The 72,089-nt window shown below is 43.2% G+C and overlaps 1 protein-coding gene across 1 annotated transcript; it reads left to right on the top strand.

The window, feature by feature from the left end:
* The first annotated feature begins 34,158 nt into the window (after nucleotides 1–34,158).
* INHBA (inhibin subunit beta A) lies at nucleotides 34,159–57,552 on the top strand. The gene is made up of 2 exons (XM_069215928.1): nucleotides 34,159–34,819; nucleotides 51,460–57,552. Exons 1-2 carry the CDS (start codon nucleotides 34,435–34,437, stop codon nucleotides 52,308–52,310), a joined length of 1,236 nt encoding a protein of 411 aa, XP_069072029.1. The 5' UTR covers nucleotides 34,159–34,434; the 3' UTR covers nucleotides 52,311–57,552.
* Nucleotides 57,553–72,089: the final 14,537 nt, after the last annotated feature.

Genomic DNA, 72,089 nt, shown 5'->3' with positions numbered 1-72,089 from the left:
GCCCTGGCCTAATGTCACCCACAGCCCTCCTCCCCCACCCAGGCACCTCCACTGCGCGTAAAGATAGCAGAATGTGCTGGTACTCACCCCCTTGTGTCTGCTGTGATGTCCTCACGCGCCCATCCAAATCAGGGTAGGCCACCGCCAGCATCCGGGACATCAGGGGGGTCAAGGTACGACTGGCACCCCTCCTACGTTGGGAGGCCATCCCCAGCATTGACTCGGCGGTCTTCCTGGTCCCGCGGCGGATGTCCTCCCACCTCTTTCGGCAGTGGGTGCCCCGTCTGTTGTGGACCCCCAGGGCCCGGACTTCCTTGGCGATGGCACGCCAAATGTCGACTTTCTGATGGGCGCTGACCTATTTGACATGTACAGGGTGGGAAAGGAATTTTCAACATTTTCCTGCATGTTAGATGTGATTGCCCCCCCCTCCCCAACCCTGCCATGTGGCACATGCTCTCATCTGTCGTGCCTTGCACTCCTCATTCGCTCCCCACCCCACCCTCTTACATCCACCATACACAACCCAGGCATAGCCCATTCAACGTGCACCCAGTGTACTTACCTGTTGGTCTGGAGGACCGTAGAGTAGCGCATACTGGGGCAGGACCCCATCCACAAGTTTCTCCAACTCTTCTGAAGTGAAGGCAGGGGCCCTTTCCCCAGTCGCAGCATCCATTGTCTCTTCCAGACCGAGGTCACAGCAGCACTTGCAGTATAGGTCCTCTCCTGTGGATGGTCAGGTCTCGAGTGGTTAAGCAGATAGAAAATGGCGGTCACGCCCGCGGCGGTGCGTACCGCGACCGCCGGCGCACATCGTCATTGGCTCCTGAGACCCATAGGGTTCAATGTTAACCAATGCGCCTTCGCACTGCGGTCTTCAACCGCCTACTGCCACGGTGTGCCACGCCAGAGCGTTGACCTCATATCCCACTGTCACACTTCTCAGGTCAGGCAGCCGCCATTACAAGGGCCCACATGGCTTAATTGCTACTGCGTCACACAGGCCTAGGCCTTGCATTGCCACTCATACAAGCCTTTCAATGCATAGCGATTTGTGTACTGTGCAAGCTGGGTGAACGTACCTGTGGGTTGCTTGACTCTGTGCTCCATGTTGTCCTTCCTAGGCACCGTCCGCTGGGACTTGCGAGGAGAAGGATGAATCCTCCCGTGTACCGACCGCTGGTGGACCTGTCGACAATGGAAGAACGACATATTATACTTCGATACCGACTTGACTGAGCCACTATACATGAACTGTGTGCCCAGCTGGAGCCTGACCTGATGTCCCCCATCCGCCAACCCACAGGGATTCCCCCTCTGGTGCAGGTTCTGTCAGTACTCCATTTTTTGGCAAGTGGGTCTTTTCAGACAACAGTGGCCATGTCATCAGGGATGTCTCAGCCTATGTTTTCTAAGGTTTTATCCAGAGTGTTGTCTGCCCTGATGAAATACATGCGGAGATACATTGTTTTCCCTGAGGAGGGTGATTTGGCCACTGTGAAGTGTGATTTCTATGCCCTTGGACATATCCCCAACATCATTGGTGCCATTGATGGGACCCATGTGGCTTTAGTACCCCCAAAAGACAATGAGCAGGTGTACAGAAATAGAAATAATTACCATTCGATGAATGTCCAGGTGGTCTGTTTGGCTGACCAGTACATCTCCCATCTAAATGCCAAGTCCCCTGGATCAGTACATGACGCGTATGTCATGCGAAATAGCAGCATCCCTTATGTGATGGAACAGCTACAGAGACACCGTGTGTGGCTAATAGGTGACTCTGGTTACCCCAACCTGCCTTGGCTATTGACCCCAGTGAGGAATCCCCGGACCAGGGCAGAGGAACGCTACAATGAGGCACATGGGCGAACTAGGAGGATTATAGAACGGACCTTCGGGGTCCTGAAGGCCAGGTTTAGGTGCCTGCATATGACAGGTGGATCCCTAATGTACTCACCAAAGAAGGTGTGTCATATCATCGTGGCCTGCTGTATGCTTCACAATCTTGCATTGCGACGCCAGGTGCCTTTCCTGCAGGAGGATGGTCCAGATGGTGGTGTTGTAGAAGCTGTGGAGCCTGTGGAGAGTGAAGAGGAGGAAGACGACGGGGACGACACGGACAACAGGGACACAGTTATACAACAGTATTTTCAGTAGCACACAGGTAAGAATCACCCACGCCATTTTACATTTACTTCTGCCCTCCTGCATCTCTACTTTCTGTGTTTCCCCCAGTTCCTTTTAACTGATTTTTGACTTTCCCTTCCCTTTTCAGAGCTGTATGACCCACAGCGTGACTGCTGCTTTGTTTGCCCATGGACTAATGCTTATAGACATTGGTATGTTGTCATCACAATGTGACTGAACATTATTGCACCGTTATGTGTAATACATTTGTAAAGAATACAAGCAGACTCCTGATTTTTGAAGTGCAATTGGTGATTTATTTTAAGTGCTGCATATGGGTCCATGATAGTAAAACGGTGATGGGTGGGGGTGGAGTAATGTCCATGGCAGAGTCCAGTTCTCAGTCGCACAGGTGCATTGTCCATATGCCTGTGGAAGGATGGAACAGGGGCAGTTCAAGGTTGGACAGGGTGACAATGTGGGACAGTGGGATGACATCAGGGGGTATCTTATGCTGGCGGGGGTCTTGGCATCCTACTCTGTCTTCTTGTGTGATCTCAGGTTCCGCTTGCGGGGTGGTTGATCTTCAGCAGGAGGTGGGGTTCTGGTGGCCTGTCGTTGTGTGGGGGCCTCCTGTCCACTAGCGCCGGCGGAGGTGGTAGGCTGTTCGTGGTCCGGGCTAGTGACAGGGGCCCTTTGGGGTGCCACATGGTCCCACAATGTGGTGACTATCTGGTTGAGGGCCAGGACGATGGTCCCCATTGCGGAACCTATGTTCCTGAGTTCTTCTCTGAACCCCATGTACCGTTCCTCCTGCTGTGCCTGGATCTCCTGGAACCTGGCCAGTACCGCCCCATCGTCTCCTGGGAGTGGTGGTATGCTCCCATGATGGTGGTGAGGGCCTCTTGGAGAGTGGGTTCCCTGGGCCGGTCCACCCCCTCTCGCACTGCAGCCCTCCCAGTTCCTCTGTTTCCCCGGGCCTCTGTCCCCTGGACGGTGTGCCCACTACCACTGCCCCCAGGTCCCTGTTGTTGCTGGGGTGGTGGGTCAGCCTGGGTGCCCTGTAGTGGCGGACACACCGCTGATTGACGCGTCCTGGAGACAGAGGCATGGGCCCGCTGGGTGGGAGCTGTGCTGGTATTCCCAGAGGGGGATGGGTCTGCTGTGGCCTGTGTCTGTGTGTGGGGAACCGACTGTCCAGAGGTCCCCGATGGTCCGGGCTGGTCATCAGGTTCTAGGTCGACAGAGCTGCTGTCATCACTGGGGGCCTGTTCTGGGGGCGGGATGGACAAATCTGGACCCTCCTGGCCGGTGTGTTGGCGTTCGGGCCCGGCAGGGGTAAAAGAGTATGGGTATTGCTTCTGTGTGTGCCATGGCGTGCGATTTGTGGGTGCCCTTGTCCCCCAGTGCTGGCATTCCCTTGTGGGAGGAGTTGTGAGGGTGGTTTGTGGGGGGGGATGGGTATGTGCAGTGGTCATGCTTAGGTGATGGGTGTCCATGGTTTGTGTTGGCATTCAGGGATTGGTGTTGTGTTGGGTGGGTTGTGCTGGTGAGACATTGGCAGGGAGGATGTGTGCTGGGGGGTTGGGGGTGAGGGTGGGGGTGTGGGTTGGCATGCTGGTGGTTGGGGGGGGTAAGGTAGTTGAGATTAGACTTACCAGAGTCCATTCCTCCGCCTACTCCAGCGAGGCCCTCAGGATGCAGAATGTACAAGACCTCTTGCTCCCATGCTGTGAATTCGGGTGGAGTGGGTGGGGGTCCGCCGCCAGTCTTCTGCACAGCGATGTTGTGTCTTGACACCATCGACCGCACCTTCCCCCGTAGGTCGTTCCAGCGCTTTCGGATGTCTTCCCGGTTTCTGGGATGCTGTCCCACAGCGTTGACCCTGTCGACGATCCTTTGCCATAGCTCCGCCTTCCTGGCTATTGTGGTGTGCTGCACCTGTGTGCCGAATAGCTGGGGCTCTACCCTAATTATTTCCTCCACCATGACCCTGAGTTCTTGGTCCGAGAACCTGGGGTGTCTTTGGGGTGCCATGGGGTGGTGTGGGGTGGTGTTTGTGGTGATGAGTGTGGTGTGTGTGGTGGTGTGTGGTGTTTTGTGCGTGGATGTAGTGTGGGTGATGATGTTGTGTTCCTGTGTGTGTTGGGGTTTTCGATAGCTGTGCTCTCTCTCTCTCTCTCTCGCCTTCTCTCCGAATTTCTAGTAGTGGGGGTTTGTGGGTGATGTGGGTGTGTGTTTTATAGTTGATTGGATGTGTGGGAGTGGTGTTTGTATGTGTATCAGGTGTGTGTATTTCAAATTGTCCAATGTGGCTGTGTTTTGGAGCTGGGTGTGTATTTTGACCGCGGCAGTGTGTACCGCCAATGGAAACCGCGGTTGAAAGACCGCCGCGTGGATTCGTGGGTCGTAATGGCATGGGCGTGTTTGTGTTGGCGTGACGGTGGAGGTTTGGTCATCTCCAGTTTATCGTTGACCGCTGATGAGGCGGCCTTCCGTGGATGTCGGGTTTTTGGCGGCTTGGCAGTTGTGGGTCAGAATGACCGTGGCGGTTTGCCGCGGCGGTAGAATGGCGGTCTTCTGACCGGCGGTAAGAGCCTTTTACCGCCGAGGTCAGAATGACCCCCATAGTGCGCTGTACCAGGGACTTACAAGTAAATTATATATGCCAATTGTAGAGATGCCAATGATTCCATGTTTGGTGTACAGAGTACCTGCAGTTTAGCACTGGTCAGCAGTGGTAAAGTGCCCAGAATCCTACAAAACCGTAAAACGGAAGTCAGAAAACAGGAGGTCAGAGGGCAAATCATTATGAAAAACTGATGCCAGGTCTAACAAGAGGCCTGGCTCTCCCCTTTCCAGTGTGTCCCACCCAGCTTACAGGAATGCAGCAATACACAAATCTGTCTGGGTGACTTCTCTACCTCCTCTCCATGTTTCACCATGATGACCTGGGTCTCCCAAATGAAACCTAGGCCCTCTATGTATTGTACCATCTGCAGGCACACATACACCCAGTGCACGTATACAACCTACACACACTTCACCGCACTGTATCCTTTATGTGCTGTACCATTCATAGACACACATAAATCTAGTGCATACATTTAACACGCATGCACTGCACAGCACTGTATCTTTGATGTACTGTTCAATTCATAGGCGTACATACATCCAGCACATGCACTTACTATGCACATGGTGCACAGCACTACATCCTCTATTTACTGTACCACTCACAGGCACACATACACCCAGAACATGCACTCAACATACATTTACTCCATTATCCTCATATTGTACACTTTCCAGGCACTCGTGCACTCAGCACAGATACACCACTCCTGTACTGCGCCGCACTACATACAAAACTGATGTAGACCAAGCGTGAGTTGAGCACACAGCAGCAGAACTTTAAAATGAGAGAGCCTGTAGTCCTCGCTCAAGTGACACAGGTTAAAAGGGACTTATTCACTCCTGCTGATCATTACACTGTATGCTGCCCCGACTGAGCTAGAGCTCCATAGCTCCTGGTGAAGGTGGTAGCCTCTCACCACTAGGAGGGTAGTTCTTTGGGTGCCTTCCCGGTCCAACAAAACTACAATCTGTGAGATGTCATGGCACACGCACGTAATCCCAGTTTCCTATGACACAAAAATCAACATTGAAGATCCACACATCAGTACAGTTGGGGTACTTAGGGCAGGGGTGCATGTCTAGTACCGTGCAGAGGACTTTTCACTCCCCACACTCTCCTCATAGTTGTGAGGAAGTAGTCAAATTTCTGAACTGAAACAGAATTTATGAGGCAATTATTTCACCGATGAACGACCTGTCCAAATACACAACATGTAATACTAGATGCCAGAGTACTAAAGTAGTTGATGGAGACAAACTTTGTCCACTAGTAACAGAACTGTGCTGACCAATCACCCTGCCACCGCTCTCAATAGCTCCAACCAATTCCTGAACATTGGTATGCACCCCGGCTGTGCCCCCCATCCTCTCCAGTACCCCAAACTCCCACCCTACACCTTGGACTTTCTGGTAACCTCTAATGTTAAAGAGGAAAACAGTCAGACGACACTTTCCCCTGTCTCTGGAATTGTTGAGGCTGAAGCAATTAGCACTGCATTCACATAGCTTGAATGGATCTAAAAAATGACCACAACAAGTAGTTTTTGTGCTGCATAAAACAAATAAATTAACAAGAGAAAATAACTTACTGGAAGGCTGTCTACCTTACATACCTTACAAAATATATGCTAAACATTATATATGGCAGCGATTAAACCTTATTGTCCTAACCATCAATGTACTTTTAGAAGTATGTTATGTTTGCAGACCTTTAAAGGAGTCTGCTTCAGCCCTAGAGTAGGAAAATTAAAGAACGATAAGAAATAGCCAATACAACCGCACAAGAAGACAAGACAATGCAGAGATTAGAGAGATAAAAAAGAAATACATAGCTGACAAGGTTCCGAAAACAAACGCCTAGTTGGATAATATTGAACTGTGGAATGTGCGTTACAAACACGAAGTTGGTGTTGGATAGTAAAAGCCTTGCTGCATAAAGAAAGCATGTACCCTTTATCTTAATCCATAATAGAGAATAGAGCAAGCAGATTGAGCTCTGACCATATTACAGAAATAGTTTTTGCACTAGGACTAATTAAGCGAAAACAGATTGCCAAACTAACGCAATTGTGTACGGTATTCAATCGTATCGGCTTTACAGCTAGTTTCGACCTACGAACCTTACACTCATATTCGTTTAAACAGAAACATCACTGGTATTGCCTCACTGTGTTTTTCTGCAATCAATTTACAAATGACTGTTATACTCACCAGATCTATTTACTGTGATTTTACCTCACTGCATGAAATTAACCCCCTGTGTTTTGTCTATGGCCAAAGCCCTTTGTTTATAACTATTGTGCATACCTGCAGACGCGGAGAGTGTGACATTGTTGAGAAAGGGTTGGGACATCATGACCTTCTCAAGGCTTCCCCTCTCCCGAAGCACAACATCTCCCCCAACACAGCAATGGTTATAAATATCATATCATGTTCTGAAACCAAATTATGTGTGTAATAGATTTTTTAACGAACAAAACATGATCAATAAATAACTTTTGTTTAAAAAAGCAAGAAATCCGAACTTTCTGAATAGCGTATTTGCCTTTTTATACTATTCCTTATTATACAAGGAACTAAATAATAAAGCCAATTTAGTTAATTCCATATATTCTGGTGTCAAAATCTTTACCTAGTAATAGTGAAGCGATCCCAGTTTGATCCATTATAGAAGCAGATGAGCCACGCCTGCGATGAGGGTACCTGCAAGTGTTTATATTAAAAAGAACATGTAACACAAAGAACCACATTCTGAGTACTAGGAAGTTATTGTGTTATTGCTTGGATTTGTTGTATTATTCGACTGATTGTAAGTGCCTGCTTATATATCTATGCATTTCCTTGGGCGGGCATGATTTAAGGGTGTACGTGCACTGGATCAGTGTGCTTTCAGAAAGCAACGGTAACAGTAAACACCTGTTTTGTTGAATTCACAACAGGAGCCTACAGGTGTGGTTTATGATTATTTCTACCAATGGGAGCCAAAATATGGTCTGTTCGAATATAACCAGGTGTAATGATTTTGAAAGTGGTTTTAAGGAGTGCCAGCCGCTGCCTTTTCCCAGCACTTCATGCTCTTGCGATAGCCAAGAACTGCTAATTGTTAATCGAATGTAATGTGTAAACTGACTGCTTTGAATACATTCTTAACATGAAGTGCACTGGAGCACGTTGTAGCCAGTCGAGGAGATGTGTACAAAATATTCAGTGGGACTTGTAGAGACAAGTACATTGATACCAATGGGTTAGACATATTGCAAGCTTTTTAGGTTTTACTTTTGTTTTGGTTTTGTAGGAAATTGTGAGAGGATCTCACCTTATTTATGCTCATATTGGCAGAATGAGCTGGGAATTTTCTAAAGATGATGGAGAACAATTTATTTAAATAAGATGTATCTTCAATTATTTTCGTAATTATTAGAGTGGAGGTGCAAGCCTGTTACTCAGAAGGATTTTGAATGTTTCTCTAGGTGTGTAGCTGGAGAAGCTTTGTCTCTCAGTTTAATTAGTCAATTATTTTCACTTTTTGTCTATAGATGCCCTTTCTGTTTGTAGTGGATTGGCACCCAGGTATGATGTGCAACAACTGCTCAAAAGGCTTGAGAGAATGGGGTAGAAACGGCCCACGCTGTCAATGTCTGAAACATTCAAGGTTTTTAGTCATGAGCATATAGGACAACTGACATTTCTTGATATGTTAATTGATATTCGAGCTAGATTTGTGTAAGAAATGACGGTCAATGCTTGAGAATGGGAGCATTGTGCAACGAAGGCTATCATCCGGCTACATGCAGCCTTTAGAGGGGAAAGTCAAGGATGGGTTCTGGTAAAATGACATTTACTTTGCTTGGAAAGTAAAGACAGGGTCAATTGCCTTGGACGTAACATGGCAACCACTTTAATATCTGCCATCTCTTTAAAGCTTGATATCTTTATAGCAGGAAACGGAAGGAAGATGGAAAAGGTTGTGATGCCTCTTGTCTTTGGAAATGGGAAAGGAAGAATGGTCTGCAGGCACAGAACTGGCACTATGTTCGGGGTTAGGTTAGTTTAGCTTAGTTAGGTGTGTATAGGATATTTCGATATTTTGAGTTGTGCCCTTCAGATTTTTGCTCTATCTGCTTTCCTAAATGTAGAACTTTGTGCATGTTATCCCTGCTAACCATCAGTAAAATATGTTTGCTCCCCGTGTAAACATGGTTGGATTGGCTAACTCCTCACTGGCACATTTAACTTGCTTATAACATAACACACATAGGGGGTCGCTATGATCCCGGCGGTCGGCAGAAATATGGAGGAAAGTACTGCCAACAGGCTGGCCGTACATTCCTCCACATTATGACATTGGCGGTTTGGCTTCAGACAAACTGCCAATGTACCACACCGACCACCACGGTGGTAACGGCCGCCGGACTGGAGACTTCAATCTCCAGCCCTGCGGCTGTCACTTGGCCGCCTGCAGGATTATGACCCCGCCTACTGCCATGGTTTTTGTGGCTTCTTTATCGCCATGAAAACCATGGCGGTAGGCACTATCTGTGACAGGGAATTCCTTCCCTGTCACTGATAGGGGTCTTCCCCCCCCCAGGATTCCCACCTCTTCCTCTCCAATCCCCCCTTCATACATGCCCCTCCCTTCACACACGCATACACACACCCATTCCAACATTCATGCATGCATGCATACATCCATTCACACACACATCACACACACTTACATACATGCACTCACACACGCATTCACACAACTCAACATACATGCACTCCCACCCCCAAACATGCACCCACATACAAAACGCAACCCACACCCACATTCACGTATGCACATATATACACACACAACCCCAAACACACACACAACACCCCCCCACCCTCCACTGGCAGGAGACGGGGCGCTGCTGTCAGTAGCAGTGTCCACCAGCAGAACACCACCAGGCCGCATTATTCTCATAATACGGCCGGTGGCAGTCTACTGACGTGGTGCTGCTGCTGGCAGCAGCACCACCTTACCACCATCCGCCGGCATGGCCACAGCTGGATTTCCACCATCCTTCTGGTGGAAATCCAGCTGCGGTCATAATCCGGCAGGTGGCTGGTAGCTGCGGCAACGGTCTTTTGGTGGCCGTCGCCACGGTGGTAGGTGGTTTTTACCGCAGGGGTCATAATGACCCACTTAATGTGTATTTGTAAAGCACACATTCATCCAAAAGGGTATCTTGGCGCTGAATAATTGATGTTTATTGTTACCCAACAACGGTCATTTTATCAACCTCAGAAGGATGAAAGGCTAAGCAGAGCTGCTGGGACTTTAATCTGTGACCATGAGATCAAACACAGGCTTCTACACCAGAAGCATTAGTCCACTAACCCACCAGACCCAGTGTAGAATGTGCACTAGGGCCTAGAGGTTAAATGTTACCTGTGTACTGCAGCACCTATTGTGCCACCCACCACAGTGTCATAGCAAACCTGACTTTAGGTCTACCCTGGGTAGCCTGTAAATTGCAGAATTAAACCTTGAATGCAGCCTGTCAAAGTAACCCTCTTTGACAGGAGAAATCCTTCCTTTTAATTCTTAATGTCACCCCTCCGTAGGCCTTACTGCCCTTAAGAAGTATCTAGCCAGCCCATAGGAAACAATGGGGAGCAGGATTAAATATCAATTCAACTATCTCTGGATTAAGACCAGCTATAAATGTGACAAAAAATGTATTAAAAGCCCAACTTAATTGAAAAGTCAGATTTGTAAATAAATATTAAGGAAAAGTAACTTTTAGAAAGTTACCTTTTCCCTGCCTGTAGGTCAATCTGCATTAGTTCTCCAGCCGTGGCAGAGCGGGTAATTAGTTCTGATGAGGTCTGAGAACTGCTTCTAGGGTAAATACAAGGGCTTGGGTGTGGGGAGGTATTTTCTCTTCCGCTGGCAAGAAGACAAGTTGGGGTGTACTCAGGAATTTAATTAACTTCAAATAACCCTCCTGTTACAAACAAATGTCAGGTGACACCTGTAAAGACCCCAAAATTTCTCCTCCCAGCCAGGCATGCACTAAACCAAGTAGGGGCAAAGCTACCCACAGAACTTGTTTGAAGTGACCACATAGGAGGGGATTGCTTATTATCCTGGCCACACTTCTAGGTTGGCACATAGGCTCTGCACATGAGGGTAAGAATCTCTCCATTTCTAATTTTAGGTCTCTGGGGCACTGTTGAATGGTTTTAAAGTAGGGAAAACAGGAACTGCTTCAACAGTGGTTAGGGTAACCCCTGGAAACCTTTATCCCATTGGTTTGGGAGGAGCCAGGTTTCACCCCAACCCACCAGTTAGTACCAGGGATAACTGTGGCACGAAACACATGAGAGTGATTAAGAAACAGACGGGATGCCACATGAGAATTTTCAAAATTCTGGTATTCGCATAAACCTAATATACTACAATAAGTCAGCACTTGACCCCCTTATAAGCATCAATTCTGTATGATCAAACCAATTTCAGAAAATTTTAAAAATATTCAAAAATGTAAAAGGTATGGCCTCACACATGCTTCATCATTGCCCATCCTTGCCCACCATGGCATTCTCTAGTGGCAGCCCTGCTAGTCAAATATAATTATTGAAAGCCTATCTTGATGGATTTCAGGGTAGGATTCACACTTCAGCTAAAAATTACAGGAAGTCATGCCAAAGCCACTGTTTATTCAAGTGCTAAGGGAAGCAGGGAGATTAAAACCTCAATGTATAATGATACCTGGGAGTTGTTATCACTGGTCGACACGTTTCAGCCAAACGGCCCCAAAGGGTCAGTGGCTGTCTTCAGGATCGGGGATCTCGTATTCCATCAATAATGTATGTTACTTATGCCCTATACTCAGGCACACATATACACATACCATACCAATACTGGTACCGGTAGGTGAATTCTCCTGCTAATTGGAAATTCCTTTTAGTCTGTGTATTTTTTAAAGGCTCCTGTAAAAACATAATTAAACAAAAAAAATAGATGAAATATTGTTTGCTTCATGCACGCACTATAAAGACAAAGGTCAATCCAGCAACATCAGCTATGCAACACTGTCAATGAATGAAACTCGTGAAAGCACTGCACAGCACATCTGTTGTCTTCAAACATATGGATAGTGGACACACAAATGCATGCAAGACTCGATACATTCTGCAGTTAATACGTAATCTGCACTGAGCTAGGGAGTGCATCATGGAGGAGGTATACAAAGGTGGCCTTGTAGTCACACACTAGAGGTTAAGAGTCACAAAGGGGTATAAAAAAGTAATTTCAAAAGTGCACAAAAAAATGATGGAGGTGCCCTGCTAACAGGATTAGGGCTATAACTCACTTCATCAAAGGGAACAACCTGAAGGTGCACCTATCAAGACATTTGGCCTCCTCCCGACATTAGTGGAGCATGTGAAGTGCTCCAACTTTATTTTGTTAATTGGTGCGTAGAACGGAGTTGCATAGATGTAACGCATCTCATGACCCCTCAGACCCAATGACGGCAGCTTTCTCAAGCCCTTGACATTCCAGGGAAATGAAATCCTGTAAGCATTTACATGAGCCTACATGTTTACCATTTGATTGTCAGCACAATTCCTGCCAGATCCATCCAGTATTGACTTGTAAGACCAAACAACACAGGAGTCACATGGGTGCATTGCGTACCTCCACACAACTGATGTGATGGCATGTGACAGTTCATTTCAGAGGCCCCATGGAAAATGAAGCCCTCTGATCTTTCTCATTGCTCCCATTATACTACCCAGTCGTTTATCGACGGTCGGGGTTGTTGGTGTGTCTGACCTTAATTAGTAAACTTACAATGGGACGTGAATAGGTTGATTAACCTTTTGACTTGCAATTAAGATGTATTTACCATAGATCTAGTACATAATCAATAATCAGTACACAATAATCAATAATCATTAGCAATCAATAACATTAGTAATTAATGGAGTCAGGAATTGTCACGCACCATGACCTTTCAGTCATGAATAACCACACCTTTTTAGTAAAAGTTTGGAATGTTTATTTCCCTATATTAACAATGCTAAGATCGTGTAAATTAATCTCAATATCAAATGAAACACATATAGAAACAACACTAGTTTTCCAAAGCGACGGAAGCAACGCAATCTAATCAAAGCTTGAACTACAACGCATTCTATGTTTATGCTGCAAATCAATAGCAAAGTCAACTGTTTCAAGGTGATGACATACATGAGGTTTAGCAGAGAAATTAATCAATCATTGGTCCCTGTTATTAAACTTTAATTAGTGAGGATACTTAACTAGCATAAGATTAACATCAGCATGTTGGGCTTCATGCAAAATGATTTAGTAACACAAATTTGGAAAAACATCTAACCATGGCTCTATCAAAACAGCGCAGTTGGTACCTAGAAAGAAAAAGCAAATATGCATAATAATCACAATTTAGATATACCTATCCTCATAGTGGATCAGCATAGCAGAGTCAGTCTTCCTCCGCAGGACATCAGTCGATCAACCAGGCACCAGGATTCAGCATCAGAATTTTAAAAAGGGCAAAGTCTCTAAGCATTGAAGATAAGCGTGCCTCTTGTCAAGACGCATAAGAAAATAGTAACCTCTTGGTTAGAAAAATGGACAGTAATGCTGTCTTCTCTCAGAATGTCTCAGAATGGGTGTCTTCTCTCTATGCACTCTTGTTAAGTCAAAACTGTAAAAACTACCCCCCAAATCCCTATTGGTCAGTTAATCGTATGTTCACATCTTGTCCAATAAAACAAAAATCCCAAATTTATGAATTCTAATATTACTTCGTTCACATGTTGTTGATTGGTTTGTTTTGCGATGTCCTCATCATCCAGCTTGTCAGGTAACAATATTGTTGCAGCTTCTACTCTAGTCAGTATCTTCATTGTTCTTGTCCTGGGAAAGTCAGTCTCACACACATTACACATAAAATGTTGCATTAGCAGGAACATCATCTTCTAGCAGTCGGTTCTCATGGAAGGCTTTAAACAATACAATAGAAATTCACAGCTTCTTTTGTCTTGGTCAGCTATTTAATGAACGCTAAGAAATACAGCTTTTACATGAGGCCTGGCAAGTAGGCCATGACACTCGCTAAGTTAAGGCCTACAATTAATAAAGCTAAAGCAAATTCATAACCCTTAATATGACATATTACTGCATTAGTCTAACATATATTCAACATTTCATAAGTATTAAGTCATTGATTAGTACATTTTGTTAATATTGGTGGCCATTCTTCGGAATCACATTTTCAAATGTGTGCATTATTTCTCTCTTTTTTTATTTTCTACATAAACTTATTATTCAAAATACATAAACACTCATTAATAATTTTTACTAAAACACCTGCGCTAGCCGGGTAAAGATCGTTCAACTCTTATCGTTCAACCCTGCTTGCATAACTGTACTTCCAGGGTTTTACAGATGTAAGGGTTATATTGGATCCTGTGTTGATAAAAAGGCCTCAATAAAATACAAACACAAGGGCAAAAAGCCTTAATGATAATGCCCCAGTGTGGTATTTCCAGGCTCACCATCTAATGCATCGAAGGGTACCATTCTCATTCATACAAAAATATTATCGAAAATAGAAAAAATAAATATATCTGTACATTGCAACTAGCAAATAAATTGGAATTTGACATGCAGCAAAAAGATTCAAACTAAATATTCTGCCACACAATTCACAGGTCATTATTATGCCTTGACACACATAAGGAGGAGCAAGGGTATGGTGTCCTGTCGTGGACTAGGCAAGGGTACTAAATGAAGAATACAAGGTCTGATACAGTGGCTTAAAAACCTAGCTGACCTGTAGCCATGGAATCTCTTCATGGAGACCCTTATTAATTGTAGATGGCACACCAAATGTTTTCCCTGTTAAGGGGTACTTGAGCAGCATTGCCCTGTGGTGTTATATGGACATGTTTGTGTAAAACCCAGCAGATGACGTCCTCTTTACTTTTGTGTTCAAGAAAATGAGATGTCATCCTCGTAGTGTTTCTTCTACATCTAATGCTACTTCTGTGCTCATTAATCTTAACATGGGCCTACTGTGATGTCATGCCCACATATCTAAGGCCACATGGGCATGTGATTATATAGATCACATTCTCTGTGTTGCAATTACTTTGAGACTTTGGGATCCATGAACGGTCCGTCACAATGTCTACTTCCTTGCATGTCACAGCGAATTTACACACAGTGCACCTCCCTCATTGAAGGTGCCAGTAACAGGGGGAAGGTCCCACAGAGTTGGAACATGGGTTTTATGCTGCTTTTTAATTGAGTGTGTTCTAAATGGTCCCTGAGACTTCTACCTCTCTTATACGAGAATACAGGTGTGTTCTACTGGTTCCCTGTATTAGGTAGGTTCTTCCAGTTCTTTCAAATTATTCTCTTAACCCAATGAAAGAGGGTGGAAAAAGTTGTCATGCAGATAAGCCTGTCCTCTGTGGATGAGGGATTTGTCTGAAGCAAGGAATTTCTATAATTGTGACAGACACATTTCCTTGTCTTCTTTAGAATCTCTTTTGGGTATGGTCTATTCCTCAATTTATTAGTTAAGGTGCCAGCTTGCTCATCATGGGTAGCCACATCTGAACAATTCCGTCTAATGTTGAGGTATTGTCTGAATGGGAGGTTCTCCCTCCTTGTTCTAGAATGGAAACTGTTGAAGCGCAATATGTCAATCTTGTCAGTAGGTTTTTCAAAAACCTTAGTCACAAACTGGTTGTCCATTACACTTATGTTTGGATCAAGAAAGGGTAGTCTCACTTTGTCCAATGGTATTGATCACTTTGACTTCCTAGTGGGTGATCCCGTGTGGAGCTGCTGGTTATAGATTAAGGACTTACCTGGGTGGGCCAAGCAGTCAACACTTAAGTAGATGTGGTAGAGGGGACACCCATAGATACCTCTTGTCCTTTTAATGCATTGTGGTGCTCAACTGATCTATTCAATCATTCAGGACAGAAAGCATTATTAAAACAGAGAGATATTTGGGATAACATACGCCCTGCTGTAAATTATAAGGATATTAAAAGCCACCAGTGAGCTCCATTACCATATAAAGTAATAAGGCTGAAGGCTGAGATCCTTTATAATGCCATGGATCTGCAGGATACTTCAAATCTCTCCTTTGCACTGATCACTATTCATTGAAAAATGTTGAAATTGCAGCTGTAGTGATGCTCCATGACTTTCCTTTTATCTTGGTTGCTGTCTCTGGCAGCTTGCATTACGATGTCAAAACTCAACTGTAATAAGTCATTACAACTGAGCAGCTGTGGCATTTTCTTATTAGAGGGTGACTAGAGACATCACAACTTGAGTGTGTTAACGAAATTAGAGATACGTTTTTGGACTGGGACTGAAAGACTCTGTGAATTCTATTGGACTCTCGCATCAGCAAGGTCCTGATGGGGCTTCCAGTGATGTGTTGTCACATGAAAGGCTGAGAGATGTTGGTTGGAGAACTGTATTTAGAGGAAGAGTGGTAGTTGGGAAACACTAGCAGCACTGACGGAGTTGCCAACTAATTAATAGAATTACATAGAGGTTGATAATTATACTCCAGTGTACATCAGATGTTTGCTTCTGGGTCATCACTGGTGGGTAAGGGGTAATGCTTGAGCACCTAGTTGCCATTGCTTGATAATCAGATGTGTGTTTCCAGAGAATCACTTAGCACTTCTGAGGGATTAAAATGATTGTTCAGATAGGCTGAAGATTAGATTTATAACCAAAGGTTACAACCCAGTGCTATTTGCAGTCAGGATACAATGGCACAGTATCATTGTATCCTCTGGCAAGATAGAGTAAGAGGTCAGACAGATATTTTCCGATACTTGGAAACAAGGTTTTCCCTACAAAGAATAAATGAAACATTGAAAACTGACAGTCTGAACTCCATAGTCAACAATTATGTTTCAGTATTGGGTTGTTAACGCTCATTTAAACATTAATTTGATTTGGCTCTCAAGAATTTCATGATTACAGTTCCCATTTCTTGTGCATGATCCGAAACAATTGTTTGGAGAGAGAGGGAGAGAGAGAGAGCACGGAGAAAGAGAGAGAGAGAGAGAATGAGAGAGAGAGAGAGAGATGTTTGAAAACTATTTAGCGAGTGCGTGCATGAGTGAATGAGTTAATTTTGACTTGCTGAAGAAATTAGAGGGAGTATATTAATAAAGGCTACCACGTGAATCCAGCCATTGCTACTACTTTTATATCGGTGTATAACTTTAAAATAGAACACTGGTCAATGAAATGGATTGCCTGTTTGGTCACCATGCTTGCTCTTATGTAATAAACTGTTCACATTGTCTGAGGCCAGGATAAAGGAGCACAGATATTCTTGATAAAAGAAAAGGCAAAGCACCAATAGCTCTTTACAGTGATGTGCATAGTTCATGCTGTTTGATAATTTAATGTCCCCCGTGCTTGAGTGATTTCTCTGTTTTTAGAAAAGAGAATTATGGACACCCGGTTGAGCGATTGTCTGAAAAAGAACATTATTTTCTCAGAGATCTTGTACCTCACTGACAAAGAGGGCTCACTCCGGACTTGTCTGTGAAAAGACAAAACAGAGTAAAAGAACATTGGCTAACAAGCGCATAGATGAATTAGAGAAATTACTGAAGAGTGACCGGTGGTCAAGGCACTCTCTGTACGTGCTCTGGGTACACAATCGTATTGTGAGCCGCAATGACAAGACTACCTTAGGACAAGCGAAGCAGCAAGAGCTGAGCTCATCTGTCTGAGAAAAAGGCCACCCATGGCTAGTTGTCTCATTTTAACCTACTCCCTATTTTTAACGCTCAGCAGTGTTTGTGAATGTTGTATGAAGGAGAAGCCTATTGAAAGCCATACTGGAAATGTCACGGTTTGCCATAGAGAGCCACTGGTCTTTCTTATTTAGCCTTTCCAATGCGGTCCGGGTCTCTCACTGTCCTTCTTTAGGTGTCCTGTGATCAAACAAAAATGACACTGCCAACACTGAATTAATGACATCTGACTATCAAAGACTTCGTCACTGCAAATGTTAATCGATTAACATTTCGATTTTTACAGGCTTCATCAGCGGAATTGTTATTCGAATAACAATGTAACGTTCTTCACATTTTCGAATATGAGTTCTTTCCCAGCCTCATTATAACATCGGTCATCCATACCCATCAGTCGGTATATTGCAGGAGGAAGAAATCATTTGACAGAGTACGTCAATGGAGCCTCAACTTTACAGTTCCCCTATTTTTCAAAATAGAAACTGACACTTTAAATTAGTTTTTGTGGCTCCTAGTAAAATCTGTGGGCCTGGGCTTCTTTACGGATCATATAGATACAAAGTCAGAAACCTACTCCATTAGATGGCAGCTACATTTTGACAAGATTTCCAGGTATTGTGGGTTTCACAAATAATTTTCAGAGTACTTCTAGTAATCGATCCTGGCTGTAGAAATGCAGGAAGACCACTAAGAGCATAATATATGTGTAGATCTACAAACTACCCCCGAAATAATAGTACATTTTCAAAACCTGCACCCTTGAAATGGCCACAATCCTGCCCCTCATATTTAATTTGAAGTTAAAGCAAGTATATTCCTGGTTGGCAAAATTTCTGCATTCATATGTGTATAGATTTCCCCAGTCATCATTTCTGAAGCCACATGCCTAAATTATTGTTTTTTCAAACCTTATGTCTGTGAATTAAGTCCCGTGTGAGAATGGAGGGTGGAGACACCATGGTCGGGGGCGGCAAAATAATAATCTAGTGGTTGACGTTGGTAGGATCTGATGGGCATGACATGGTCATACTTTTATAATTTAACAAAAACAGTTCCCCTATTGTTTTGATAAAAGACAATCATCCCTTGACAGTGAATTCTTACAGTTGAGTTGCCTCATCCGAAATGGAAGGGAAGGATTCTTCTGTGCTGTGAAGCAGAGGAGTGACAGAAAGCAAAACCAGAAACAAGGAGTGGTGACAGAAACAAGAAACAAGCCTTCTTGCCAGGGTGCCTGCTGCTTGAAAGAAATGTAAATGTGTGCAATTGGTTAATCTGTAAAAGTAAAGGCTGCTATGAAGGTATTAATTGATGGAGTCACGTGAAACTTCATGGTAACAAAGATATATGCTTTTTGAGAGGTATTGTAAGGGTGTCACCAGCAGAGTTGTAATGTTCATGCTATTAATTAACACATAAAAAATGCTTGCAGTGGACACAATCTGACAACCTATTACTAAAATCTATATTTTGAAAGCACTTTTTTTTCTTAAACCTAAATCGTTGTAAGTATTTTGTAGCAATGTGTCTTATATTGTGTGCAATGCACATTTGAAATAATGATTTACATATTCAAAGTGCTTTCTGTCACAGGCTAGGAACTCATAGCCCTAAAAATACACATGGCCTTTCCCCACTGAACCAGCCAGGATTCTGTTCTGTGGCTCTCTGGTAGCATATACCAGCGGTGGCTTAAGGGCAGTCTGACCGATTCCGCCGAACCTGTTGTCCATCTTTCAATTTTGGGTCATGAAAAACAAAGACAGACAAAGGTACTCGTGGATGGAGGATCAGTCCAGTGGCCTCCCACAAAGACTGATGGTCCTGCACTATACTAGCTGCTTGTTAGGACTTGAATCTGGAGTCTTCGAGGAGTTTCTATCACAGGGTTTGTCCATGCTGGCAGCTCAGCTCTGCTCTTGGCAGGACATTTCCGGTTAAAAGGATGTTATCCTATAAGAAGCACAATAGCACGTAAAACAAACTCATTTCTATCCACATCTGAGCGGCACTCCTGGTGCACTGCTGCAACACTTCTAATTACACCCCTGCTGCAGAAATTAATTTCAATGCAGAAGCTGAGACTACCCACCCAGACACTAAAATCATTAGGCATCTGAGAGCACTCTGGGAAGTAAACATTTTTAGACATTGACACAACACTCTGGGGACAGATTCACGCACAGCTGTTACCACTGATCTAGTGCAACAAAATCAAGTCCTATTCCACATTATTAAGGCCCCACCTCGCCATAATTTCACCTGACACAAGGGGGGGGGGGGGTAGAGCATCACTCGCACCAGTAGTAGGCCAAAGGACTCAGCAGGAACAACCTTCACAATCTTGGTTTTAGCAAAGAGTGAGCCAGAAAGACCTAAAGACAATATTTCTTGAAACATTTCTGCAGCAATATAAACAGGGCCAGCTTTAGGGTGGTGCCAGTGGTGTGGCGCAGCACTTGGTGCTGACTTGGATTGGGGGGCACTGACCTCAGGGGGGTTCTGTGTTTAGGAATGACTTATGAAACTTGTAATTTAAAAGCACCTGCTGAAAAGTTCCTTGTGAGCCCAGCCGTCAGGAAGCAATTAAAATGTCAAAATACCTCTTGTGTTGAATGTTCCTGCTAGGGAGAGAGATGGGAGTTTTGTCTAGTGGCAGCTTTGACTCACCATAATGTAGTGTAGAGGGTTAATATGCCTGCTGCAATGAACAGAACTATATTATATGTGGATAGCTGAGTGGATAAGTAAAGCCAGCCTTTACAAGCGCTTTAAAACAAATTAATGTGTGTGAAAGGAGGGCTAAGGAGAGATGAGGGGCGCATTTGCTGGGTGGTAGTGAGGGAATCCGAGGAGATAGTCATGGGATAGGGGCGAAGATGTGCAAAAAGGCTGTTGCTCTTCTAAGAGATCCCTACATGGGCTGACAGCCTGAGCATTTTTCATACACACAAGCACAAAGTAAAAAAGAAGAGATAGAGTAACAGTCAGAATTATAAATTACTAGCATTAAAACTTTACCTACTTTTTAGCCAAGTAAATGTACAAGTGGAAGTCCCACACTAGGCCGTAAGTTTAGCTAATACAGATGCCTGATTTACATCACTACCCACAGCACTGACTGTGGAATGTGAAATGTCATTTAGACAACGTTGTCCTGCATGTTTCTTATTGTTTGAGTCAAAGCTGAACCTGGGTAAACAAATTAGTCGTCTTGGAATATAATTTAATTAAAGTATGTTATGGCCATAGCATGATTTTCTGGCAGAGAAGTGCTTTTCGAGATGGCTTATCAGATCAAATGCGTTTGCACAGAAAACGCATTGATGACACAGCTTATTTCAGTGAGTTAATATACAACAGTTTTTGACAAATGTTTACATATTAGAAAGACTTTGTACTGGGGAAATGGCACAAAAATACTGTACATAAACCTAAAAAATGCAGAGGCATTCCATCAGCTTTAAGGAGACGTTAACATTTTACTTTCTTTTTAGGAAAGGAGGCCATGCTTTTTCTATGTTGCTGACATGAAAGTCGACTTCTCCTAGCTTTGTCTTCATCAGACTTTTCTTCAAATATGGAATATTTGCGAAAAATGTTGTCTTAACACACCATGCAATGTTTTAAGGTTTGAATCAGAAAACTGGTCATGCCGATTTACCTTTCCACCTAATTTTATATCAGGACATGCAGTACAAGCCTGTCAGTAATGCGTGAGCATGGCTAGATTTAAATTAATCCCTGTGAAACGTGTCAGGAGGCTTTAGCCGGGAGAGATGGAGATATTAAAGCCAGCCTTGCACCCACGTCCTTGCTCATGAGAGGATAACCTGATATGAACTTGGACCAACTCACTAATTGGATTTTCAAATTCAGGCCTCTTACAAGTCAGTAGGCAATGAAGCCAGCGAGGACCAGCCTGTCCCTAATTGCTTCATTTACATACAAAATGAAACATAATTCTGAACATAAGGTCCTAGCACATTCTTTGCTTTTTTCCAGCAACTACATTTAAAAGTGGTACAGAGAAGCTATGTCCGAACCGTGTCCTGCAACTAAATGAACAGTTGTGTTTTTGCTTTCATGCTGTAGGATTTCAAACTATAGGCATGCCATTGTTATGGTGTACAACTGAAGGCTTTAATATATGCATTAAGACATTCAGACATTGTTGTGGAAGAAGGAAATTTGAATCAGCCACCTGCTTATGACCAATAGGATGAAAGCATTGATACTAAATAGAATATGTGAGAACATGATGGCGGCGGAGTGATTGTTGCCCACTGGCTCGAGTGGGAGACATTGACCATGCCTTCAGGGAAACCTCCAGGACCCTTCCAGCTGCATTACAAGGACACGATTGAGGTAGAACTTCGGGTAAGAACAGAGAAGGTAGAACTATTCATGTAGACTGGTATCTCTCTTTAGAGAGAGAGAGACCAGTCCATCACTCCTATGACTTCTGGGCACATGCAGAGGCCATAGAACACAAATAGAAGTTAAACATAAATTTCAATTTTTTCTTGGAAATACAATTCTTGGAAATTTCAATTTTTCTATTAATATTTAAGAATTGAGCATTAGGGGCATGTACAATGAGGATAGTCTCAAACATTTGTATCGTGTCATTGACTGTTGTAGCTGTCTTTCCAAGATTGTCAATTATCATAAAACTTGAAATAGTTATAAAAACCACCAACTCACTGGTACAAATGTAAACATCATCTATTTCGCTCATTGCTGATGGTTCAAAGTCACGTTGAAGAATCTGCATGCAAAAAAAGAGTAATATATGTGCTTACGTTCCAATATCTCTCCAGTACCTCTCCTGGTAATTTTTCTCTTATCTCTTCCCCAGTCCTCGACAGGTGACTTTCTCCAGTACGGAGTTGTTTTCAGTTGCCGTTCTTCCTGATCCTTCAACACTTCAATTATAAGAGAATTCCAGCTCCTTTGTCTAGCTTGCACTGCTTGTCCATGTGACCATCTTGACAGGGGTGGGCTTTGCCACTTTCCTGAAGCCTTCACAGCCACAGGGTCCTAGCACCATTGGCATCTGCCCCAGAGTGTTCAAATTCAAGATGGAATATTCTGTGAAAACATGAAACCAGGGGCATCACCTGCACTGGGAGGGTGGTGTTAAATGTGATCTCCGGTCACTGGTGAAAATACAAGATTCTAGTGAAACTGCACCTAGTTTGCTTGCAATTCATCTATAAAAGTGGCCTATTTGATGGAAAGGTCAGTTTGAAAAACTGATTCTGACCTAATGCCATTGCTTATTGTTTTGTGAGGCAAAATTTTGTATTCTGATAGTTACATATTACATTTGGGATTGTACATTTCTATAACATTTCATTAAAAATGAAAACTTGTGGCAATATAATACAGAAAGTAACATATGTAGGTCTACATCTAACCCTTTGACTCTGTACTATTCAAAAAATAATTTCTCCTTCACAAGGGGAACATCTGTTCCTTCCATGCTTCCTAAAGTATCCAATCTTGACTGCTTCTCGAATTCCTTCAAAAGCATCGAAAGCACAATCGCTCCTTCTAGTACTTCTCTTCGAAAATGTTGTACGTATGTCATTTTGTGCCTTGAAATCCTACTTTCTAAATATGAGAGGGTACTGGTGACAATCGCGCAGGACGATATATTTTCCTAAATAGCATTTAAAATCAGTTATATTACTTACAGCTAGAGCTAAACTTTCTCTGACACAGTTTAATTGTAGTACATGGTATTAGCAGCATATTATGTTGTTCAATACTTACAGATAGCTTACTGGTCAAAGACAGCTCAATCTAAAACAGAATTCTTATGATCGAAAACAAGAACTGTAATTTAAAGTGAAAACAGCTTTGCCCTTGAATATGCGCTGACTTTCAAAATACCTGAGGGGAGGAAACATTGGCTAGGAGTGTAAGGAACAAGATAAGCTCCATGGCCAGAAACTAATGCATTCCATTCAGTCCGTGCCGAAATACACCAAAAGTCAACGTTCACAAGAATATGAAACAGAGTTTTGGTGTTTCTAGTAGTTGTGGGAAGGCTATGAAGACTATGAAGCTGTTCCTGGTGGTTTTGTGTTTGAGTGAGTCCAAAAAGAAGGCTACACTATCGTCTGTGCCATGTCTTGAAGTGGAATGAGAAAAACTGGTGGGCCTAAGAAGAGTAATTAGGAATCGTTTCCAAGATGTGCGGCCTATATAATCAAGGCCATGGCTTTAACCATGTATATTAAGATCCTCTGCTTCCCATAACACCTGACCCAACTTTCTTTGAGCTTTCATTCATTGCATCCAGACATATCACACAATACGGGCATGCACTTAAAACAAGCCAAACTTTTTGGTTTTGCTAGTTCTAGTCAGTAGTAACATATAAATAACCTACAATGATTTTGTTGCAAATAATTGTAATTTAAAGTGTTTCAATTCTGATAATATGAAACTGAATTAAACATTATCAAGGTCTGTGGGAAGTACAGTGGTACTTAGAGGCCCAGATTTAAGAGCCCTTAGCACCTCCTTTGGCCACATTAGTGTCATTTTTTTACACTAATGTGGCCCAAAGAGGCCAAAATTTCTGCACCAGATTTACAAAGTGGAGCAATGTATGCATTGCAACACTTTGTAACCCTTTGCGCCACATTATGCCTGCACCAGGCATAATGTATGCAAGGGATATTCCCCCGCTAAGGGGCTGTAAAAATGGCTCATAGAAATCTGCTCCATTTTTGCAGCATTTTAATGCCTGCACAGAGAAGGTGTTAAAAGGAGGCAGGCCACAATTTATTATCAGCCTCAATGTGCTTTTGCAGGATTACCATCAACATTTTTGATGCTAATGCTACAAAGCGCCAAACTAGCGTCAAAAATGTTGATGCAAATTCCATAACTATCGCCATGGTGTGCTGTTTATTAAATACGGCCCCCACATGTTGGCATGAGGGGGAGCTAAGGGGCGCAAACAAAGTACTGCTGCAGTGGTTGCAGCTCCACTTTTCTTAAATCAGGCCCAGAGTTTCTCAATCACTCCTATTCTTGACTTCACATCACTTTACTCAGCAACCCGTGTGTTAGACGTCTTTTTTCTCCCCACATGTTATTGATATCCTCCATCAGCATCATTTGCACCTCACCTCTTTCCTCTTCAGTGCCCTCTTTTCACTTTCTCCTGCAAGTACTTCCTTGCAACTCCTTCAGTTCATCACCCCCCACACACAAAACTCCAAATTCCTTGTAAGCACTGCATTTTCTTTCACGATCAAAGTTCCAACAGCTGCGTACCTCCTTTACCTTTCGAATAGAAACATAATTACAACGGCCACACATGACCATTCCTGTGTGCCACACTACAGAGAGGGCAAGGATTGGATGAGCATGTATTGTATACATTTTTATGACCCACTGAGAGGCACAGTGAGAATCTCACACTGCCTTCAGCCTCAATTCCAGAGATCTGAAATTCACCCCTTTGTAAACACGTACCGTGTCGGCAACCTGAACTCACACAGCGGTGACTCAGTTACAGAAGGCAACATACATAAGTAATATGTGGATGAAAAAAACTTACAGAAAACAAACTTTCTAGGAAAAAGCAAACTCTTACGGAATGTAAAATGAACTGAAACGACAAATGTAAACAGGAAGTATATTGCTGACCTGGGCTATCCTAACAGTTTTACAGTCTTTAGAAAAGTATCTGTGTTTTTGCCTGTAAAAATAAAGGTATTAATAAAGGGTCCGGTAGGGACCCGTTTCAGTTTCAGAATTTATTACTGCTGGGGCTGAAACTCAGAAAGACCCGCCCCACTTAAAGCCTTGGTCTGTTCACTTTCACTCGCTTACTCCGTTTCTACAAAAATCATCTTCTCCGTATATCTGTCACCCTGTTTATATGCAGGTGACTGTCGCACTCAGTCATTAGCCTGTCCATGTCTACCTTTCTTTTCTGACACCATCTGACACCACTGAGTGTCTGACTTTAAGTCCCCTGCCCTCTCTGTCATTCTCTCCTCTATCACTTTATCTACTGCCACCTGTATGTATCTCTCTGGCTGCTCATCGATCTATTGATTGATACTCTATCACAATACTTTTATCACGCTTTCTCTGCTTTTTTCTCATTATCTATCAATCTATCTATCTGTCTATCGATTGATTTATCTATCGAACTATCTATCTACTGTCTGCATAGCTGCCAGTCTCTCCGCCCATCTCTCTATCTTGCAGTTCGTCTGACTGTGTATATTACTACCATTCTGTTTGACTGTTGGTTTATCCATCCATTTGTTCATCCACCCAGACAGGCACACGCATACACTTCTTCTCTCGCTTGTGGGCTTTATCAACCTCTGAGCATGCTGTCTCACTTCTTCTCTTTCACTCCGTCTCTCCCTCTCCCTGTATCCCACTCACTCGCTGTCCGATTCTTTTTCGATATCCCTAGTGATGTCTCTAGGGCTCGCTCTCCGGCACCGTCGTTCTTCCGACTACCCCGCTTCTGGCGGTTCCAATGAGTTTGTATGTCAGACTTTTCAGGAAACCTGCTGAGGGACGACTTACAAGACAAAGGCCAATGTGCTGCGCATGAAGGCAGAGTGAGAAATGCACAGAAGTGTGCAACCTTAGTAGAGAACCCCATGTATATTCATACACCACCCACTTTCTGAAAGTACGCCGATATTTTATCGAATGTGGCATTTTAACATTTATGTAATCAACTTCAAACATATTTTGCTTTTACAAAGTACTTTGCAGCTCTGGCACCTACCGACAAGCCTTCTTCCTCCCCAACCCCTTCGTTAATAGAAAACTATTCTTTTCGTCAATTAAAAGAGTATTTTGATTTTTTTAATTTGTTTATGCTTGCCGCCATTTTATAGACAGTGATTTTTCCAACACGGCTTTTACCCGTACATGACGCTGTCCTTTCCACAATGTTCGGTGAGCTGGAGATGTGCAGCACAAAGCAGCAAGGTCAACTAAGTGGGGACTCTGTAGCCATAACTTCCCGCCGCCAGAATAACTAAAAGGCCAGTGTGTCTCCTTTATCTTTTTTAAGTGACATACTTGGAACAAGAAAATTCCATGGAAATTGTGTGTAAAAACATTGCGGGAGCATTACCTCACGGGGCAAGAATTTGGAGGTAACCCTGTATACACTAACATTAAGAAATTAAGCTGAATCCTGAAAATATTATTTTTTCTGAGTTTTTGCTTGACACAGTGGATTGTGTTATTGAACCTGGTCATAGCTGCGGATTTTGAGTGTTTAAACACACAGTAATGAAACATGGTACTGGTACTGCTTAAGACTACAGATAAATAGGCCGATTCACAAAGCTTTTGCTGTGACTTACTCATGACGTAGTTCTGGCTTACTTCTGAGTTTCAGACCTAACCTAGGTGTAGTTTTGCTTATTCCTGTTTTGCTGTTTGAATTCCAGGAGTAAGCTCTGAGTACTACTGGAGTAAGTCACAGCAAAATCTTTATTATTCAGGCCTTGTGGGGTTGCTTCACACCCAGAATACCATCAGTGATTTATGCACAAATGCTATTCACCATTCCCATAGTGAAGGTAAATAAGTAATTCTTAATTGCAATTTAATAAAAATCATTGCAATGTAAACAAACATTAATACAATTAGCTTTAGTTAGATCATGACAATGTTCATGTTAAAACATGAGGAAATGCCCATAGTGAAGGTGGGCAACTTGAATATCGACGCCTGAACACCGATGCTGAAGGATATCGAGGTAAAACATCGAACAAATATCAACAGGTAGGTCTAGATTTTCTATCCCACTCTCTCTATCTATGTACCTAGGTGGTACAAATATCTAGAAGACACTTCGATGTGGACGCAGAGCTAGGAATATTAAATCTATACTTCTCTACATGTTCTTAACTATAGATATTTTGTCCCTGGTTATTCTGTATTCAATATTCTTATATGATGATATTTTGGGCATCAATAAGTAGTACTATAATTCATGGTAAACCCCATATATGACGTTTGTCTCTTGGTGCTGAAAAGACGGGCTTTAACACTACGAACCAAAAGGTGAGCCATCCTAGCTACCTCAGAATAATGAAGTGTTGAGTGAGCCCTGTCAGGTATGTATCTGGAAATTGTATGTTGGATATAGCGTTCTGTACCATACAGTGAATTATGGCTCTATTTTGAATGGTGCACTCTCCTCACACCAACAAATATCATGCTGGCAGCTATTACATTGACAAAGACATCAATTCACTAAAATAAGCACATCAACATTACGACAAACATGATACGAGCTTGACATGACAAGCACTCATATTGCAAGGACTGCATTTAAAATAGCACATTTGCCGGGCTAAGCTCAGGGCAGGTACACATTCATGCCAATGTAATAGCTACCTCGAGTTAATGGTTGTTCATGTGATGGCATACGATCTTAAAAATGTTGTGTGATATTCACCACGTAAGGAAGGCATGTGGGTGACCCGAAAATGGAAGGCATGTGAAGGAACCTGGAATCCCTCCCTTGCTCACACCACTTCCCCCTCGAAGCATGGCTTCCCATCTTTGAGTCTATGGCCACTCTGCTTCTCACCTCTGCCCACCACCATCTATTGCAACCTCCGTCACACATTTCTATTTATGTCCTTTTTCTCTGGCCTTCCATGCACCTTCTCGTAATCATGTATTTCTTCATACCATCCTGCAAATCATCCCGGAGTCCATTTCACTCCCAGTGCTGCGGCCTGTGTTGGCGTTGAGTACCTGAGGAGAAAGCAACACGTTTATCTGAAATAGATGACAAAACAGACAACATTTTGAAATTGAAAAAAGAGAAATAGATATAAATGTAGTGAAGTGTGCTACTGTTGCACTAACTACAAAAAGCCTTCTCATACTTAGCTGGTCTTTTTGTTGCAATCTTTTTCTGTTATTTATTGTTTAACAGCACAGTATAAAAGAATAAACATGGAGATCAATAACGGACAAAGCTCCTGGTACAGAGCATACAATAAAATAAGAGTAGTAAGATAACAGTTCCCTGAAGGTGGACAGGGGTGACCATAATGTAAGCTCCCATAGTCGATCAGGGGATCTCCAGTAGGGGAAACAGGGAGAGCCTTCCCACTAAATTGACTCGCTCTTTCTTAAAGATTTTGAAAATTGGGATTAGTCATGCACTGTTCTAAGAAACAAATGTGTACCCTCTCGTACATCAACACCTTTTCAAATATACTTTTTGATCATTTTCCATGTGGTATGCCCTAAAAGAACGGAAAGAACATGATATTTGGGCTAGGACTAGATCCTTAATATCCTTAGGGGGCCGACCAAAGTTCTTATGTGGCTGAAACACATCAACATGACACCGAGAAGTTAGTTTGTAATGGAAGCAAGTGAGAACAGGTGGTGTTATAGGAAATGAGTTAAAGAAATACTCTCTTAGATTCTACACCTGCAACACATCTTCTATGAGACACACAATAATGTGTTGAATCTTTCTGAAAAATACACTGGGACCTTTTCAGGGGCGAGCGCAAAGGGCTCCGTCTCATGTAGTAATCTCTCTTTAGGCTTCTAACCATGCCCATGTCACGTCAGTCACTTTGATTGGTTTGTGGGCTTGCCCTTTAAAATACGCTTGCTTTCATTTGTGAAAGGCATGCATACGTCATGCGTTTTCGGTGTTTAGCCCACCTGCACAGCACCAGTAAACTATTGAAAACATACGAGGCTCGATGTTTTCAGCATGGTTTCCGGACTACTTTATCTGTTTATTTTTCACATAGCGCAATCGCGCGGGGGTTTACATAGCATGATCGCGCTCGATTTTTCCATTTTTAATTTCAGACCAATTGCTCTGCATTTTACATAGTGCGATCAAGCTGCGTTTTTTTTTTCTTTTAATTTGTGTCGCAAAAAAAGTCCAGTTAGGAGTTTTCAACACTAATAGCTCTAACTGAAGCAAATGTGAGACCCGTTGCATTGAAAATGGTTGTTATTTTACAATTATTGATGCATAGAGAATTTTGTTATGTTGATTTAAAATGAATGAATGCATTTGATTTATAGATGTGTTTGATTTTTTCTGTAGTGAATGCCAAAATATTAATAGTTACGTTTGAAAATGTTTGGCATTAAAAATATAACTGTTAGCATATTTGTCTATATATCAATTAGTCTATCCAAAAATGAATTTGTTTAGTGTTATACTATTCCACAGGTCCCTGGTATCTTTTAGTGGTCTCTCATAAAATATGGAAATCCTTCCATATATTCCTTCCCTACTTCTTTACCTATCGCAAGGTTTCCTTTTTTTTCCATCCTGATCTCCTTCTCTGTCTCCCTGTCACTGGACTTAGGCTACCTTCCAACTCTATGATCCCCATCAGATTACCACTCCCCATAGTCTCCACTACATTCCTTAAACCTCCAGACTAAATGGACACTTGGTGAGTCCAATTTAAACAGTCAAAGGAACCTTCAAGTAAGCCTCTGTTATACATACGTCTGTAACCTATGTATCACTGCATGACTTGCTCCACCTGATAACCTCAGTGTGCAGAGTGTACTACACTGTTGACAAAACATTGAGGTTAAATGTGAGCAGTGCCTTGAACGAAGAATGGTAACATTCTGAGTAACTTTGTACTTACTGATGTGGTGGCCGCTAAGCAAGTATAGAGTCAGTTTTCCACCGAAGGAATCGCCTAGATCGTCTGAGGCTGCGGTGGTGGGCAGAAAAAGTTCAAGGACTTCCACGAAAAAGTTGTCCCCTTTTCAGGGTTAGACTAATCATACTGGACAAAGGTAAAATCTCCTCTAGGCTACTGGGACAGAAGGAATATTTTCAGAGCTCAATGGGCTGACATGACCTTAGACCGTACAACCTGGAGACACAGCACATAATTTTCTAGCGGCCACATACGCACTTAGGCCCCCATTACGAGTGTGGTGGTCTCAAGACTCCCACACTCGCGATGGTGGTCTGACCGCCGCAGACTGGGTGGTCTGACCTCCCTATTAAGACCATGCCCTATGGGCCACGGTCTGACCACCAGCACTGCCAGGTTGCTGCTTGTCGACAGCCTGGCGGTCTCAGTGGTCGCAATCCGCCATTGCAGCATTGCAAGCAGCACTGCTATGGGGATCACGAGTCCCCTTTCTGCCAGCCTTTGCACGGCAGTAGCCCTGCCATGCAAAGGCTGGCAGAAAGTGGGTGCCGGGGCCCCATGCAGGCCCTTGCACTGCCTATGGAACTTTGCATGGGCAATGCAGGGGACCCCATGAGTTGCCCTGTCGCGCTTTTCACTGCCCAAATTATGGGCAGTGAAAAGCGCTACGGGTGCTATCGCACCCGACATATCTCAACATTGCCGCCGGCTCGATTACGAGCTGGCTTCAATGTTGCTGTGAGTTTTTCACTGGGCCATCGGGCGGAAACACTGTTTTCACCCGCTGGCGCAGCAGAAAACTCCTAATATAGCGCCAGCATACCACCAGCACTGGCGGTATGCTGGCTGCAGCGGCTAAGGGCCTTAGTTGTAGTGGATAATTAATGCTCCTGGGTACAGTGTCAGATTCTGAAGCAATAAAAAGTTTCATGAGTTTTATTCACAACCCCCCTGTAAAAACGCACTACTTTTTAGCCAATGTATTTAGAAAATTATGCAGTAAAAAACTCTTGCAGGGAATGAGATTCACACATAAACATTTTAGTGTCCTTTTTAAGCTTCTCTTCCAACCATGAGACCATGGAACCTTTTAACAGCTCTCATTATGAACAAGACCTGCGTTGATAGGCACCTACATTGACTCTGTACAGCGGTTTCTCAGTGACCTTCAAAAGGACCCTGGGTGGGGGTCTGATGCTACTGCTTGATTGATTTATCTCTATGGAACTTTAGCAGTGCTGTCCAGAAAACTTGGATTGATCTTTTGGATCTATCCATTAAAGAAATTATGAATTTTACCCCATTTAGGGAGTTCTAGCATGCTAAGATTTGTCTCTCTGGTATTTTGGTATTTGTATGATCATGGGGGTTATGGTAATGAAGGTAAAAAATTACAGTTGTGCATGAGGGTGTTAGACGAGCAGAAAGGACTGTTAGTTTGCAGGACACTTTCACTTGAAAGAGAAAATGGTACTCCTTTCCCTGGTTTCTTTGCTCTAAAATTCTGTATAAGTAGGCACATAGGGAAATGGAAGGGTGGCGGCTTTGCTCTCTTTTTTGCAGCCTACTACTGACTTCTCTGTTCTCATCTGACATCTTTCATTAAACTACACTTGATGCTCAGCTTATTTCCAAACCTCCCTGCTTCGATGTGCCAATCTCTGTCTGACCTGTTTATGTACACTACCAAAAGCCCACAGATCACTTCCAGCCCTGGAGCACACCAGACTGCGTCTGTGCAAGAGATGCTAAACTTCATAACAGGCCCTGTCTGTGATATTTCAAACCAGTCACTTCTTCAGGCGCTGCCAAGTACCCAAAGCTTTCTATTCCCGTTTGGTGACATGGATTTTATGAAGCATGAGTCATTTTAGAGATCGTGGGCCCCTCTCTGTTAAACATGCTTTTTTCAAGGGAAGCTAAACCCCCACTGTACACTCATCACACATATGGCTATTCATTCTATGCCCAAAGGGAACATAAACTTCTGTAACCCAAGGAGAGCCTGCATCGTAGAGGGGCCCTTAGAACGAATAGTGTATGTGCACAAAATTTCACGACCAAGTCCGGTACTAGATAATTTGTGTTGAAAGTATCCCAATAAATATTGAAGTGAGAGAAACAGAAAGACAGAAATTGGGAGTAAGAACATTAGTGTAAGGGAGTGAATGACAGAAAGACAGGGTGGAGGGGTGATACAGAATGAATGATGCCGAAATGGAAATAGAAATATAATGATGGAGTATAAAGATGGAAGCTCGCAATTAAGAGAGAATAAGAGCGAAGGAGCGAGTTGGAGAGAAAGGAAATGGTGGAGAGGAGAGAGAAAGAAGGAGAGGAGGAACAGCGAGAGGAAACAATGATGGAAAGAGAGTTGGGGTGATAGTGAAGGGGGAATGCTGGAAGAGAGAAAGAGATCAATAGAGTGCAAGAGAGTGAATCAAACAGATAGTGGAGAAGACAGAGAAAAAACAGGAAATTGGATAGAGAAACAGGGACAGTGAGGTAGAAGAGATAGAGGGAGAGATGAAGCGATGGAATAAAGAAAGAAAAGTACGCCAGAGCAATGTAGAGCTTGGAGAGATATGTCAGCTAAAGAGGAATACAACGATATGGAGTTAAATGAGAAAGAGGGATCTGTGGTGAGGGATACAGAAATAGGAAATTTGGAGCGAGGAGAAAGTGAGTGGAAACTAGAGAAGGGGAAGGAGGGACAGTTAAAGAAAGGAAGAGAGGAGGAGGCGTAGAAGAGGGAGTGGGGAATTAGGGAGGGAGAAATGAAGGGATAAGGACTGAGAGGGAAGGAAGGAAAGAGTGCAAGATAATGAATAATAAAGAGATGAGAGAGCTAATAGAGGAGGAGAAAGAACGAAAGAGAGAGTTTTGTGAGGTGGAGTTCTGGTTGAAAGAGAGCGAGAAAGAGGAGAGAGACGAAAGAGGGGGAAAGAAGTAATAAAATATAGTGGAAGGTGTGGGTTGAGTGAGAGAGAAGAACGCTTAAAGATATGTGAAGACAGTTGAAGAGGAAAAGGATAAGTGGAAAGCATCCGGGACAGCCAAATGGAACTAGAGAGAGTGAAGGTGGATCGAAAGAGTGGGTGAAAAACCTAGAGAAAAAGGGAGAGTAAAGAAAAAGAAGATCGAGATAAAAGGTTAAACACGGAGAGTAGAAAAGATGAGTGGAAGACTAAAAAGGAGGGGCACATAATCTGAGGGCAGCGGATAGGACGGGATAGAGAGAAGGGGTTAAAGGAAGGGTCAGCGATTGAGTGAAGCTGAGAGAGATGAAGAGAGAGTCCGGCAGAAACAGTCAGCAAAAAGAAATGAAAGATGTAAAAAGGGGTGAGGGAGAGGGTGGGTGAAAGAGGAGGGTGAGATAGGCATGTAGAGTGAAGCAGAAGAGGACCAAAATAAACAGAGAGAACCTGTATAATTAGACGTGGAGACGGTTCATCATAATTCAAATAAGAATAAAAACAAACCTATGGCAGCATGAGACTCTAAGTGCTGAAGCGTTCCCTAAACAGAGACCTAACGTGAATAATTGTTTTACTAACTCGCTGAAGTGGAATTAGTGAACAGAGGGAGAGAAGACAAGGCGGCAGTCAGTGTGAAGTAGAAAACAAAGTGAACAGTAAACGATTAGTAGAGAAGGAGCGAGGGGGCAGCAGGGAAAGGGGCGACGAGGGGTGGTGTGAGAGAGCATGAGTCCGTGCGTGAGGACAGTAAAAAGTAATGATATGATATGAGAGGTGTGTTTTAGAAAAAGTGTGCAGACGGAAAGCAGCCTGTCAGAATATGGGCAGGACCTCCCCCTCCCTAATCATAGGTTTACTCATAGACAAAACTCCTTCCCTCTCCCATTCACTCACTCACTTCAGGCCAAGTCGTCCCCTCGCTCTCTCCTTCTCTCTGAATTCCCTGAGACAGAGTCAGATCTCGCCTCTCTGACAGCAACGTATTTGAAGAGCACTTATTTCTTTCTGAGAGGGAGAGAGCCTGCTTTGTAGAAACTTCACTGCAAACTTTTCATGATATTCCGCGTTTAGCTGAAGAGGAAGGCAAAAAGAAACCTGAACGTGTTTGTGGGGCGAGGAGTACATCAAAAAGCGAGACACTTTTAGCCAGAGGGTCTCCACAGGCTGCTGCCAGGATGCTGCGCTTGCTGAGAGGATTGCTGCTGGGGCTCTGCTGGATTGCGACGCGGGCTTCCCCCACCCCGGGGACTGAGGGGCAGGGCTCGGTCACCGACTGCCCGTCCTGCGCCCTGGGCAGGCTGGAGCAGGCAGCTCCCGCCTCGCAGGCGGACATGGTGGAGGCTGTCAAGAAGCACATCCTGAGCATGCTGCACATGCGGAGCCGGCCCAACATCACACAGCCCGTGCCCAAGGCGGCCCTGCTCAACGCCATCAAGAAGCTGCACGTGGGCAAGGTGGGCCAGGACGGCTATGTGGAGATAGAGGACGACGTCGGGCGCAGGGCGGAGAGGAGCGAGCTGCTGGAGCAGACCTCGGAGATCATCACCTTCGCAGAGGCAGGTAGGTGGCCCCTGCGCGCGCGCAGCGGCAGCCCCTGGTCCCCGGCCGGGCGCGAGCAAGCACTGTATCATAATCAGGAGCACGTTTGGCAACAGGCTGGAGTGGGAGGCTTGCAGCCCGGGCATGGAGGGAAGGCTAACAGTGGCTGAGGTACGAACACTTCTGATCCTTCTGCTCACTAAAGACGCACAGGCAGGCAGGCAGGCGCTGTGGACCCACATGCGTGGTAATGTGGACAGCAGAATTGGTAAAGTAGCGCACCAACCACCATAAACGAATTCTATAGTTATGTAGAAAGGGGTAGCACAATGCAGCAGCTGTAGTGGCTCCTCTCTGAAATAAGTGTAGTGAAGCATCAGCTTCAGTTATGCGGCGCCGAAAAGTGGGTGGAAACAAGTAGTTTAATACAGCAAGTTTTATGTGTTAAGATCCTATCGCTTCAAACTAGAGGTGCACATCAGCAGCACCATTCAGTTGGTGAGACAGCATCACACACTTGGATCCTGAGGCACCATACAGACAAACGGTATAGCAGAGCACATTAGGGTGGCTGGAAGTTATTATTACCCGTCAATGGAGTGAACAGTGAAGGTCGTAAATCTGGTTCCCAACAGTGTTATCCGCCAAGATAGAAACACCATATAACAGGGTGTGCTTTCGTTCATAAACCCAAACTTGAACGTGTGTTGTGAGTTCCACTGTAAAACATTGCGTGCAAGGCAGCTGCTGGAGAGTCGTGTAAAAGAGAAGGAGCAGTCCGCCTGCGCGTGCTGTAGTACGTCCTGTGGCGCGTGACAGGGCACTGGAGATGGGTTTCTGCTCCACACAGCGGCTTTGCAGGGCGACCGCTCCCGGCTGGAAGGCAAGGCATGCCTTGTTTAAAGTTTGCTGCAACAGCATAAACACGCAGGTCAGCAATCAAACTTTCCAGCCGGGAAGACCTGTTGCCTCAGAGCGGTTGTTGTGCGTGCCTGAGAGCCACGCGCCGCTGGGCTGGGTCTCAGCTCAGACATTCCTGCCTGTTGTTCTCTTCCCAGGGTACACTCGAGCCGGCTTTCCCTGTACCCGTGTGGAGAGGGGGTAGGTAATGTACTGACAGGAGCAGTATGGTGCCCTGTTACCTACGCCTCCCCAATCCACCTCAGGCATTAGTGACAGCAACCCCCCCGCCCCCCACACTCCCAAAGCCACCTCGCGTTGTATCCTTGTCAGGAAAAGAGACCCTCGCGTGTGTGGAAGTTCGGGGGCTGCCACAGCCTTGCCAGCTGCTCGGCCATTCGTGTCGGCATTGCTGTTCTCACGCCCAGGCGCCCGCCCGCCGCGCATGTTGGATTCTATGCTCTAGTTGCATGTTTGTGGGGCCGAGGGGGCTCTGCTGTCACCTGGAGCTGTGCGGCGTTCTCTTCCCTGCTCACTGTCACCTAATTTCAGGCAGTCCTGAAGGTGTTACAATTCCTCCTTACAAGATCCCCCTCCTCTCAGCTGTATCACTCTGGGTCCTTCTCAGAGGGAGTTGTGGTGTATGGGGGGCTGTGGGGGATGCTATGCCGTTACTGGGAGCCATATGGCTCCCCTGCAGCCCAGGGGTTTCTGGCGGTGTTGCCTTATCCAGAGCCCCTAAGCCTCCTCGCTCAGTGTCAGCGGACGCCGCGCTCTCTTGGGGAGCTGTGTAGGAGGCTGCTATGCTGTCACCGGGAGCTGTGTGACGCTCTTCTCTTCCAGCCGCCGCAACTCCCCTCCCCCCACACCCCTTGGTCACTGACCACTGACGCTGGTTCAATAGCCAGAGCTCCCCGAAGCCGCCCAGCTCCATACAGGGACGCTGCGCTGCTACTGGGGTCTGTTGTGTGTGTGTCGGCAGGATTGGGGAGGGGAAGCTGCGCTATGAACAGAAGCCGTGTGGTGCTCTCCTCCTGAGCTCCCCTGCAGGCCAGGCACTTCTGCCGTGTTATAGTTCCCAGAGCTCTCCCCCGTGTCCCACGAGGAGCCTCTTTGTGTCCCTGTCAGGGCGCGGCAAGTTGTCCTGCCTTGGGACATGTGTTGAGGAGAAGGCTGTGGTACCTCGGGGGCGGTGTGACGCCCTCCTCCACCCACCCTCTGTCCGGGGGCGTAACAAAGGCCCCCGCAGCCGGTGGGGGGAGTAGGGGAGCCCTAGCGGCCCCCTAGGCACAGTACCCTGGCCTGAGATCTCCTGGGTGAGTCCGGAGGGGGGACTCTCCATGTACGTTGCTGGGGGGGGCATCAAGTTTCGTTAGGTCACTGCGCTACCCGCCTGCCTCGCCGGGCCCTTGCAGGCGCAGACCTCTACCGACAGATGAAGTCAGCCGCCTGGGCCAGGGGCTTGTCGGCCACCTGCTGCCTCCGTCTGCACTCACTGGAAGACGTAGCATTGAACTCCGGATGTGCGCGGCGCGCCCCGTCACCGCTGGGCTTGAGTCTCTCCAGATACACACACAATTATTCATTAGGAAGAGCCTCCCACTATTTGTACAGCAATATTTCGGGGCTATGTTTCTGAGGAATTTCTCCTGGACAGGAGACACAATAAATACAAGATTTAACTGGGTCTAGAGGCAGACGCATGGACACAGGGCGAGACAGGCTGGAAGGCAGAAAGACAAACTCAGACATGCCGACACAGTCAGACAGAAAAGCAGGCATACTCACGGACGCAGACCAAATCAGGCAAACGCTGAGTCAGTCAGGCCGAAGGATAAACATATAGACAGTGAATAGGAAAGACTGACAGAGGCACGGATAAACAGTCATGTGTTTAAGAATTCAAAAGCACAGCTCTCAGTCAGACAGACGGCCATAGACAAACAGATATAGTGACTGATATACAGGAAGACAGACTGACTAAACCGTATCGACATAACGACAAGCAAGAATAGCAGACAGACACGCCGACAGAAGATGGGAAGACGGACGTGCAGAGAGACAACCAGTGAGTGGCCCAGATCGGTAGACAGAAAGGTACAGACAAACAGCCGACTTCATCGGAATGAATACCCGCTAGATGTGCCCGGCTGCAACCGCATTACTCACACCTGACTTGAGCGTGAGTGCCGCTGCCCTCTTCTCTATGACAGAGTGCAGAAAGGAGCCAAACGTGACACAAATGACCAGGGGGCGATTTTTATGATACATGCGTTGTACAGGTTACTATAGTTTTGAAAGTTTCTGGGAGGAGGTGATTCGAGCCGGCGTGACAGTTCAGAGGATGAATTGTCCTGCAGAAATCTGTGTAGCTGCCGAACCGTAGTTCGAATGTTGGCATAGAAGCTATTGTTTGTAGCGCTATAGAGGCACGCGTTTGTGTAAGTACCGAACACGTTGTCTAAAAAGGACTCTGTTTTTTGGGACGATATGCTTGTTCTCATATATTATTTGACTACAAACGTCACTTCCCTTCCATCTGATTTAGTTTCTTTGGGTTGGGGTCTCTATAAGTGCAGCTTAACATCAGTGAGTGGAGAAAGGCGCAGGACGCACATCAATGTGCCAACACTTCAGAGCCTTGCTGGATGACTAGAACTTTAATTTCACATTCAAAATACCAAGCGGCCTTTTCTGTCAGGGACGTAGCTGTCAATAGTGCAGCAGGTGGAGTGACACCACATACCAGACGACTGAAGGGGCCCACTGAACCCTGGGCATTTGTGTGTTTTACGGCCCACACCCAGGGAGTTCATTTTCATTGCTAACACTAGACACCTCAGCACAGTTACTAAGCCACTGCTTACTGCAGAGCAATATATGTCTGGTTTATCTTGCTTCACCCTTCATGGGCACATACAGGATACCCTAAAGTGAAGGCCCACGTGTGGTCGACAGAGAAAAGGGAGGGTCTGAAAAGAACCAAACTTCTTCTAGTGTCTCCTATGTGCCTTAGCTGCATGAGTCATGGCTGACACCTCAAGACAGATTTAATGTGCCTGTAACTAGACTTGTCTCCCATTAGCTGGACGCCTAATGTGGAAGCTGAGCCAAGAGCGCTAGTGGTGCACAAGACAGGCTACTCTTTGCCCTCTGATTACAGCATGGGGCAGTTGGGCCAGGGGGGGTCTGCAGTTCAGCACATCTTACTCTTGTTTGCTGGGCTTTTATGTGTAATGTCATGTGATGTAGTATGGCAGGAAGCACATGTACTAAAGTACTAAGGGCCTGGTTTTGACATGGGTGGAGATGAGATGTGAGTAAAGTCCGAGGCCCGAATTAATGGTTGTTTCCTGTCCTGACTTGAAGTGCATACAATTTGTCTTTTCATGGTTCGAATTTCGCATTTCTGTAATTGCAATGATTCAGGTTGATTTCTTTTTTTTAACAAACGTAATATACAATCAGAAATTATAAGTGGCTGAGTGGATGTGCGTCTTCACTCCCCTCTAAAGAATAATGCACTCCATTTTCAAGTCGAACCAATAGTACTAAAAAACGTAACTATATGTTTCACTTAAATGTAAACACCCACCACATTTCATAAATAGTTTTCAATCCCAACCCGAGTTTCTTAGACACAGGTTATTTGGAGAACTAACTAGTTGAGCTGCCTATATCTCATGGAGTTTTGCTTAATTACATAACCAAAACCCAAAATTGGTAGGTAAAGCAAATTGAATAAGCTCAAAATGTGTTGCCTCTTTTTCTCTCACCAAGTCAAACTCCTCAAATTTACATCATTGACCAAATATTTATTTTTATGAAATGTGTTCATATATGACATTAAGGCGACAGTCTTTATCTACCAGCAAGGGCAACTGACCAATTTTCAAAAGCTTTCTAATGTTGAATGGATGTATGGATGTAACATTAAATCCGTTTGAGAACCCACTTAAAACAAGTTACTATTTAAAAGATTCAATTAAAGAAAAAGAAATGTGAATAGAATTTAAAAGTATAAAGGTGGAACACAGTGATATATATTATTTTTAATTGGCCTCAGAGATGATTTGATAATGTTGGTTTGAGAAAAAGAGTAAAGTGACTCTGCAGTAAAGAGTTATCGTAAAGTAATAACTAGTAACTAGCAAGAGCTGCAGAGTAAGATATAAAGTGTATAAGCAGGGGACCTTTGGCTTCAGGATTTCTGCATCAATATATAGTGCGATCGAAGAGTTGGGTGGTTAATTCCAATGAAATCCATAAGGTTAACTTTAGACAGCTCTTTTATTTTAATTTTTGGAATGAGGCAAAACTATTCTTTTTTTCTTAGCTGACCTTTGACCTTCAAATATGTTAGTATATATTTCACAGTGCATTGTGTGCTATAATTATGTAAACACCGCTTTCCGTAACACATGAAGGCACGAAGTTGTGTACAATTGTGTCTTCAGAATTATGAACCATGATATCACCAGCTAAGGATAGATAGGTAAAGTTGCACAAAGTATTCATGTGCATGAAAAAACTTAGGGCCACATGTACAAAACTCAGGTTTTGCGACTCACAAATTGTGAGTCAGAGCGACTCGCAATTTGCTAGTCGCAAAACCTGATGTACAACAGTGTCAATTACACTGTTTGCGATTCCCAATGGGGTTGCAAATGACCTACCTCATGAATATTCATAGGGTAGGTCGCAATTTGAGACCCCATTAGGATTGGCCGCCCTCACAGGGATGATGGGCTGCTGGAGACAGCAGACCACCATGTTTGTGACTGCTTTTAAATAAAGCAGGTTTTTTTTTTAAATGCAGCCTGTTTTCTTTAAAGGAAAACGAGATGCATTTCAAAATCAAAAATGAAAAGTTTTCTTGTCATTTTTTCAGAGCAGGCAGTGACCCAATATTTTTGCTACCATTCACGAAGGGGAAAGGGTCCCACGGGGACCCCTTCCCATTTGCAAATGGGTCAGCACCAGTTTGAAACTGGTGCTAAATGCGATTGTTTTGCGACAGCTTTCGCAGTCACAAAACAATCATACATACCATCTGGATTCGGTATTAGGAAGGGACACCCTTGACACGCCCATTCCTAATACCGAATCGCAAAACCCAAACTGCGATTCGGTAACAAGTTACTGAATCGCAGTTTGGGCTTTGTGCATCCCAAATAGCATTTTTCAAGTCGCAAACGGGCAGATTCGCCGGATGCGACTTGAAAACTGCTTCGTACATCTGGCCCATAGTCTTGTATCATTCCAGAGAGTTGCAGTTTCGGCCACGCTTCTCTAACACATTGTGAGCTATGAATGGGGTTGGTGAAGGTGCTGTACTCATATAGCCCTTATTGGTGATAGTTGTTTCGTCTACACTGCTCTCCGGACTTATGTCAGGAATGTCCCCTTACGCTATTTGCCATTGGCACGAGAGAACCCCTTTAAATCCATGCTTCTTTCTAATTGGTGAGAAAGGGCTTTACAAGATAAGCAATTGCAGGACAAACGTATATGCTAGTTATTCATTATCAGAGAAATTACCTTTCTATCCCTTCTTAGAATCATATGGTTTAGCCCCTAAATACGTCGACTGCATGCGATCTCATTGTTTATGATAAACAGATGTATTGCCTCTTTTGTAGAGACTGAGACCAATCAAAATGCTGAATTCATTTCACTGCCAATGGGAAATATTCTGACGGACGCCCCGCACAGAGCGCATAGGAGGGCCTCACTCAGCCAATTGTTCTTCGCCTTTGTACCATCCAGTGTTATTCTCTGTCTTCCAACAGGCAGTCGTTGAGTGGTGGATCCATTACAGATAGTCAGCATTCCACTGCTGTCAATCACTGGGAGCCCAGCCCCAGAGCCCAGCCAAGCCATAGCCCCAGGGTTCACTTCAAGTGAACGAGAAGACGCACATCTGTCAACATCAGCTAAGCACTTGCAGCGGGTGTTGTATGCCGTCCTTCTAGTTCTGTGCAAAACCAAAACAGAAGTAAAGGGAAAGGACAAGAGAGCGGATCACCTGGAGGTACAAGGACAAGCCATCAGAAGCAGTTACTGCCTAACTAGTGCACATTGCCGAGGAGAGAGGCAGGAGACTCTGAAGACGTTCGTGGCAACCTACGGGGTTAAGACTTGAGCAACCAGACAGATTGTGAAGTACGTCAAGCACCATGCTGATTGGGAGCAAGCAGGCAGTTCGGCGGGAAGGAGGGCGGGCAGGCAGTCGGAAAGGGAAGGAGGGAAAGGCAAAAGGAGGAAGGAAGGGAGGCAGTCAGGATTATCTGAGATGCTTGCTGAAGTCAAACGAGGACACGCTCCCTTAGCAAATCAGCTGAATTCCTGGAGGTGTTCAAAAGTCTCTTGCAACTACATATCGATGACTCTGGCTTGAGTTGAAAATGTTATTGTATGTCTCGCTGCTGCCTAATCAAGTAAACATAGTTACCCTTGCAGTGAATGTCAGCCCGAGATCACCAATTAAGTTTGCAGGGGCGCCGTCTCAACTAATCTGTAAAGTTCTTAATGCTATCTTTGAAGTCTTACAAAGGCAGTACACTGCTGGGCGCTACACCTTTTTAGATAGCGCAACATTTCAGACTTTCTGTCTTATTAACACTGAAGTCCCGATTGACACCACTGTGAGTAGCATCAGCTCTAGTGACCCGTTCCCAGCTAGGTTGTTAAGTTGTGACCGTCTCCTGAGGTACAGTGGGGATGGGGTGAAGGAAACTATGCAGTGAATAAAGTATCACTAGTAGCCACAAGTCATCATGTTGGGGGGTCGGAGGTGTGGGGTGAGGTTTCTGAATTCAGGCTTTTGCTTTCTCCTTTTTCTTTCTGTATTACTGTTTTTCTAAGCAAAATGGTACTTCCACGAAGGATCCAAAAGCCTATAAAGCAAGAATTCACAAACGGTCAACTACTTTGTCAGAAAATACTTTCTGTGTGAGTTCCATTTCAAAGACAATCACGTTAAATTTGTAAATGGCAATATACTGTAGGCAATTCGTTTTGAATAAGGGTACATTCAATATCTGTTCTATTTCATTGCTTAAAATCTGTTTCTAGAACTTCAACTATATTTTAGTAAATACCATTTACACAAATCCACAGATCTTACGTAGGTACTAAAATAAGCTCACGCCACTATAGAACGACTTTTATCAATGAAACATTTTACATTCTATGTACTGTGGGGATTCCCCTCCAAAGGCGGAATAACATCAAAGAGGGCCAGCCGTCTTCATCTGCCAGTCCATGGCTTTCTCAGTGAAAAGTAATGCTTCTTTGACCACTAGAGGGCACTAAGCACCTCAAAGTTTCTTTCTGTCCTGGAACTTCGAATGCAGCGTGCTTCTTGCCAAATGCAACCCCTTCCCCCCTTTGCCATATTAAATTCATGGGTTAAAAAAGCCCGAGGTACTCTTTGTAAGAAAATCCTCCCGTTATTAGCATGTCTAAAGCTCACTATTACCGAACCGCATTTTAAACATACAATGCCCAAGATGCCAAAGTTATCTGGAATTTTCGCTAGCAACACACATACCACATATATCTTCAGATTCCCGCGTGCCGTTGATGCGTTCGAATGTTAAGGAAGGCATACTGACAACTCACAGTGCTACGAGGCCATACTCATTTCAGAGTGTGCTATATCAAAATACCAATAAGATAACATAATAATATAAAACGAGATATCTGACAGTGACTATGGACAAATACCAATGGTGCTAATGACAAATACCATTGATGTTAATAAGTTACTAAGTTAATTGTTAGCTGCTTGGTTATAATGCGGGGTGATTTGCACAAATGGTCCATTTAGTGTGACGAGAGCCGAAACATGGGTATTACATATTTTATGGCACAGGCGTTAATTGTAAATAAGTACATTTAACAAGGAAGGGCCTACTAAACATAACTATCTGTCCATGTATGTATGGTGCTGCTTCCAGGATGTGAGCCAGCACCACAGCTCCCACTCGATGTTTGTCAGTGTTCTAGTGCATGACCCTCTGTGGTGAGTTTTAAATTGTGTTAGGAGCCTAGTGGACAGGTGAAAACTGAGAGAAAAATTATCTACATTCAATCCAATCACAAGGAGAATTGGACCGCTGGGTATTCCTTTCATAGAAATTGCAGATGCTGATGATCACAAGTGAGACCAAAAAGATGCACTAAGTTGGAATTCTCTAGAAGTTCCTAGAATTTGAAATACTTTCAGACTAATAGGATTGCAGGAAGAAATGTGCCAGTAAAGTCAGCTCAGCAGGCATGAGCGAAGCCTGGAAATGTCACCCTAGCGTCCTCTGACTTCACATCTGACTGAGGCTCCTCACCATGTGCCCTTGAACACCCTGCTCACACGAGTGCGATGCTACAGCCGGTGTCACTACGAGAACCCGGAAACCTGCTCTCATGAGAATGGCACTGCGGCCCCTGCACAAATCACTCAAGGGTGTCACCCATGATGGTTAGAGTTTAAGTAGACCTACTAGAATCCTGTTCTCATTGGAAGACTTTGACATAGACAGAGAACAATAATGGAACACTTTCTGCATGAAAGGTCTATGCACTAGGCCTGGGAAAAATTCCATTGTACGTGTAAACTCAAATAATTTCGGTAATTTTGAGTTATGCCTGTTAACCGAAGTTACCTAAATTATACTATTGTTCCAGATTGTTTACATATGCAAAATTCACAGCAATAATTTAGCGTTAGTACAAGTGAACAACATAACAACATAAACAGCTGCAACACCAGTGGCTTTTGGCTGGGTGCTTATGTTTGGTGGTATTGTTTTTTTAGCACCAACTGTAACACTCTAAAATAGAGCACTATTCCCTGGATTTGCATTTTGCATAATCACAGATATTTTCATGTAATTGTTACAAAATTTCACAACATTACTCAGTAGCAAATTAGTAATTACGCGAATACCGCATAACTTCACTCTGCAGCAAGTGGGATTCCTTGAATAATTATGAAGTAATACAAAGCAATAGATAAATTATAAACATCATTCCAAGGTTATACATTAAGGGCCACTGGATCTTATCCCATCAAAGATGCCCCAGATCTGTATCTTTCCGAAGTGGCAAAAGTAAGCACAAATTAAATCTGAGTAACTTTAGTAATTCTTTAACAAAACATGTTAGAGATGCATCAGGAACAGTGTTTGCTCTAAACTGTTCTTTTATGGTGGTCAATAAATATAGCACACTTGAAAACAAACATACAGCCTTCTAATTTGACAAGAAACAGTGTAAGTCAGTTAGTGCTACAGCAATAATCATCAAAATATGTCTGATTACTAATCACTTCCCTTCAGTAGGTAATTTGTACCGGTGGTTGCCAGTTGTGGGACCAGGGCTTATGGTCATAGTCAGACTTTGACACAGAAACAAGAGTGAGAAGGACAGAAAAGTGAGAAGCGGACAAGGAAAACAGAAATAACAGTGAAAAAAGAAGGAAAGTAGGAAAAAGAAGCCACAAGAGTGAGGAAAAGAGATACACATTTATAGCGTGATGTGAGAAAGATGCATTACTAGGCGCCCCTACTATTCCAAATTGTCCATTGTTTGGCTTCTCTGACACACTTTGACCCTATGCATTTTTTTTTTAAATCAAACACTTGTTCTTGGACAAATGGTTACCAAAGTAATGAAGACTTGGGTGCCTTCATTGGAACTACCAATGGATGTACCATATCGACTCCTATGCACTTAGTCTCCTCGAGACAATTTATATATAGTTTGTTTCAATCACTTCTTTATTACATTGCTAAAATGTAAGACACAAATTGCTAATGACACATTACAATCATTAGGAGAACCTAACATGCAAACTAATTCTTCTCTGATTTCAAATGTATAATGATATCTGGCAGTTATCTCTCTCACTACACTGTGCTGAAGCCCTTTCTATGACATTATGGTGTGTACATAGATAATCGGTTTCTACACTTTGCAATGGCAGCAGAACTGCCCCCGCAACTCAACAGTCTTACTCTATTTAACATTTTTAATTAGGGCAACACTGTATTTCTTCAAACACAACATGGAAGCTGCAATAGTGTAAAAAATATTAAAATTGTCCTGCAGTAACTTCCAGACCACAATTATGTTGCCTAATTTTCAGTAGAAGCTCCTATTGGTCAGTCATTAGACTTACAGAAATATGACAAGGGTCTGCTAAACAGATAGAGGAGAACTGATCAAAAAGAAACTCGAGCTTAAACATCAGTTTTGACGTGACCAGCTAAAAAAGACTGTATTTAATGAGCAACACTAGGCATAATTATGAGGTGCAGAAGGTTTGTGGCCCAAGCACCAGTCAACATGCTAATTTTCTTACGAAGAACTGATCTAATTGCACCCTGTCATTAGCCCCATCTATTATTATTATGCACATGAGAAAGGTGTTGCATGTTGCACCTTAACATCTGACAATGTAAAAAAAATCTATATAATAAGTAGTCTTTACAGAAACAACCCCTTGCGCAGCATGATTTGCAGGAATGATCTGGGCCACAGCTGAGGGCAACAATAGGATTGCGGTCATTAAGAAAAAAAACATTTTTTTATGAGTCACTAAATCCTTTGCTTGCCACAAATTCGAGCTTGCAAGCTGCAAAGATCTATCCATCGTTGTTCTGGTTTGTCAAATTTGCTATCTGGGAGCTGATGATTTTTAAAGAAACAAAGACTGAAAGAAATGTGTCATTTATGGAAGTAGGAATCTTTTTGCTGCTTAGCAGAGGTGGGAGTAGTATCCATATTTTATCTATTTAGTTAGTTGTGATTTTACATAGTGTGAAGAAGAACAAAAAGGTGTAGCTGAACACTTTACATGGGGAATTGCATACAATCAGTTTAAAGAAGAATAGGTATATTGTTGTTGTTGTTGTTTTTGTTTTTTAACAGAACTACCTATACAGTTAAAGATGTTTAAACAAAGGTCACGCATATGAACACATTTCAACAGAAAGTTACAGTCTTCAGCTTTGTAGATTACTTAAGCCTATCAAAGTAAAGAAATACGTTTTTCACCATGTTTACCTCCAGTGTGACCTCCATTCTCATACCAAGATTGAGTTGTTTTGGTTGCAAAGGGTTAACACTCCAGTTATCGTCAGGGTGATCAGTCCTCTACAGAGCGGCCTCTATGTGAAGACAAGAGAGTGATGCATGGAAAGCAGGATGGCAGCATGCATCCCACCGTGGGGCTGCCCTCTTGTCACTGGGACTCAAGCAGCCCAAAAGATAGCACCACCAGGAAGGTAGAAAGGCCATCACTGACGCCACCTGTCACCAAGTCTAACACACCACCAACCTGCCACCTGAGGCCCACTTCATCTTGGCCGCTGGAGTCCCAGGCTTTCACTTCCAAATAAATTAATCTTCTCAAAAGTCAAGGTTCGCCTCCTGCCACCCAGGGTCAGTTAAGGCAGTGGTCTTCAGCCATCCTAACTGATGTCTGCAGGCGGATTAGTCCAGCCAAAGCTGTTGTTTGGGTCTCCGTGGGGCACCACGAATGGCAGCGCTCCATTGTGGATAAAGAACCTCTCCACTATCTCCTCAAAAGGATGGTGGATGGTAGGAGAATCCTCAATGTGGTTCAGGTTCGCTGGCTCAGTGTAGGTGCTCCCGCCTCTCAGCTGCCATCTTTCTCTGTATTATGTTTTAGATGCTATCACCACGCGCAAGCTCCTTCCCTTGTTGCTGGAAGTTCCAGGGTTGGACTTCACTTCTGGGAAGAGGAAAGGAAGGAGGGGTTATGACACTTCCAAGCAGTGACTATTGTGTTTTCCAGTGCCACTTATATGATAGTGGTAAAACACAACTCTTGCCTCCTGATGTACAATTCCTGTTGGGTGTGTCATCGGGAACACTGATGGGCACAGTTAACTATGACACCATGTATAAAATTTGGAGATATTCCGACTTTATGTGAAGTGTGAAATTCCCAAATTCAGACAACTATTTGGGCATACTTTAAAGTAACTATACTTTTCAGTAGTCTAATAACTGAATTTTTTGGCTTGGAAGCAGAACTGAGTTTTACTGAATAAATTCAATGGCCCCAGCTTGCATGGTGCCTTAAGTATAAAGTTGAGTTTTGAACATCATTAGCAATTTCTGAAAGTGCCACAGACAGTATGAGAACTCCGCAGGACAGAGGCTAACAGCATGTGTCCGACAGCCCACTACAGGCCAAGAGATGTCCTTTGGAGACTCAGAGGAAGTGGCTTTCCACATTATTACCGGAGGTGGTAGTGAACAATTGGGCTGCATGTGGGGGATGCAGAGATAACAATCGACCACCAACTACTTAGAGTTTAGATTTTGAAGGAAAAGCCCAGGGTAGCTGAATTCTTAGATTGTACAATAGGCTGGTATTTAGCACTCTCTGCATAATCTGCAAACATTTCGGACAAATAGGAAAATAAGCAGAGTGAGATGAGGAATCTCAACTAACAGTTTAACCATAAAACCGCACACCTTCCAGCTTTGCGCTGCAGTACACCCTAGCAAACCTTGAGAAAGCCTATTGCGCTACATGTACGTGAATATAGTATGCAGCTTGTCCGATGCAGAGAATGATGTACACAATAATTGCAGGATAAAACCAGCTACCATGTTGTACAAAGCAGTGTGGTCACTAGCATTGTTCCATTATCAGTCCCTTTCAAGACAACATGACAAAAAGATGTTATCCACCAAATTCGGCTTTTCTTAATTAATATGCAAGCCTTGTGTCTGGCTAGGCCCATCTCTCTGTTTATATTCTTCTTAGTTCAAACTTTCCAACAGCGGAAAAACAGACATGGAATTATTTACACGTATTCATTTCCCAGGAACCTGGTTTCATCATTCGGACTCAGTACTAAGATGGCCAGCAATAGTGTACTGTGTGAACAGATCAGAGGAGCAATGTGCCTTTTTAAACAATGGCTCTCGAAATATACGCTTTCACACTCTCGCTTTCCCCCAAAACACAAAACATAAGCCCGAGCCCTCTGGCTACTCTAAATTAGAAGATACCTGCGACCTGTCAAGCTATCCATGACACACAAGGGAGCTTAATGGCTGGAGAGCAAGGCTCTGCTGACGGGAGGGCAGACAATAGAGAGCTTGTGGAGTTCGACACTCACCAAAAACTCATCCATCGTGCAGTTGGAACAGCAGCCCGGCTGACGCAGATATCACCTTTCAAGTGACCTTCACATCCTCAGATCTGACGGGATTGATGTTCACCAACAATTGTCTTTTTATTTCACATTCTGGTCTGCCTTTTCCCTGTCGCTTTCTTTGCATGGGATGCTTCGGCCTGCAGTGCATATTGACCCGTCTCTCAAAGTAGTTACGGCCCATTACTGCAACTCTTGCATGGTTTTCAGTATCATCTCCCAGCTGACACACTCCCTGGATCACGTTCTAGGTGATATATTCCCCACATGGCTATGGTGGTGTGGGTCAGGTTTTCTGCTGTAGAAGAACACCACTCATGGATTTGATGACGGATTCTGAAGTTGCAGGTATTGGAGACGACTGTTCACCTCACTTGAGTTTTGAGTCCGGCTAATATATATATTTGTTTAATCTGCTGCGATTGAAAAAAAATATTTTAAAAAAAAAAAAATCTGTGTACAGTGCATCTATTAGATACATAGTTTACTATGTAATGATTCAGGGTCCTTTTGATATGTAAAATAATCTCTCATATACTGCAATGAAAGCACTCCATAAGAAGCAGAATCGTACACCAAGTGCCAACACCAAAAGCTGTGAGAGAAGTACCTCCCTGGGTGGAACCAAAGCTAGCGCTATGTATATTTTAAAGCATTGCTAACAGCATGCCTCGCAGGTGCCGGCTCTCTTCATTAAGACCTGATGCAAATTGTGCTACATTTTTATTCAAATAGGGTTGTGAAGATCACCTCCAAACATTCCGTTCTCTCGGTGCATTGTAGGCAATTATTGCACACTTTTTGATAGCTGCTTTTGGGTTCCTGATCCAAACCTACACACTCTCAATGCCTGATATTTTTCTCCCCAAAACACCAATAACCTTAAAAGAAAAGTTAAAACGACGAGCTTAATTTTTAGGAAGATATTTCAACTTTATAACGAAGCCCACGGCGCCTCTCTTTTTTCAACGAAAATCCATTCCAACAAAGTAGCACTTTATATAATATCTCCACATTTGCGTTCTCGTGATCACGTCACCCAACAGAGCACATTACTCATTTCTGCTTCTGCCAGGAACATGAAGCCTGTATCAGAGGACTCCCCCTCATCTCCAGGCTCACGATTGCTCCCCTCATGCCAACACGTTTATTTGCAGCCCAGAGCATCCTTTAATAAGCCGCTCTCTGGCGCGGTGTCATTCATCAGCATATTCCCAACACGGTGCTATAATTAAAATGGATGCGTGTTAAAATAGGAGTAGAATGGCCGTATGTCATTCCATTACAGCACGAAAGAGAGGCAAAACAATATATGTCGTCCAGAATGCATGGAAACCTTGAAATAACGGCTAAGATGTTACGATGCGTGCCTTTCGATTACCAGGAGCATTTACAATGTTGCTCTGTTCCCTTCGGGCCGATAGCAAAGACTGAGACAGTGCACTCGTCGCGTTAAAGCGAGTTAAGGCCACCTAGGTTTTGAGGAATGATGTGCAGTTTTGTGTTGTTTCCTCAACGCGTGGCCACACAAAGATGTCGCCCTTGCTAAAAGCAACTTTGTCGGCATCACTTGTGCGATGCTGTATTTATTATACATTTAACTTATTAGGTCATAGCTCCCTGCGTTTAAGCCCAAAGCCCTATCTCAAAATACGGCCTTCACGCCCTCCTCTTTGCAGGGGTTGGCAGCGTTTCAAGGAGGCCATGATTGTGGTTTCCATGTGGTCAACCATTATTGTCTGTGCTTTGCCATATTTTTCCACGATTTTCAACGGGGTTTCGGTGTGATCTGCTTTTGCGTGCCTGCGCATGAGTTATCTATCTGAATTTGTGCATACGGGCGTATTTGCTCAACACAGATGAGATAGGCTCTGGAAATATTTACCACGGTTGCCACCGGACATGTTATGGCAACTTCTCAGTGCTGTCTTCATAAAAAAAATACATTTTGGAAGGGATTTCAACAAATCCCTACACCATGGACTGTTAGCTGTACCAGTCTAGCTGGAAATACATGAGAGTCATAAACGATCAAACAAAGAAAGTCTGAGCTTAGTAGTGGTGTAACAGGCATATACATTCCAAGGTATTGTTCCAGTTAGTGGTTTATCCCTGTTGTTTTCATTAAAGCAGTTTTCCAGAGCTTGTCTGAGTGGAGTGTGGTGCTATCCAACAAAATGTCTCTTTAGAAATCCACAGAGCCCAGCAGGATATCTTCCTGGTATTTCCCATATTAAAACAATACAAGCAAAGACATCTTTTTTTGAATTCGAAAGTGGCTTTGTGATTGTATCCAGCATGCTATATTTCTCTAGTAATAAAGCATGGTAATTAGGGTTTTCATAACTTGTTTGTAGAAGGATAATAGGCCATTGACATGCACAAACGTTTAGCAATGGCATTCTTATCATCAAGGTCCTTTTAGAGGTGGGCACATTGGCGCACTGTGTATAATATTAAATGAAAGAAAAATGTTTTCTTTTTGTCCTTCTAAAAGATTTCCAAAGTTGTTAAAAGTTTAACTTCAGTGTTTTCTTCTTTATTTTGCTTCAATCACAGGACCATCCAAGAAAGTGCTACATTTTGAGATTTCGAAGGAAGGTAGTGATCTGTCTCTGGTTGAACAGGCAGAGTTCTGGCTCTTCCTCAAACTCAACAAGTCAAACCGCAGCAGGACCAAGCTGACGATTCGTCTATACCAGCAGCAACAGCGTGGACAAGATGAGGAGCGCAGACAAGAAAGAGACAAGAAGGAGGTTCTGATTGCAGAAAAACCACTGGACACCAAGAGGAGTGGTTGGCACACTTTTAATATTGCTAAAAGCATACAGCACCTGCTAGATCAAGGCAAAACATCGCTAGACATCCGGATAGCATGTGATCAGTGCCAAGAGACCGGTGCTACACCAACACTACTTGGGAAGAAGAAAAAGAAGGAGGAGGAAGTGAAGGAAACAAATGGTGGTGCAGGGGATGAAGAGAGGGAACAGTCACACAGGCCTTTTTTAATGATCATGGCCAGACAATCAGAAGAACACCCTCACAGAAGGAGGAAACGCGGTTTGGAGTGTGATGGCAAGGTTAGCATTTGTTGCAAAAAGCAGTTCTACGTGAGCTTCAAGGACATTGGGTGGTCTGACTGGATCATTGCACCTCCTGGTTACACTGCCAATTACTGCGAGGGGGATTGCCCCATGCACATCACAGGGATCTCAGGATCTGGACCCTCTTTTCATGCCGCTGTAATTAATCAGTACCGCATGAAGGGCTACAGCCCTTTCACCAGTATCAAGTCTTGCTGTGTCCCCACAAAGCTGAGGGCCATGTCTATGCTTTACTATGACGATGGGCAAAATATCATCAAAAAGGACATTCAGAACATGGTTGTGGAAGAATGTAGCTGTTCATAGACAATGACAAAACATGAATAAAGCAAAGTGCAAATAACTTTGAGAAAACAATTTTGACTTCAAAGAGGTCACAAGACAAAACAAAAGACAAAGGAAGAAGGATAAAATCTTGCCACACCTGCAACAATATTGGATGTTGTCCAGATAACTACAGAATTCTCCGGTTGCTAGTCAGTTGAACATTCCAATTTACAGAAACAACATGTCTATATCTGTATGTATGTGCACTCAATCTCTTTATGTATATTGATATATAGGTATATCTATCTATATATATCTATATATATGTATATATATATGTATATATATATATGTATATATATATATATATGCACACACACACACACGCACTAGTATGTATATATATGGATACATATATATATATATACATATATATATATATATACACATACATATAGAGGTATATACATATATATATACATTTTCATTAGTGTATGTACGTATACATTTATATATGTATACATGTACAGATATAGAAATATAAATATATCTATAGATAGTATATTTTGGTAAATAGTATTTTTGTGCAGGTATTCATGACTCCTCTTCTGCACTACTTTTGGAAACAAAAAAAGCAAGCGAAATAATACAAAGTTACATTTCACTAAGGTGCTTAAAGATCTTAGAACTATGCAACCTATCTGGTTTGAAACTGTTTACCTGAGAAAAAGAAAGACATTTTTTTTATTGGAAGTGAGATGTTTAATTGTGATTTTCTTTGAAGAGTGATACTTGAAAGGAATATGTTTTGCCCAGCAACTGGAGCCAAGCATTTCTATATTTTGTAAAGAAAACAAATGTTTTGATCGTTTACTATTTGCACTACAATGGTGTTTGACCTGTTCTAATTCTTATTTAACAAGTATTTTCATGGGGCAAGGGGGGAGGGCAGGGTCTCAAAAGCTGCACTTAACGTGAGCTATACAAGAATTTCTACAGCACACAACAAAATAGCTATTTTTATGACTATTATTATTGTTAATGTTAATATTATTATTTTTTACCTTAAAGATTAGATGCGTACACCAAAGACGTGTGAGCCTTGAACAGTCTATTTGCATTTTGATATCCATTCAACAAGTTCAATTTCAGAGCGTGGAGGCGGATTGACAGGTCAATGGATGTGCTATGAGGATGCTAGAGCTGATTGTGGATTAACTTGATTCAGTCGACTTCCATTTCATCCATAAAGCTACATTATTGTCTGGATGCATAGGCTGTGTTCTGTTCACAATTGTATTGTATACTGCTGAACAAGAGGCATAGCTGAAAAAGATAAGTGGTTGTGTGCAGAGAAGTAAACACATACATCATATTTCCACTCTGAAGTGCATCACACACATGTTTCATCCCATTCTGCATACTAGGAGACAAACAGATTAAAATGGCCTGCCACTTCTCTTTTCTTTTTAGAATGTCATATTGGAATGTTTATGTCAAAAATATTGCTCTCTGACTACAAGGCTAACAATCATTTCTGTTTCTGACATCAGATTGTCAGATTCAAGCAACAAAAGATTCAACCAGCAGGGCTAAAATTGGCGATTGGCATGTTTGGGCCTTACCCATCTTGAAGGGTTGATAGACATTCCAGTAAAAAGGTAGAAGATGGAAAGTACTTACTTTTTCCCGGTTTTCAGCAGAAATGTATTTGTATATCTGTACTCTTTCATGCACATGTTTATGTTTCAAATGAAATGCAACAAACTCTTTTCAATGTTATGATTTTACTAAGGTACACTCTTCTTACTATGTATTCTAATTTATTAGATAACGTCGCAGGCAAAGCATGCATATTAAGTTATTCATTATGAACTTTGAGTGAAAATACATTTTACAGACTTGCTAGCTCAATTGGCGTTAAGATAAATTTAGCACTAGGATCAAAGCATTTCAATGTTTTAATTTTCTCTTGCAAATTGCTCACTGTGTTTGTCTTTTGTCCCAAATATTGACTGAAACAGCAAATGTATAACGGCCAGCCTTATGCTGACAAAGCCAGTATAGAAGAATGCTAAAGAGAATGTGAAAAACATGCTTTGTCCCATGCACTCAAATTTATGACACAGAAAGGGTTGGTTGTTTGCATTCAAAGAAATTCCGTGAAGCATGCTAGATAGGCCAGGATAGTAGCACTTGATATATTCTCTTGGTTCACTTCATGATTCTACGACCAAGACGCTTTTGATATGATGGGAGGGGGTCCTTCCATTCCATATGCTACTGGTAGGATGCTTCACTCACGTGTCACAGAGCAAAGCTTTGGTTTAATCTCTTGACAAAAATAAAATTCAAATATAATTGATCTGTACAATTTCCTCTAACATGCTCAAGAGAATGCTTTTCTTCATCAGTTTCTCTCTATGAAAACTGTCCTGAGCTTAAACTCCAGTCAGTTGAAAGTCTTACTACTGCTATCTATCATAAATCTGCTTTTAAACATTTTGAGAACCCACATGACGAAATGAGAAAACACGTTCAATCTTGCTGTTGTTTGGACTTAATACACACATGAATGCAAACAAGTATGCCACAAGCATAAAATTCAGCCCATGTGTGTATTTTACCCCCACTTGCATAATGTTCTTACTGCAATTGTCTCCTCCGCTATCTGACTGAATCAGTTAAGAAATGTCCTGTCAAGCACGCTAATGACAGGGAGGCGGACAAATAATTTTACAATTAGATGCAGTAAAACCACTAGTTTTCCTTGGCGTAATATCCACTACTTCCATGCATGCCTGTGGGCAATCACTGCACTTACGGTTGCAGGCTATGCCGTTGTGTAATTGCTGCTTCGAGTGACAGTCACTATATTAAGTTTCTATTGATAAAGGTTATCGAGGAAACGCAACATTGTGTTTTCTTAGCAAGGAATCACATTAAAATTGCAAATCTGACCAATAGAGAGTACCACAGTGTTTATTATTGACAAATCAAGAGCAATGTATATCTCTACCCATGATTTAGGGTAATTTACAAGTGTTTCTCCCAAAATTTAAGATGTCACTGAAACATCGCATTTATTTAGGGAATATCACCAGCCACCTTTTTACATATGTGGATATGTACATTATGCACTTTCTTAAAACATATGCCAGTGCCGGACACTTGGTGGAACCAGTTCCTTGTCATTAATTGTGGAGTTTAGCAAGACCATAATTAATGAATGTAGTAACAAATGTTCTGAATTCCATGAAAGGAGAACAGAATGGCCCTCACTCACCTACAATTTCCAGGCTTAGTTACACATCGAAAATGACAGAGGCCAGAGAAAGTTAGAGAAAAACTTCAAGCACATGGGAAAATGCACTTTGAAAAATCGGTGTAGGTGCCTTTCAAATAGTAACATAGAAAACGTTGTTTGTAGAGTGACTTAGTAGTTTAAAGAAAAGGAACTTCCAGTTACCTACAAACAATAGTAGTGAACAGATGGTCAATAAAAAAAGGTTTACTTGATGCTGAAATTAAAAAAACAGTCAGAGCTTTCCCACTGCTTTACAGCTTCAATTCTATCTGTACTCTGCTTACAAATTTGGAAACCTTCAACTTGTACGCCTATGGGCAAAGCATATGGTTTTGATTTGTGGTTAAAACTAATACAACAGAGGGAAAGGGAAACTCATTTGATAAAATAGAAAACGTAATGTTACTAAATACCAACTGGTCGAGCAAAAAAAAAAAAATGTAATTTACTTACATTTGAATCTCCTTAAAATGGTACAGAAATTGCTGTCAGATTGAAGCAGTTTCAAGGACGTCTTTTTGGAACTAGCAACAATTTGTCAAGCATCTAGACAAAGATAATTACATGTGAATGCTACCATCTTTCTAAACTGTGTATGCCCCACAACAAATGTTTTTATTGTTGGTCAGTTGGGCTTTGTGGTACTGCAGTACAAACCACTCTGAAATGCCGTACCCATGCTTTGGGAAAGTCCTGAACACAGTGAGACTCAGTGCCTGCTAAAAAAAAGCTTTTGCACGTTATGCCAGTTTTTTCACAGCTTCTGGTTTCTTGCCTATTGTCAGAGAGTATGTTTTCAGGCCATCATTGGCTCGTTGGAGTGGGACGGTCGGGATTATGGACTGTAAATGAATACTCATAAGATCAAGTTACAGCAAAGTTTAGCTGAAGCGACAACAAAGCAAGGCTTAGGTATAGAGGGAAGTCGTTTGTCTTCAGTTAGTTTTGTGGTATCACTTTGCATCCAACAGATCCCCATAAACATAAAATGTGGACATGTCAAGTAAGGTTGGCAGCGTCTATCTACCTTCCCACTCCTCCCAGTCTTTCTTACACGGGATAGGCTTAGGAGTTAGAGCGGGGCCAATAACAGCGAGCTATTATTTCCTTTTCGGGTTCCAACTGTAATCAACATTCCTTCCTTCCTTCCTTCCTCCCTCCCTCCCTCTTGTTCGTCTTTCTTTCTTACTTTCTTTCTTCAGGCCAGGATTCACATTCATGTGCACAATCATGGACAGTGGAACTCTCTTCTATGATAATATCATAGACGTTTCTCTCTTGCATGTACATACCTTGAAAATGTATTTTCCTTTTGGTTTAACTCCTCATCTTGAACACAACACAAGTCAAGATGTTGAGAACACGATTCCCTCCGTTAGTTTGCTTCCGTTCCACATACATTGCTTTAATCAATCTCTGTACCTTTAACTGTAATTAAAGTTGTTAATTTATGAGTGTGTTACAACCATGTAAATTGATTCTTAATATTTATTGTGTAAAATTTCTGTTATTTTTTTTATTTGCATTACGTCGAAGAGATACATTTGATATGTTTGCATTGTTAATAGTAGAAATTATTTATTTTCACAGCATTCCAGCTGATAGTTTTTTTTTTATATTCGGAAGGCATGCTGAGTTTAGCTATCATTTGTACAGTGTAGTGGGCCGCATTCATCTGTTCCTGGATGTTTTATTATCTTCATGTTAAAACCAACATCTTTTCGGGTTTTTTGTGTTTTTCACTTAAACATTGCCAGGAATAACTCAGCGCACTTTGTGCCTCGAGTGTTGGGAGACAACTACATTTTACTGCAATTACAAGAGAGAATGACTCTGCACTGACAATAATTTTTTCATATGTGCAGGCAGTTTTTGATCAGCTACAACTGTACCTTGTTCTTTCTGTTCTATCGCCCTTTCTCAAACATTGACAAAATGAACTACGAGTGAAATCAATAAATGGAGTTTCACTGAGTACTGTGTTGCTGTTTCTTTGTGTCCTTTTTTATGGGTAGAGTTGTGGCTACGTGCCAGATGGCATCAGGAAGTGACTGACATGCAGTTTGATGACACAGGTATCACGACGTCTAAATAGTAAAACACAGTTTCAGTTTTCACACTCGTCAGTCGAAATGATCATGCTGTCCAACAAAGAAGTAACCGATTCTCTCATTGTGAACACTTCTTGTTTTATGAAAAAGGATCACAATAATACATTGAGAGAAATGGGCACATTTAGGACTTTGTTGCACAGAGCAGCACAGCAATTCACCTTGCTGCGCTGGCCTGCATCAAATGGAAAGGGCAAGGATATGCAGTATTTAAGCAACACAGTGTATTACTGTCCTTTCCCCCTGTGCTCACACCCTTTCGGCCGCCTCGCGCCAATCCAGGCATCCATGCACCATGGTGCAAGGGTGCCTGTATTGCATGCAGGATTGTTTTTCTGCAGGAAGGAGCACCTTCCTGCACAAAATCAATCCTGGGCAGCACACATAAATGAAAAAAACAAGGAGAAATAAAGATATTTCTCCAAGTTGCACCTTCCCTGGAGAGGTGTACAGTTTTGGCACATCCCCAGGTTTACAAACTCTTGAACATCCATGAGATGGTTCTCAAATCCATGGTGTTGTATGAAAACACCCACAGCAATGTCCATGAAATGCTTCCATAGCACAGAGTAAGGCAACACAGCGATTTGCCATCCTTATGAGGCCATTTAAAGCCACGCAAAGTGGCTCTGCGTGGCTTTGTAAATATGAGCTGGTGGTTTGCGCTGTTGTTGCATCACAAAAGGTGAATATGGCCCCATGTATTTATATTGAGTTTCGTAAGTATAACTTTAAGCGATTTAGTAATGCATAAAATAAAGGACCAGATATATTAAACATTCTCGCAATGCAAGTAAGCAAGTGAACTTTCTGTGTTGCATTGCCTAAAAGAGAAAGGGGAGAAATGTGCCATTTTTACTAAGACATGGTCCACTACTGCTCTCTCCTTTGGTCGGTGTATAAGCACCAATGGAGGCGCCCTTGCATTTTGCTACAAGGGTGCCTGCATTGTGATAAGGATAGCTTTTGTATAGGAAGGGATACTTTCAAACTATCCATAGAGGCATATTCCTCTTTATGTGCATGCTGCAGAATGTAGGAAGTAAATAAGAGAAATATATATACTTTTCCTCATTACACTAAGGGTGGATGGGCACTCCATTTTTGCACAAACCCAAGTTTACTGACTTTAGTAAATCTGGGTTTTCACCTCAATACATGGGCGGATGCCCGGGAACACTCATGCTCCACCCATCCAATGCCTATCTGATGCATGGTAATGCATTACTTTGCTGGTAAAAGGGACACAAAGTCACACAAATATCAATTTGTGTGGCTTTGTATGTCACTTAAGCACTTGCATTTCCTTGTGTCGACTTTTATGATACAAGGACAACACAAGTTCCTAGTAAATCTGGCATCTAATGTCTATTCCATGCAATAGGTTGCATCAACAGTCCCATCAGGTAGTTGTTTCTAAAGAGCCGAATGCCCAGTTATCCCCAACAGGAATATCGGGTATCATTTTATATACGCCTATGGGCATTGGTGATAAATTACTCTAAACCACCCAACATATGCCTCAGGATACACTCAGATCAAAGAGAACTGGTGCTGTTTAGCTTGATCACAAGCTTGTAACAGGAAGAACTCCCAAGCACTACGAGGCAGTGACTAAGTACAGTGAATATTTTTGTATTCAGGCACCAAATGTTGTTTATAATAAATTGGAATGGCAATGCATGTACCTATTAATCTCAGGTGATATGGGTACGTGATTTGAGCTGTGGCAAAAACAGTCCTTGTAATTCACATACATTTATTTTTTATTTATTTCTCACTATAATGAATATCTTTCCAAGGTCGTAGTAACGTAATAAAAGGGCACCATTAGAACACCACTGGATTGGGAAGGAAATAATACAACAGCCTTCAAATTAAATTAAAGATATATCACAATTATTTCAATGTCCTTGTTACTAAGTACAAACAGTTATTTATAGGAGCACAGGCACAAATGGTAAACAATTATGGAGAACAGACAGTTAAAAAAGGTTAAAAACTGATGAAATAGCATAGCTACTCAATCAGTAGAGAGTGCTACATTTCCCAGGTATACCACACGCTTTCCACTGGAGATGCTCCAGATTTCTTTATCTATAAGAAGTGGGGTCAGTCTAAAACTTAAATTAGAGCATGATGAAGATCATTGCACCATACACATGACTGGCGAAGGTTATAGTGCTTAAGCAAATATTTATCCCACTGGCAGCAGGGTAGAATTATAAAATAAGGACTATTCCTCACATAAGGATTAAGGCCAAGACATTTCTGCCTAGCTAACAACAGAGAATTAAAAGATTTAGAGTAACAAAATAATAAAACTTGAGTGTTTCATTTTTTAATCATGTTCAAAGTCATAAAGTTGGTCAATGTATTTTAAATAACTACCCATCTTAATTTCAGTTCTATTGCATGGTTTCTTAACGTGGATCTTCAAATGTACCAATTGGTAGGAAAAACTACTGAGTACAGACACCTAAACAATAAAGCTAAGCAACCTTTAGTAAGCACATGGGGGTTAAGTATAGATTTACTATTCTAAACTCGATATATGTGAACCTTGAGATTATATAAAACTGAAAGATATGTAGATGTGGAATTAAGTACAGCAAATCTGTGCTTACCTGTATATACTTACCTTCATAATATCTTTGTAGTCAGTATTCTAAGTACAATATTTTCATAGCAGAATATTTTTGTGCTCTATATTCTGACATACACCCACCTAGGAAGACTGTAGGCCACAATCTATTGTGCAAGACAGCAGAATTTAATATATTGCCAGTACCACCACCAGCTGCTTTCTCTCTGTCTCTGTTAGTCCCATATTTATACTTTTTTAGGGCCGCACTTGCGTCATTTTTGGACGCTAAAAACAACTCAATTGCGGCGCTAGAAAAGTATAAATATGGGCCCTAGTGTCTTAATACCTTAATACACAGATCATGGTCAAATCCTAATGGGCATGGCCTTCAGTGAATTCAACTGCATCCATTGCATGCGCTCAGCACTCGAGCAATTGATTTTAGTACCTGGACATGTTTATGACAGTTGTTCCATATTTATGATTTTTTTTTGACAAATGTTAGTAGAGGCTCCTCATCCACTTCAGTCACTGTATAAGGAGCAGAAGTTGAAGACAAAAAGAATAGCAATTGAACAACTATGATGAATGCTCTCTCAATGGGCAATATTTGTCAGACGAATGGCTGCGGTATAGCTAAGTCATAAGTTTCATGTTGGTTTAGGTGGATGAAGCTTTTAACAAGAAAGATTGTAATTGACAGTGCACTTGTACACAGTTAAAGAAAAGACTTGTACACTACTCATGCAATTTAGAGTCCCTAAACAAATACTTCTCACAATGCAGGTAGATGACATAGCTTTGATGTGTCTTACATCAACTGAGTTATTTAAAGTATTCTTAATGTTTTAGTGCTGTGAAAGCATTTAGAAAAGAGATAAAAGGAAGCAGGCCTTAAATATTATTGTTTTTGAAGGCTTGAAAGCATTTAAAAAGAAAGGCAGAGAGGGACCATATAATTACAGCAATGGTGGTCTGAAACTTCAAATCATTTTTAGTGAATCCACGTTGTCTTCCTTAGCAAGGTTACCATAGACTTTCATTTACATCAGTTCTGATCAGTATGGATGCGGAAGTCTTTTCATAATTTCTGAATGCAGCAAAAATTCTTTTTTTCTGGGACAACTCTCATGATTCCCTTCAGGAAACATTGTGAGAATTCACTGTTCATCTTTATTTCTTTGTGGTTCCTCAAGAAGAGCACAGCCAGTCTGCTGACCCTAAATTGCGTTCCCAATTAGCAGTAAATGAGAGAAGTGGGAGGGACCCATATCGTAATTGGAGAAAGAGCTTCCTTCTGCAAGAATGCCAGGGCATGTTTGAGCATGATGGCAGTTGGTGGCTCTGTCTCCTTCTTGGGCTGATGCAGCACATATGGGCACTGGGGGTTGTGGTGCTTGAAGTCCTGCTTCCAGGGGAGATATAAGTGATTGTGAGGTTCTGGCCCCCCTCCTTGCTGCAGAGCAGATGATGTTCATCTTTATAAGCAGTTGTTGATTATGGTGTGGGATTGTGGGATTTGTCATTAACGCCTGATTGCAATTTTGCAAGTCAGGATTGCCAGTTTCCAGTTAAATAGCATGACTTGCCTTCATTACATATTATTGTCCAACCATCTTCAGACATCTGGTGTGTGGCACACAAGCCAACATCACTGGAAAGGTAAGCTAAAGCACCCCCAATCCCGAAGAGGCCTGTGGGAACATCACCTAGGATTGAGGTGCTAATATACTGTGAACAAGTGGGGTTGTAAAGGAAACACCAACGTCTCTACTGGGTGCACTAATCATGAGCAGAGTACCTAAACATGTCACATGCAAGAATAGTAAATCCACCTACACTAGTTTTAGAGTTCAATAGCCATTTTATTGGCTAGATTTGTAAGTAAAATCTACAACCAAAAGTATGTAACTGAATATTTAATTATATTGTCTGAGGTACTGCTTGATGTTGGCTAAGAATATGAATGACAGTATATTACAAAATATTCCACTAAGAATATTGTAAAGCTAAGCAGAGGTTTTTTTAACTTTCATCTGGGGCTCCCCACATTTCATTTTGAAATATACAGTATGCACAGCCCTACTGCTATAGTTTATTACCTCAGGAAAATCGATGTCATATCATACATATATGTTCCTTAAAGACACAAATATACATTTCAATTTCCAAATGTAAAAAGAAACAGGCTTATTTGAAGAGTGAAATAAGCATTTCTGATTAAGCATCACACTAACAAAACAAAACAATTCTCAGTAAGCTAACTCTTGCTTTGAGTTCTGAAGGACAAAAACAAATGCTAGAGGTCTTTTGCAGCTTTACCCCTCCTTCTTTACTTTTTCAGCAGTGTAGGCCACATTTGTGTAGTTGCCCAATAACTGCCTTAATGAACCTCAGACAACAACAGGGCTTTGTATCGAATGTCTTTTTCTATAAGTGGCAGGTAGGCAGTCACACAATTGTGGTCCCTGTGGATGTGTTTGTTGCATTAAGTCCATTTCTCTTGCCCGCCCATTGTAGCATTCACTAAGGTACCCTTATCTATCCAAATCTACTTTACCTAAAATGAAGCACCATTAAATCATTAACAGGTTGAATCATACCAACATAGCCCACTAGAACTTTTGATTCTCAATTTTAGACCAAACATTTTAGATCTGGCTTGATCACTCAGTGGTCTGCAAATATTACAATTCAAATTTGCATAGTTAACAATATCTTTAAAATGTACATAGACTGAGTGTTGGCTCCATCCAAAGAACTATTTCTCACTTTGGCAATGATTTTCATTTGGGAATGTGATATGTATTACAGGTCAAGTCAAAGGAAAAATGGTTTATTAATCTGTGAACAGAGTGGCTATATTTTTCTGTGCGTTAAGGAATGGCATGCAAATACCTCTGAATTCGTCTGTTAACTTTCAGGCTAATTGAAAAATGTTTTGTACAGAAAAGGCAACCACATGTGCACTGAAAATGACAACTGCACTCCGAAATACCAGTTCTTGATTCACAAAATAATTATGTACAGATTGCATTTCCAAATCTAAAACGTATCTAGACAGCACTTTTGTGAATAATCAAAAATACAGAAATATACACTAAACATAGGTGAATGTTGACATGGCTCATTTGTGGAGATTGAATCTATTTTGTATATGTTCTCATGATGCTTCAATTAGTAGTTATTTGAAAGAGTAGCATGAAATTAGAGCTCACATGTTGATCAGAACACACCTTAAATTGTATACACGAATGAAATTGCTATCTATTCTAGGAAAATGTCTTCAATTTGTGGTATTCATGAAGAGTGAGTCTGGCTTTGCAATTTGACTGTTAATGTATTTTCCGCCAGCTCATGTGTAATGAAACACAAATAGTCAACCATGTGAAGCACTACGTCACTCATCAAGATCTAGTATGAGTCAAATGAAGCCTTAAAATAGAAAAAGACATATACAAAATAAGTATATTTACATTATTGTTATTGAGACACTAACACTTTTAGGATCACAGTGATTTTGTGATGTAATTGCAATAAGGGGAATATCCCATGGCAACAGTATAGAGGGTTTTTTGAGATCTGATTCACCGTACGATGTAGATATTTGCACCAAATTGTAAAAGGACTTCTGGCAAACGTACAGGCCTAGAAGCAGAATTCCTGTTTTTGCACCATAAAGGCAGAGTTAATTTAGGTATAACCATTTTTATGTGTTACAAGCAAACTGACATTTGGCTACTGTGCCACATCTCTCCTTGAGGTTGATGTACAGCTGTTATATGTAAGGTTCAAGGTTTCTTACCAGTGGAGTTATGTATCCAGTGAAGAGGGTGAGCGAGAGTGTGGATCCCAAAAGTGCACCTCATGTGATGTAAAGTTGAAGAAGGGTTATAATTATGGGTTCAATCTCTTTTTTAAGACTATGCCCATTGATAAGGAAATATGTATGGCTTAGCTGAGCTGGAAAATCAGCATGTGGCATAAGCCAATAACTCACCGAAGATGCCTGTCAATGTCAAGGGGTTCAGCAAATCTGGGACACTGTGACATTTGAAACTTGCATGTGTATCACTACTAGGATGGCATCTCTAGGAAGAAAGTACGCCATATCTTCAATGAAGCTAATGGGGACAGAAAGATTGTATGTGTTCCACAGCTCATTTATTTTGTTACTGCAGAGAAGCATCAGCCATTCTCACAACTGTGAGACAAGAGGTTTGAAGGTAATTATTTATTATGATTATTCACTAGTTTAGTTTTAAATCTTGAAAAGTTCAGTGGCAGAATTGCCTATCTGTTGCAAAAGTGAGAAGAATCTCCATTGCTCTTAAGCTTCTGTTTACATTCTCACTGGGAGGAATATTGCCGTCCATTTGCTCTTTAAGGACTCATGATTTCTTCAATTTGTTTTCAAGGAAATTTAGTTACTTAAAGTCCAAGTGAGTCATCCTTTTGTGGATCTAAGTGATGTTATGGCTTGGCCAGTTAGAATTGGGCCACCTTCTTAATGGAACTGTTCAGTGAGAGCCTAATTCTGTATATATGAGTCATCTAAGTGTCAAACAAGTTGCACAAAATATCATGCTTCACAATTGAGCACACAGATGAAAGTTTGCAGTTATTGTATTGGGAAATTCAAAGTACCAACCCATATTTCCAATGCAACTAAGGGAAGGTGAACCCATAGAGCTAAATATCTAAAATATTTTCACTCTGGAGAATCTGAAACAAAGTTAAATGTTTCCACATGATTATAACAGGCAGCTTGTGGGAAATCAGATAATGAAATGTTTAGAAGCAGGGACACTTGTGGATGTCTATCACAATTTCTTACCTTAGGAATAACTCCTGAGATGTTTCGTGAAACCTGCACAAGTTGCAAATCTACTGTAAAAGCCCTTTTTAACATGGCCTTTGAGAAACAGATCCTTATTGTTTTATGTGGCAATTTCAGACCAGATAGCAGAATATGGAAGCTAAGAAGTTTGGGATGCTCAAGCAAACCTTTCTGGGTGACTTTATTCTGTGGGTGGGGGGGGGGATAATCTACTGCTGGTGTGAAACCATTGTTATGAAGGCTTTACACATTTCTTTATATGTACCTGACAATAAGTTACAGTCCCGTATGATTACATTTCTCTGCGTAATGGGGATATGCTGTACAGGATCAATAGTATGGAATGGAGGAAAGCCATTTCTTGGAGGTGGTGTATTGTTTCCATTGTTGATGGGGTGATGCTTGCGATTGTACTAGCAGAATGTTGAGATTTTGTTTATCAACCAACAAAAACAGATAAGCATATTTATGTAAGTGGATATTTAGTATTCTTACTTCACATATTTGCACCACAATATAATATAATGTTATATAGATCTACATCTATATATTTTACAGAATTACAATAGCCACTCTGTAGTTAAAGCAAGGATTCAGAGAGATAGGAATTCCTCACATTTCTGATTGTTAATAACCCTGTCACTGCTTGATCAAACTCAACAAAACTTTACAGATCTATTGTTTTTACTATATTGGCTAATGATGCAAAGTTTTATGGTGATTAGCTAAGGGCATGCAAAGCAAAAAGGGGATCCCAAAACACGTTTTTTCATCCATGCATTTTCAATAGACATTTTAAACATATGTAACAGCAAAAAGGCTGAATGGATTCACATGAAATTTGGCAGGCATATAGACTATGGTGTGGAAAGGGTCCTTTTTGATATTGTACCTGAATTTGTTCAGTTGTTTTTAAGTGATAAGGGACAAAAACATAGTAATATATTGGGTTGTGGTATGCCTCATTACATGGCGATGATGAAACACATTGTTATTGATTAATGAAAGCCCTTGCAGAACAAAGGGAGCCATATTGTTTAGGACACACTTTATCTTTGTTCTGTGTTTTAAGGTGAACTATGGATATTCATTCTTTTTTAAATGCTTAAGGGAAAATGAAGCAGGTTAGCAAAGTCTGTAGATTTAGGGAAAAGTATTTTTATTGATTTACATAATTTAAAAAAAGCTTACAATGTAACACAGCACATCCCCAAATTTAACTAGAAAGTAGCGCAGTCCTTATCGAAATACATTATACTTATGACAATATACAATTAGACATGATAGCGGGTGGCCCTTAAAAGAGCCTTTGTTTTTATTGTTTTATAAAACATACTTATATCTATATGTCAAGCCAAATTTTTTGGTCTGAAAGATCAATAATGTTTCCATAGGTTGAAAAATGTACACCATAAATACAATACAGATGTTTATTTCCATATTTTATATTTAACTAAATATGCTATAATCAAACCTGCTATAAGTGATGTAAAGTGATAGAGTATAATCAGTGCAAGGGGAAGTTGTGAGTCTCCACACATAAAAAGATAGGACAGTCCTATCTTTTTATGTATAGAGACTCTGCAGTCATAATGATACTGCTAGCAAACAATTTAAACTTACACAAAGGTGAATGTTTACCTTTCTGAATCATGCCCACCACATCCATGTCCTCATCCATGTCTTCTCCTGTGGTTGAGCTCCTTTATTCCTTGGGACATTGAGCTTCCTAAAAATCATGGTAGTGTCTTTTTCCATTGCATGTCCTGGCTGATCCTGAGACTCTGTGCCCCACTACATCCACATTACATTCACTGCCTGACCATTGGACTCTGTGCCCAGCTACATCCACATTGGCAGTTTGGGCCTCATACATACATAACATTCTGCTCTCAGTTCTATGGCCATTTTTTCTTCCAACCCTCGCAGAGAGCTTTCTTGTGATTCTTCTGTGTTTGGGAGCAGTCCTAGCCTTCACTCTCTCTAGTCTAATATGCAGTTGACAACCACCAGACCTCAATGTTAGAGTACCAGTGTTTGTGCGAGATTAATGACTTGTTACAATCAATGACTGTCTACCCTGTTCATCCCGCTGGTGTATTGCTTCTTATCAATCTGTTTCTCTATGAGTATAGAAGCCACACCCTCTTCCATTCCATCAAGTTGCTGATGGGATTTGATGAAGTCCTGCAGCCATCTCTTGCGCCCATTCCTGAACAAATCCCTTTTCACTGCTGTCTCATATGACAGTATTTTATATGTAGCTGCGCACATTTCAACTTTGTTGAATTTGTGTTCATAACTGCTTTCATGCATTGTCCCAATTAAATTTTTAGTTTTTTTTTGCTTTTTACCAGAGAGGTAGAACAGCTTCACATGAAAGTATATGTTATCCATCAGAATGTATTTTTCATGTTTAGTAAACTCAGGAATCTTAGTTGCTCTTTCATGAATACTCCTTATGACTTTCCAAAATGCAGTCAATTTCTCATCCCTGCTCGTTTATAGTTCTGGTGCCTAACTGTGAAGGATGTTGTGCTCTGCTTCTTGTGGCTTGTCCATGAGGTGCCATGCTCCTTGAATTCTTTCATCTGATGTTGTTAGACTATGGCCCTCATTCCAACCCTGGAGGTCAGTGACAAAGCGGTGGTAATACCGCCAACAGACCGGCGGTAAAAAAAATGGAATTTTGACCACGGCGGAAACTGCCAACACAGACAGACATTTTAACACACCGACTGCCACGGCGGTAGCAACAAGCACCTCGGCGGTAACCGCCAACAGCCAGGTGGAAGACAATGTACCGCCCACTGTATTATTAGAGGCCAATCCGCCAGATTTTCCGGGGCTGTACCAACGCCATCAAAAGCACTGCAGAAACAGTACACAGAAGGGAAACGACTCAACACTCAAGGAAGAACCACGACGCCATGGAGCCCGAACTGCAGATCTTCCCCATGCTGGTATACCTCCCCCTACACCAGGAACACGAACAGCAGTGAAGACGACCACGATGAGTACCGCATCTAGCACACAAGGGAGGGAGAGGAAAAAGAGAGTGTCTCACACACACCCAACACACCCACCCCCAACACCATACACACAAACAGATGCAACAACAATACATATCCACAATGTAACCCTCAGGAATAACGCAAGGACAAAAGGATGTGAGTAAAGCCAGTGTAATAATATACATTTTGAGAAATACATCTTTAAAGCACAATACAGTATCTACAATATATACAAATGGAGGGACAATGCCCAGTCCAAAATGTCCGTGGCCCACAGGGCCATAACACATAGGTAAAGGCTACACTTGACTCCTGCCTCAATACAGAGAGAACACTGCTGGTGCATCAGGTCGAAGATACACAGGCACCTCAGGGGGAAGGGGAAGAGGGGAGCACCTCAGCTAGAAGATGGTAAATTGCCACTGCTCCAGGAGGGGGCTACATGCCCTCAGAGATGTCCTGGGGAGTGTAAAGCCACAGTCTCTCAAGTGGGTGGTTTTCCCACTGCTTGGTCCTGGAGAGTGCAAAGCCAAAGTCTCTCAAGTGGGTGGTTTTCCCACTGCTTGGTCCTGGGGAGTGCAAAGCCAAAGACTCTCAAGTGGGTGGTTTTCCGACTGCTTGGTCAAGGGGAGTGCAAAGCCACAGTCCCTCAAGTTGGTAGATTTCCCACTGCTTGGTCCTGGGGAGTGTAAAGTCACAGCCTCTCTAGTGGGTGGTTTTCCCACCGCTTGGTCCTGTGGAGTGCAAAGCCACAGTCTCTCTACTGGATGGCTTCTCCACTGGTTCTGGAGGGGGCTTTGTGCCCAGTGTGCTTCATCCTGGCAAGGAGGGGGTCTACAGGGGACTTTGTGCCCAGTGAGCTTCATCCTGGCAAGGAGGGGGTGAGTGGATGCCTTCTTCCACTGGTTCTGGAGGGGATTCAGATCCTGTATGGTGCAACGTCACAGTCTCTCACCGGGGTGTCACACCTACAGTTGTTGCAAAGGCCAGGACGCACTACAGCCCATGTAGGCACGACTACACACTGCCCACTGGCGGTGCCGGCTGCTCAGTGGTGGCAGTTGAGGGGCTGGTGGCGGTGCTGCCAGTGGTGGGAGAGGCTCCAGCCCTTCCCCTGCAGCCTCAGACAGCTGCCCACTGAAGCTGCTGCTGCTGGCAGTGGTGCAGGTGGTGGTGCAGGTGGTGGTGCGGGTGGAGGTGCTGGTGGCGGTACAGGAGGCCGTGCTGCCAGTGGTGGGGGAAGGCTCTAGCCCTTCCCCTGCAGCCTCGGACGGCTGCCCACTGGGGCTGCTGCTTTTGGCAGAGGTGCAGGTGGCGTGCAGGTGGCAGTGCTGGTGGCAGTGCAGGTGGGGGTGCTGTCAGTGGTGGAGGGAGGCTCCAGCCCTTCCCCTGCAGCCTCGGACGGCTACCCGCTGGGGCTGCTGATGGCAGTGGTGCAGGTGGCAGTGCAGGTGGCGATGCAGGTGGGAGTGCTGGTGGCAGTGCAGGTGGCGATACTGTCACTGGTCGGGGGAGGCTCCAGCACTTCCCCTGCAGCCTCAGATGGCTGAAGTGCCATGGCTGGCGTTGTTTGCCCAGATGCTGCTCCAGCACCAGGCACCAGATCGAGCCTGCCTGTGGCGTCTGTGCCTTTTACATTTCCCTTGGCAGCTGGTGTTCCCTTCCTGCCCTTGGTAGCTAGTGGTCCCTTTTTGCCCTTGCTAGCTGGTGGTGCCTCCTTGCCCTTGCTAGCTGGTGGTGCCTCCTTGCCCTGGCTTGCTGGTGGACCCTGCTTGACCTTGGAAGGTGGTGCAGGCACACCAGCAGTGCTGACAGGTGTCTCCTTGGAGCCTCTAACATCTGCAGTAGATGCAGAAACTACAGCGGCCGTGGACTGGGTGGCTGAGGTGCTGGCCTGGGTTCCTCCCACCCTGGCCCGAAGTAAAGGACGGGGGGAGGGGCAGAGAATAGGTCAAGGGTGGAGAGGAAAAGCCTTTTAGGGACACTGGGGCTGGAAGAGGGTGAAGGTTTGGGAGTGGAGGAAGAGGGAGTGGTTGTAGGAGGTGTCTGTCTGCTGTGTTTGGGTGCAGGTCCATGGGCTGGATGCTGTCTTGAGGTGGATGGCTGTTGGGTGTCTGAGTGCTTGTGTTTGTGTACTTTGGGAGGAAGGGGCACAGACACAGTGGAAGAGGACTCAGGGGATGTGTGCATGGATGTGGTGGTGGTGACTGCCAGTGAGGGCTGTGTAGTGATAGGTGTGATGTTGATGGAGATAGTGGATGAGGATGTAGTGCATGCAGGTGTGAGTGGAGACACTACTGGGAGGGAGGTGGATGACGAGGAGGCGGTGGACACAGTGGAGGCAATGGATGTTGGTGTGTCTGCATCTGGATGGTGCTTGTGTGAGTGCCTGTGGGATGAAGCGTAGTGCTTGTGTTTGCCCTAGCCACTTCTGTGTGTTGATTTGGGTGATTGCTGGTCTAGAGGTGTGCTTGGTATAGGCTGGGGTTGAGGGGATTGGGACTGGGTAGAGGAAGTTGGAGGTGGGAGGCTAGAGACAGGAAAAATGGCTGCCATTAGTGAGTTGGCCAGAGCCTGGAATGATCTCTGTTGGGCCGCCACGCCAGAGTGAATGCCCTCCAGGAATGCATTTGTTTGTTGCAAATGCCCTGCCAGACCCTGGATGGCATTCACTATGGTTGACTGCTCAACAGAGATGGATCTCAGGATGTCAATAGACTCCTCACTGAGGGCAGCAGGGCTGACTTTGGCAGGGCCTGAGGTGCCTGTGGTGAAGGAGATGCCCACCCTCCTGGATGTGCGGTTACGGGAAACATGCTAAGGGACTGTTGGGAAGGCAGTGCTGGTACGGGGTGGCGGCTGTACCTGTAGTTGGGGTGGGCACAGAGGTGTCCGCCACCGCCAGGGAGCTTCCATCAGAGGAGAATTTGCTCTCCGAACTGTCCCTTCCAATCTCTGCCGTGGTGCTCCCCTCGCCCTCCGTCCCACTGGTGCCCTCACCGTCGGTGGATTCAGCCTCAATGGCCATGTGGGATGCAGCTCCCGCCATCACTGGTGCCTCTGCACCTCTGTCAGATGATGCTAATGCACACAAGGACAGGGTGACAAAACAAAAAGGGGGGTAAGAGACAGAGGATACACTTGGTCAATGCCAGCAACAAAACCACTGTTGGCGTACACAACTCACAGGGAACAGCACTGTGCACTAGGCCATGCACTACCAGTTACAAGGCTAGTCACCAGGCCATGGGGTACAATGCCTAACGCCAAAAGCAGCACACCTGAATCCCACAGGACCCTACCCAGTAGTAGATGCCCACTAGCATTTTTGGTGTTGGAGTGCATCTGAGCCTGCCCATCATAGAACCTACCCTGCCATGTTCGTCCTGGCCTAGGGGCACCCACAGACCCACATCCCCCACCCAGATAACACCTCAACACACGCAATTTAATGATTCTGAAACTGTACTCACCCCCTTGTGGCTGCTGTGATAACCTCAAGAGCCCATCCAACTCTGGATAGGCCACCGCCAGGATGCAGAACATTAGGGGGGTCAGGGTACAATGGGCACCCCTTCCTCATTGGGAAGCCATCCCCAGCTGGGCCTCCGCCGTCTTCCTTGCCCAGTGGTGCAGGTCCTCCCACCATTTGCGACAGTGGGTGCTCCGCCAGTCAAAGACCCCCAGGGTCCGCATCTCCTTGGCAATGGCACCCCAAATACCCTTTTTCTGATGGGAGCTGACCTGCAGAACAAGATACATAAAAAGGTATTAGTCATGTAGTCCAGCCTGTTACACTCATGGCTCACCATATCCCTACCACCCCCTTACGCACAGACATTGCCCACCATACATGCAGCCCTCTGCCCAGGACCACTCAGCCCCCCCAACACGAGGCTTACACACACAGCACTCCATACATTCATGCCCCACGCATCATGCTCACAGTATACTCACCT

This window comes from Pleurodeles waltl, chromosome 2_1, assembly GCF_031143425.1.
Source record: "Pleurodeles waltl isolate 20211129_DDA chromosome 2_1, aPleWal1.hap1.20221129, whole genome shotgun sequence".
Taxonomy (NCBI): domain Eukaryota; kingdom Metazoa; phylum Chordata; class Amphibia; order Caudata; family Salamandridae; genus Pleurodeles; species Pleurodeles waltl.
Note: the sequence above shows the minus strand (reverse complement) of the source record. Positions and strands in the feature narration are given on the sequence as shown.

Coding starts and splice junctions, on each gene's coding strand:
- INHBA (XM_069215928.1), top strand. CDS start 34,435: ATGCTGCGCTTGCTGAGAGGATTGCTGCTGGGGCTCTGCTGGATTGCG. Junction 34,820..51,459: donor CATCACCTTCGCAGAGGCAG/GTAGGTGGCCCC, acceptor CTTCAATCACAG/GACCATCCAAGAAAGTGCTA.